The following is a 66,573-nucleotide window of genomic DNA, read 5'->3' on the forward strand; positions in this document are numbered from 1 at the left end:
ATCTGTTGGTTGTGGAATTGCTTAGCTCTGTCCATAGTATGCTGCTTCCGCTGTTTAGCATGCATGTAGTCCTGTGTTGTAGCTTCACCAGGTTGGCACCTCATTTTTAGGCATGCTCTTCTACACTCCTCATTGCACCAGGGTTGATTCCCTGGCTTGTTGCTAATGGTAGAGTGACGAATATGCCAGGCCATGAGGTTACAGATTGTGCTGGAATACAATTCTGCTGCTGCTGATGGCCCACAGCGCCTCATGGATGCCCAGTTTTCAGCTGCTGGATCTGTTCTGAATCTATCCCATTTAGCACGTTGGATGGTGTCCTCAATGTGAAGACATCTCTGGTGGGTCTGTCCTGCCGGGTGGGACAGGACATTCCCAGGGATGGTGATGGAAAAGTCTGGGATGTTGGCTAAAAGGTATGATTCTGTGAGTATGGCTGTGTCAGGCTGTTGCTTGACTAGTCTGTGGGACAGCTCTCCCAATTTTGGCACAAGTTCCCAGATGTTAGTTGAGGAGGACATTGCAGGGTCAACTGGGCTGAGTTTGCCTTTGTCATGTCTGGTGCCTCGTGGTCCAATGCAGGGTGGTCCGTCCAGTTTTATTCTTATTATGACTTTCTGTAGCGAGATTGTACAACTGACTTGGTAGGCCATTTCAGAGGGCGATTAAGAATCAACCACTTTGCTGTGGGTCTGGAGTCACGTATAGACCAGACCAGGTAAGGACAGCAGGTTTCCTTCCCTGAAGGACATTAGTGAACCAGATGTATTTCTCAATCATTATTTTAAAATCTTATGATTGCTATTGCCTAGATATTCCCCTACACTTACTTTTCCAATCTGTTCTGGTTCATTTCCCATTACTAGATCCAGTCGTGATTCCTCTCTTGTTGGGCTTCTCACCTACTGGGTAAACTCCTTTCCCTTTCCCTACCTCTTGCCAGTTTATTTGGGGGTAGTTGAAATCTCCTATGATTATTGTTTGGTTTTTTTTACTCATTTCATAGATTTATCTACATATTTCATCTTCCACTATTAGGTGGTCTGTAGAATATACCTATAAACGTGATCAATCCCTTCTTATCCTTTGCCTCATCCATAAGGATTCTGTTTCTATCAATGTTACTTATGTCCCTTTTTTCAATTGCCATTATGTTGTCTCTAATAATTACAGCTACCCCATTCCCCCCCACACTTCTTCCTTCCCTATCCTTTCTAAATACATTATATCCTGCAATATTTAACTGCCAGTCCTGTTCCTTATGTAACCATACAACACCAGGTTATAGTCCAACAATTTTATTTTAAAATAAAATTGTTGGACTATAACCTGGTGTTGTAAGATTCCTTACATTTGTCCACCCCAGTCCATCACCGGCATCTCCACATTATGTAACCATATTTCAGTTATCCCTTCCGCACCTGGCTCCTCGCTATGAATTATTGCCTTCAGTTCCCCCGTTTTGTTTTGGATGCTGTGCACATTGCTGTACAGGCAGTTTAATTTGTTTTAGCAATTGATCCCCTCCCTTTGTTTAAAAACAGTCATTTTGTATCCTATAACTATATTTGTTCCCTGGCCGTTTAAGTTACCCTTATTCCTTAACTTGGTCTGACCTTTACTCTCATTGCCTATTTCTTTATTCTTCAGACTTATGTTATCTTCCCCAGACTCCTTCCCCCATCTTACTAGTTTAAAGTCCTATTGACAGCCCTATTTATTCTTTCCGTTAGGACACTGGTCCCATTCCGATTCAGGTGGAGCCCGTCCTAGCTCCTTCCTGTCCCAGTACCGGAGCCAGTGTCCCATGAAATTGAACCTCTTCTTCCCACACCTCTCTTTCAGCCACGCATTCACCTTGCTGATCTGTCTATCCCTATGCCAATTAGCACATGGCTCAGGTAGTAATCCTGAGATTACCACCTGTGAGGTCCTGCTTTTTAAATTTAGTTCCTAACTTCTGATATTCTCTTAGCAGGACCTCCTCATTTTTCATCCCAGTGTCATTGGTCCCAACATGCACCACGACAACTGGATCTTCCCCCTCTCTTTCCAAGTTCCCCTCCACTTGCTCCAAGATATACTTTACCCTTGCACTAGATAAGCAACAGACCCTCCTGGACTCTAGGCCGCGACTGCAGAGGACGCTATCTATCCCCCTAATTATTGAATCCCCTAAGACTACAATCTTTCTGTTCTGCTCCTCCCCCCTTGGACTGCCCCCTGCTTCACGGTGCCACGGTTAGCATTCTGGCTGTCCATCCCGCAGCCTGCATCCTTATCCTCACAGATTGAAAGTATATTGTACCTGTTGGATAGGACCAGTATCTGCGGGACCTCCTTCTCTACCTTCCCTTTGTTCCCCTTACCCTGCTGAGCTATGTGTTGGAGTGTCTCTAACTCGCACTCCAGCTCAAGGACTCTAAGCTGGAGTGACTCAAGGCAGACGCATTTGCTGCAGACGTGGCAATCCAGGACAATCTCGCTGTCCACAAACTCCCACATATCACAGTCCCGACACAACCTGCATGGACATTTCTCGTTTTTATTTATTTGTTAGTATTAAATGTTTCTATTAGTTCTAGAATTAAATTAAGGTCTAGATTATATTTAGTAGACAGATTTTAGCTTGATTTTAAATTCATTAGTAATTAATTAGTAATTATACAGAATATTTATTTATTTAACCATTTATTTATATTTTATAGTTAAAGATAGAGTGGATATAGTTAATTAAAGACTTAGTTTAATTTCCTTGTGTTCTTCTGCTCCCCTCTCTGTGCTGACTATCACGTCACCTTTTGAGATTTTTCACCCTTAGTTTGTTTAACTGCTCTGGTTTCCCGCTTAAAAAGCCTTAAAGCTAAATAATCAAGACACGATCCACTAAACACAAAAACACTTATCAATAAACTAACTACTTACACTGACTTACCCTCAACGCTAAAGGATATTCTGCTCTTAATGCTTAAGATAAATTATTAATTAAACAATTAGCTTGAATTCCTCAGTTCCGCCGCTCCTTATCATGAGTCACTTTTTGAGATTTCCCCTCTGCCGCTCTGGGTCTCCCGATAGGCTCTGCTGCTCCTCTCATACTCTGTTTAAATCTGCCAATCTGGATCTCCTGGTAGAGCGCGAGAGGAGCAGCAGAGCCTATTGGGAGACCCAGAGCGGCAGATTTAAACAGAGAGCAAGAGGAGCAGCAGAGCCTATTTAAATCTGCCGCTCTGGGTCTCCTGATAAGCTCTGCTGCTGCTCTCACAAGTGATGGAAGGGGTCGTGCGCACTGCCATCAAGTGGTATTTATTCATCAATAACCTGCTCCCTGATGCTCAGTTTAGGTTCCACCAGGACCACTCGGCTCCAGACTTCATCACAGCCTTGGGCCAAACATGGACACAAGAGCTGAATTCCAGAGATGAGGTGAGACTGACTGTCCTCAACATCAAGGCAGCATGATTCGAACGAGTGTAGCGCCAAAGAGCTCTAGTAAAACTGGTCAATGGGGATCAGGGACATACTCTCCAGTGGCTGGAGTCATACCTAGCACAAAGAAGGGTGGTTGTTAGAGGCCAATATTCTCAGCCCCAGGGCATCGCTACAGGAGTTCCTCCGGGCAGCACCCTAGGCCCAACTACCTTCAGCTATTTCATCAATGTCCTTCCCTCTATTATAAAGGTTAGAAATGGGGCTGTTCGCTGATGATTACACAGTCACCAGCTTCATTGGCAATTCCTCAGATAATGAAGTAGTCCATGCCCACATGTAGCAAGACCTGGTCAATATCCAGGCTTGGACTGATAAATGGCAAATAACATTTGCACCACACAAGTGCCAGGCAATGACTGTCTCATTGAGCCTAACCACCACCTCCTGACATTCAATGGCATTACCACTGCCGAGTCCGCCACCAACACCCTGGGGGTCAGCGTTGACCAGAAACTCACCAGCCACATAGACTCCGTGGCAACTAGAGGTCAGAGGCTGGATAGTCTGTGGCGAGTGACTCACCTCCTGACTCCCCAAAGCCTTGCCATCATCTACAAGGCACAAGTCAGGAGTGTGATGGAATACTCTCCATTTGCTTGGATGAGTGCAGCTGCAACAACACTCAAGAAGCTCAACAGCATCCAGCACAATCTGCTTGATCGACACCCCATCCACTAATCTTTCCACATAGCTCATCCTCTTCACACTTGGAATTAATCTTACTGTTCTACTGCTTCTGTATTATGGATGTTAACCCACTCACTTGTAAGGACAGGTTTAGATTCAAATTAAACCTAGTGGGGTTAATTCAGTAATTCAATTATTTGGTATCTAATTTTTAGCACCAAATGGGGCATATAACAATAAGAAATTGTTTTGGACAGTGTCTCAGTTGCCAGAGTTGTGTATGTGTGAGTGCGTAAATTCATACCAGATGACCTACTGACATTGCTGCAGAACACCTAATCTTAATCTGAACTTTATATATCACTCCATTCAAAAATCTGTAAGAAACACTTAAATGGTGAAACAAAATGGTTCTAAGGAATGCACATGTAACCACTAAAGAGAACACTTGCAAAGGGACAAAATGAATTTTCCTTTCATGGTTCCTTAACAAATTTTTTAAGCTGACTTAAGTGCAGCATTCAATAGAGGCACAATTTTTATTTATCTAGAATTGCAAAATAGATCTTAAATATTTTATAACATTAATTGTGCAAATATTTTGCGATGGGAGCAAACTGCCTGGATTTAAACTCCGGGAGGGGGGGGTGAATTGGAAAGGGGCTGTTTTTGGGCGCAGGTAGCATGATATGCTATTACCCCACGCCCAATGGCCCCTGCGTAGGCAGGACACAAGTTTGGGCCCACCGGAAGACTCACCTGCAATCGGCGTTCCTTTCCAGGCCTTGCACATGGAATCAATGCAATTTGCATTTTCCACCACCAGGGGAGCTCAATCTCTTAAAGGGAGGGTGCTTCTTAGAAATCTCTTAAAGACAGCTGGTACCTTTTATTTGCTGAAAATAACAGTCTACTGTCTGCACTGAGTCTGAACGGAGATCAAAAATTTCACACGTAAAACATAGAGGCAGGTTCCATCCCTATGTTTACACACTGATGAGTTTTGTTAAAACATTGAATAAAGTTTGCGCACTACTAAATTCCACATCCTCCAATCTGCACGCCAGACCTCACCAATCTGCTGATTTGAGTTGGTACCAGGCCTGCAAGGTTCTCTGCTGATGCACTAGAGACCTTTGTGCAAGAGGTGGACAGAAGGAGGGACATCCTATATCTGCAGTGGGGGAGGTGGAGGGGCAAGAGGCCCTCCAGACATATATCCAAAAGGCAGTGGGAGACTAAGTCAATGCCAGGCGCACAGCATCATGAACATGGATGCAGTGCAGGGAGAAGTTCAATGCTTTAACATGAGTGGTCAAGGTGAGTGAGGTGAACTGTCAAGTGACGTCTCCTACCAACCGCACCACGCACTACACCCCCATCACCCACATACCAACAAACTCACTCTTTCCATCAGTACTCAACTCTTCCAACCAGATACTTCCTCTCACCCTTACACATTACCACTGTTTCAAGCCGCCCACCCACAACTCACAGGCCGCACACGCTGGCAGCTATTCAACCATGACAGGCACATCACCCAGATACACGTCCCATTTTCTTGCAGGAGAAGGTGACACGTAACAGGAGGCAGCAAGTAGCATTTAGCCCCTCGAGCCTGTTCCGCCATTCATTGAGATCATGGTGGACCTGTGACCTCACTCCATATACCCGCCTTACCCCATATCCCTTAATACCCTTGGTTCACAGAAATCTATCAATCTCAGATTTAACTTTCACAAGTGAGCTAGCATCAACTGCCGTCTGCAGAAGAGCGTTCCAAATGTCTCCCACCCTTTGCGTGTAGAAGCATTTCCTAACTTCACTCCTGCACGTCCTGGCTCTAAATGTTAGGCTATGTCCCCACGTCCTAGTATTCAAATCTAGGAGATCTCCAAAAACGGTTACAAACGTCTCGGCAGTCAGAAACAATAATCCAGCCACTAACTTGTAAATCCTGCATGGTCCCTTTAAATAGCGCTGGTGGGGGGTCCTCCACGCAATCGAAGATATGTTCAGATGGTCAGTATTAAGACTGTGCGTTGAGTTGAGCGTCAAGTGCCAAAATGGTGTCTATCACTTTAAATCAGCGTTGCACACTGATTGAAGCCATTTTCTCCCTACTTTACATGATTCCAGCATTCGTTATCTGCGCCTGGTATATTCGTTACCTATACCAAGATGGCGTCTGGCGCACGTCGCGCAGGAAATGTGCATGACATGCGCCAGATGCCATCTTAGATGTCGGAGAGGCCATGTAGCGCCAAAACAACGGGCGCTGCATGGCCCAATTTAGCGCCCCAGTTTCCTACATGCTTTGTAATGCTCACCTCTTTCAGCAGCTGTGTATTCAAGAGTTCGTGGTAAGCCTTTGCAGACTCTTCATAGCGATCATGTTTCTGTAGATCTAATGCTTTGTGGTACAGAGAAAATGCTTCAGCTTCCTGTTTTGAAGAAACATAAGACAGGTAAATTACTTTGGGTTAGAGCCTGGACAGCGGCCTCCAATGAGCACACTTGGTGTGCATTATACATCTCCAGCTGAAAAATAAAATAAACTGCTTGGGACAATATTAGGTGGTTACCAGACCACTTAATATAAGAGGGCGCTCCAATGGCCTGGAAGATCCTAGAGTTCTGTCCCCAGTTTGTGCTGAGTTAGCTGATCTCAGCTGGATTGCTATAATTGGCACAATACACTACGTTAACGGTACAAACCTGAGCCTCTTTTGTTTGAGTTTTGTGGCTCTTGAAGGATTCCTCACAGTCTTCCACCACCGTAGTGTCGTTTAAAGCTGCAATACGGATCTAGTAAAACAAACATAAAAAAAGACAAGCGACTATCACAAAAACAATTAATCAGGTTTAGCACAAGCATATGCAAAACAGGTACATATCCTAGAATCTGTCAGATTCAGCATTGTGGTGCTACACAATGTATCTTCTGTACAACTATGAGGGAATAGAATGAAAGAGGCAGGAGCAAGTTACTAAGCAATAATGCATCTCACTGGTTTGGGGATGTATTAGCTATTTCAATAATACCTAGCCTACACTTTTTGTACATTGCTGCTCCAATGCACAAAACATCTGGTGAACAATAAGAAAACTAATTGGCAACGTTAATTTATAATGTACTCTGATATTTATTTCAGAGATTCACAAATACGGTTGCATTTTCATGGGCAGCATGGTTTTAATCTCTTCCTTTCTAGGGCTAGATTTTCCTCCTTTTACAACTTCACAGGAAAATAATTAGTGCAAAGCAGAAAATACCACTTTACACTAACATTTAATGCTTCACTAAAATCAAAGAAGAGGAAAATATAGCCTAGGTCTCCCAGTACCACATACTACAAATCATCCAAGAGCACAAATAAGTATTTTGCGCCAGCCATCTACCAAAGATAATATAACTAGCTGATCAGAAGTGCACTTTCCAATGTCATGACATGGTAGCAGACTCCTTTTGTCACCATCTACTCCAGCAGACCCCAGGCCTACTTCTCTTACTCCCTCCTCCCATAATTAATTTGGTTCCTCTGCTCTTGAACCATTTTTTAAAAACATTATCATCTCTGATCCCCAACTTCTCTGTTGCAATCTTTTTTTCCTCTCCCAATTTTAACAAAACTACTATATAGTCATTGCTCCATTGAGCTTTCCTCTCTTATTCTCTCATTAGTCCAAGGGCTTTAAAGTCTAGAATATCAACGCGGCTAGCACATCACAAGCTGCCCTGCGAGGGTTCTTCCCACCGCAATGAAAGCGGATGTCCATTGTATAACTTATGAGGAAGCTCTGTAACATCTGCTGGAAGGTGTTACCTAGAGGCCAGTTACCAGAATATATTCAGGGTTCAGTACATAACAGGATTGGGTTGCAGGGTGTTACACAGCTGCTCTGCACTTCCAACTGGTGGACTCACCATTTAATAGGGTATGTTTGTGTCTGCCACACTCTGGCAAGGAGGATAGGGTCAATGCAAAATTTTCATGCCTCCAGCAAGGGATTCCTGGTACCTGCTATTGCCCCAATGAGGGCTCAAACTTTCACATCAGTTGTCTAATGATAAAAAAAAATTGTTATTTTCCTTGGATAGGGGCAGATAAACAGGGTCGAGGTAGCTTCAAAAGGGGACACCTTCCAATGGAAGGTTGGAACAGACAAACCTAGTAACCTGACACTTGAAACAAGCAGGTCTGAAGTACTCTTGGGCACTCTTGAAAGTTGGCCGGACAACCTGTCTCATTAATGGTTCCTGAAGGGGTAGACCCATAACTCATTCAGCTCTGGGTAACCCTGCAAGCGCTAAAGGTAGGGTGGTGCTGGCTAGACAAGCAGTAGGAAACTTATTAATGCTAGTAACGTGCAGTTTTAGCTGATTAAACACCAGCAATACTCCTGCACACACTTGGGGGTCTTTAAGCCTTGGTTCTTGCTGCCCTGTGCTAAGCCCTATGGACTTATGTCAGTGGGTGTGTCCCTACAGGGAGAGGGTGTGCACTCCATATCAGGAAAACGGTGTGGATTTCTCAGTAGCTTGGTGTGGAGACTCTTAAGCAGAGTGATGGGTTTCTGCATGTTTCTGATACCCAGCTAACAAAAAAGCACCAAGTACAGTGCTACGTGCCCACCCAGCTCACTGAATTCTCACTATATTGAAAGCAAGACATTCAAAATGTTATGTTATTTAAACAAATTCTCAAAAAGCCAAAATATACACTCCAATTAAAAAGCGAGATCAGATCTGTGGTGAGCCCAATTCTGGAATATGCTGTGCAGGTTTGGACACACTACTTCAAAAAGGATATAGATGTATTACAAAGAGTTCAGAGAAGAGTGGCCAGGGAGACTCCAAGCCCATAACTCTGCTTAAGAGTCTTTAATTAGTGCAGCGAAGCAGAGCACCTATATAAAGAGTGGGGCTGAAACTGCTGCAGAGCACATTGGGAGCGGAGTGAAGCACCTTTAGACAATGGCACAGAAAACAAAGGGAAAGAAACTGAAAGTGATGTCAGCAGTGACGATCGAGTGGTGGGGCCTGAGGATTAGAAGCTAACTATTTATTTATCTTCATATTTAACTATGTAGGAGTTAAGGAGCTACAAAACTAAATGTATAGATTTATATAACATGAGAGCTAAGCTAAACTTCAGGTAAGCAGACAGTAAATCTAAGTAAAATGATGGAACAGCTGAGATCCGTTGCCTGCAATTCCTGTGCCATGAAGGAACTCCAGGATGCTTCATGTGTCCTGGATAACCACGTGTGCAGGGAGTGCCTCCAGCTGCTCGAGCTCATGCTCAGGGTTTCTGGAGTCACTGCAGGACATAGGGGAGGCTGAAAGTTTCCTGAATCGCTAGTTCTAGGAGGTGGTCACCCCGCAGCTACAGAGAGTTCAGGAGGATAGTAAGGAGTGGCCATCCGACAGGATAGGAAGAGGCAGGCAGTGTGGAATCCTCCGGGAACGTGACGTTCACAAACCGGTTTTCAGTACTGAGTGTGGGTGACGACACCTCGGGGGAGTGCAATCCAGAGCAAAGCCACGGCACCATGGAGCAAAGGACAACACAGAGGGGCACAGCAAAGTGTTGAAAGTGGTCATATGGGATTCAACAGTCAGGGCCGACGTGAGTTCCACATGGTGTGTTGCCTCCCTGGTGTCAGGGTAAAGGATGTCATGGAACAGGTGCAGAATATTCAGCCGGTGGGGGGGAGGAACAGCCAGAAGTTGTGGTCCATGTTAGAACCAACAACATGAGAAGGAAAAGGGTCCTGCAGTCAGAGTTTCAGAAGCTAGGGAGAAAATTAAAGAGCAGGATCTCAAAGGTGGTAATCTCTGGATTACTCCCAGTGCCACATGCTAATGAGTATGGGAGCAATAAGATAAGGCAGGTTAATATGTGGCTGGAGAAATGGTGCAGAAGGGAGGGCTTCAAATTCCTGGGGCATTAGGACCAATTCTGGGGAAGGGGAGACATGTACAAGATGGACTGATTGCACCTGGACATGGCTGGGACCAATGTCCTTGCAGGAGGTTAACTAGTGCTGTGGGGGAGGATTTGAACTAATTTGGCAGGGGGAAGAGGAACCAGGATAAAGCATTAGAGAAGAGATACAAGGTGAACAGAGAACCTGGAGAGACAAACAGCAATAGAATAAAGAGTAGTTCAGAAACAGGAGGGATCAGACAAGGGAGGAAATGCGAGGCAGACGAAGATGGGTTTGGAATGCATGTACACAAATACACGGGGCGTGGTAAGTAAAGTTGATAAGTTGCAGGAACAAGTAGCCACATGGGACTATGATATAGTGGCAATAACTGAGACCTGGGTCAAACAAGGGGAGGAATGGGCACTTAATATTCCTGGCTACAATGTATTGAGGAAAGATAGGGAAGGAAAAAAAGGGGTGGAAGATCAAAGATACTGTTACAGTACTAAAAAAGGAAGATGTAGTTGAGGGTTCAAAGACAGAACCGATTTGCTTAGAATTAAGAAACAATAGAGGAGCTATTACACTGCTGGGTGTATACTATAGGCCACTAAATGGTGGGAAGGAGATAGAGGAGCAAATTGCAGAAAGATGCAATAATTTTAGAGTAGTGATCATGGGGAACTTCACTTATCCTAATATAGACTTGGAAAATAACAGTGTAAAGGGCAAAGAAAGGGAGGAATTCCTGAAATGTGTACAAAAGAACTTTCTTGATTAGTATGTTTCCAGCCCAACGAGGAAGGAAGTAGTGCTGGGATCTAGTTCCGGGGAATGAAATGGGGCAAGTGGAGCATGTTTCACTTGGGGGAGCATTTGGAGAACAGTGATCACAATACCATTAGTTTAGAGTATTTATGGAAAAGAACAAAACAAAAAAATCAAATGTGAAAAAACTCAACTGGAGGAGGGTTAATTTCAGTGAGTTAAAAAGGGATCTGGCCCAGGTGGATTGGAATCAAAGATTGGCAGGTAAAACAGTAAATGAGCAATGGGAGGCCTTCAAAGAGGAGATAGTTCGGGTACACAGTAGACACATTCCCACGAGGGGGAAGGGAAAGGCATCTTAAGCTAGAGCTCCCTAGATGACTAAAGATGCAGAAATTAAAATGAAACAGAAAAAGGAGACATCAGATAAATATCAGGTTCAGTATTCAGTAGAAAACCAAGCTGAATACAAAAAGTACAGGGGACAACTGAAAAAGTCTTTTATAAACATATAAATAGTAAAAGAATAGTCAAAGGGAGGGTGGGGTTGATTAGGGACCAAAAAGGAGATCTTCTTGTGGAGGCAGAGTGCACAGATGAGGTACTAAATGAGTACTTTGCATCTGTGCATTGTTCACTAAAGGATGCCAATGCCACAGTAAAGGAGGTGGTAGCAGAGAAATTGAATAGGATAAAAATAGATAAAGAGGTATTTAAAAGGTTGGTGGTGCTCAAAACTAGAAGTCACTCGGTCCAGATAGAATGCATCCTCGGTTGTTGAGGGAAGTAACGGTGGAAATTGCAGCCACAATCTTCCAATCCTCCTTAGATATGGGAGTGGCGCCAGAGGACTGGATGTTGCACCCTTGTTCAAAAACGGGGAGAGGGATAAACCCGGCAATTACAGACCAGTCAGCCTAACGTCGGTGATGGGAAAACTTTGAGAGATAATAATCCGGGACAAAATTAATTGGCACTTGGAACAATATGGGTTAATAAATTAAAGCCAGCACGGATTTGCTAAAGGAAAATCGTGTTTGACTAACTTGATTGAGTTCTTTGATGAAGTACCGGAATGGGTAATGAGGTTGATGTTGTGTAAATGGACTTTCAAAAGGTATTTAATAAAGTACCACATAATAGACTTGTTAGCAAAATTGAAGCCAATGGGATTAAAGGGGCAGTGGCTGCGTGGATACAAAATTGGCTAAGGGATAGAAAGCAGAGAGTAGTGGTGAACAGTTTTTTAGACTGGAGAGTGTACAGGGGTTGGTGTTGGGACCACTGGGATAGACTGGTGAAATGGGTAGACACATGGCAGATGAAATTTAACGCACGGAAGTGTGAAGTGATTCATTTTGGTAGGAAGATAGAGTAAAGGCACTATAAACGAAATTGTATAATTTTGAAGGGAGTGCAGGAACAGAGAGACCTGGGGGTGCAAATACGCAAGTCTTTGAAGGTGGCAGGACAAGTTGAGATGGCTGTTAAAAAGGCATACGGGATCCTCGGCTTTATAAATAGAGGCATAGAGTACAAAAGGAAGTTATGTTAAACCTTTATAAAACACTGGTCAGGCCCCAACTGGAGTATTGTGGCCAATTCTGGGCACCAAACTTTAGGAAGGATGTCAAGACCTTAAAGACAGTGCAGAGGAGTTTACTAGAACGGTACCTGGGATGAGGGACTTCAGTTATATGGAGAGACTGGAGAAACTGGGGTTGTTCTCCTTAAAACAGAGGTGGGGAGGTTATGGGGAGGTTATGGGGAGATTGATAGAGGTGTTCAAAATCATGAAGGATTTTGATAAGAATAAATAAGGAGAAACTGTTTCCAGTGGCAGAAGGGTCGGCAACCAGAGGAGACAGATTTAAGGTAATTGACAAAAGAATCAAGGCGACATGAGCAAAAAAAAATATGCAGCGAACAGTTATGATCTGGAATGCACTGCCTGAAAGGGTGGTGGAAGCAGATTCAATAGTAACTTTCAAAAGGGAATTGGATAAATACTTGAAAGGGAAAGATTTGCAGGGCTACGGGGAAAGAGCCGGGGAGTGGGATTAATTGGATCGCTCTTTCAAAGAGCCGGCACAGGCACAATGAGCCAAATGGTCTCCTTCTGTGCTGTATCATTCTGTGATTCCATGAAATGCTTCATTGTTGGAGGTTCCATCTTTGGAATGAGCCATTAAACTAAGGCCCTTGGATGGATATATATTACAGTCTCCTAGATTACGTGCTCCAAGTCCTGGAGTGAGGCTTAAACCCACAACCTTCTGATTCAAAGGCAAGAGTGCTACCAATGAGCCATGACTATAGGAAAAATTGCACTAACCCAATGCTGTCCGATACAATTCTGGTGTGATGCTCTTAATTCATACACTGATATTGCTGCGACCACTACCAGTGACAGACCAGCAAGCACCTGTATTTTACTCAAGTAGACATAGTACAAAAACGTCACCCCTATTATGCCTTACTAAAATTAGAGTGGAAAATGTCTCCAGTGCAGTTGCTAAAAAAATTCCACAAGCTTATAGTTGCTGAAACTCTAGTGACAAGAGTTATTCAGGGTATCTTTACATTTACCTCAAAAACAGGATGTTATACTGTGAGCAGGACAGCAAACCTCTCAACACTCCACCAGCATTATCATACAGTAAGAGAGAAGGAGCATTCCTTCCACAGGCACACACATGTCATCACTTCAGCATTGAGGAGGAGGAAGAGGAGAAAGGCTTCACATGTGGACTAGCTGTAATGAAATCATTAACATATTCTTTATAAACACATCTACAATTTCACTACTGTCATGGTGCATTGGAAACCTTCCTCCCAAATATTCACTGACAATTCCAGTGTTCAGCTCCATTCACAACACCTCCAAGAATGAAGCAGTCCAGGCCAGCCTACAGTAACGCTTGGACAACATTCAGGATTGGGCTGAAAGTGGCAGATAACATTCGCACATCAGTGGTCATCTCCATCAAGAGAAAGCACAACCACCTTCCCCTGACCCTCAAACATCACCATCACCACAATTTGGGCATCACCACTGAAGCTTAACTGGACCAGCTATATCAACACCATAGCCACAAAAGCAGCACACAAGATGGGTAGTCTGACAAGTGACCTCTCAAAGCCTCTCCTCCAAATACAGGACTGAATCCTCACTTGCCTGAATGGTTGCAGCAGCAACAACATTCAAGAAGCTTGATACCATCCAGAGCAAAGTGATCCACATGATCATCGCCCTTGCTTCTAGATTCAATATCCATCCCCTTCATTACCGGTGTATCGTGTGTGCAGTATGTGCTATCTACAAGATGCATTGCAGTGACTGATCAAGGTTACTTTGACAGCACCTACCAGCACTGCAACCTCTACCACCACCAAGGACAACAGCAACAATGTCATGGGAACACCATCATGTTAGTTCCCCTCCAAGTCATACACTTGGGCATATATCATCAATCCTCGATCATCACTGGATCAAATCCTGGAATTCCCCACCTAACTCTATTGTAGGAGCCCTATCACCACAGGACTGCGGCGGCTCAAGGAGAGGGCCTTCTCGAACCACATCATATACCATCAGTAAAATTTGCCAGTTGACAGGCTGTAATGCTACTAATCCAACAGTGCACTGTCATGCTCAGCACAGATGGGTGGCACCTCCTGCCCAACAGGCTACCATCACGGTACTGACAGCGTGACAGCCTCGTCCGCTCGGGGGTTATTTAAGCGCCGAGAATTATTAAAGTTCGACAGCTTCAAACCTCCTTCACCTGCCCAGGTACCACCGCCATCACTGCACCCTCATTCAGCCGGCCCGCGGCTGCAGCTGAGCCGGGATAGACCGTTGCTGCATTCCCCTCCTCGCCCTCACTCACCATCCTGCGCCGCCGCTGCTGGTCTCCGCTCCACGGTGAGAGACGCTCCGGAGACCTCAAGGCCCGGACTCCACAGACCCAGGGACGCGGCCGCTACAACCGCACTGACAGGTACCAAGCGGCATCAGGTTAGTATGGGAGGCCGGAGCCGCACAGCTGGCCTGAGGAGAACAGCAGCGGGTAAGGAGAGAGTCACGGAGCCCGATCCCGGGCAGTGTGGGCGCCGACTCCAGGCTCAGGGTGATCCCCACTCCTCACACAGTCGCCCGATGCTCTGCAGGATCAGGATCAGGGTCAGGCCCAGGCCCGGCCTCTCCTCCCTCTCTCGGTTTCCATGGGTCTGTCCCCACACCACAATAACCCGCCTTCCCAGTGGCTCGTCGCTCAACACAAGCAACCAATCAAATCTCACGGCTCTTCTTTTTCCCAGCCAATTGGAATCTAATCCTTGCTGAAGGCTGTAGTGGAGAGCTGGGTCGTGGCTCAGACTGCCCTCAGACATTGCTTCATTCATTCATGGGATGTGGGCATCGCTGGCGAGGCCGGCGTTTATTGCCCATCCCCAATTGCCCTTGAGAAGGTGGTGGTGAGCCGCCTTTCTTGAACCGCTGCAGTCCGTGTGGTGATGGTTCTCCCACAGTGCTGTTAGGGGAAGGGAGTTCCAGGATTTTGACCCAGCAACAATGAAGGAACGGCGATATATTTCCCGCTATGTGTCTGCGTAAAATGGGCACGTAACAGGAGGGCTTTTAAAGCTGGGGCTGGCTGGGTATCTCTCTGCTTATGTATTAAACATTCTGCATTCTTGTTCCTCCGCTATATTGTTGCTGACATTCCATGTAGTCAACGCATTTTGGAGGCTGGGAATCCCTTTTGGGTATTTCCTTAGTGCTGCATCAATTGGATGAGGGGGCTAGTTCCTGTCCTCCTTGGGACTAATGCCCATCCTTCCTGGGGGTAGTTCTTTAATGAAGGTAGATGTATATATGGACTTTCAAAAGGCATTTGATAAAGTACCACATAACAGACTTATTCGGAAAATAGAAGTACATTGGATTAAAGAGATGGTGGTAACTTGGGTATGTAATTGGCTAAGGGATAGGAGGCAGAGAGTAGTGGTGAATGGATGTTTTTCTGACTGGAGAGAAGTATGCAGTGGGGTCCTGTGGAAATGCATGAAGGGATACTTGACCATATTAACTCTCTCTCTAATTCACCTAACTCACGAATGTGGAAATGCATGAAGGGATACTTGACCATATTAACTGACTACCTAATTCACTTAAACTCACAGAATGAAGTTTCTCATGAAAACACATAGAAGCACAATTGTGTAATTACTTTGAGTTTTTCATGCTGATAGCTGTCCTCCCTTTAGATAGAGAGGTAGCTGACTACAGGAATAAATGACCATATAGCCTTGAGACTAGCTACAGACCTACTGATAATAAAGACAGTTTCTTAGGGAAAAATCACTTTCCCAGGCCTGCGTCCAAGATATCAAGATGGCTATGGGAACTCGAGGGTGGGTTCCCTATTTTGATTGACCAACTACCTGAGCCAATAAAGAATGTACGTGTACGCCCATTTTCTGTGACAGGTGGGCGTTGTTACTGAGCTGTATAAACGTGAGCTGTTTCTTGAACTCGGCGAAGACGTATCCTCAACCATTGTCTTGAGGTGCCCTTCCACTTGTATACAAGTAAATAAATTCTCTCTTGTACTACTTTGTTTGGGTGTTAATGCATTGTATAGAATAAGTAATATTAAGTTTCCACAGTCCCCTAGGGATTGCTTTTAGGACCATTGCTTTTCTTGTTATATATAAATGACTTGGACTTGGGTATAGGGAGTACAATTTCAAAATTTGCAGATGATATAAAACTTGGCAATGTAGTAAATAGTGAGCAGGATAGTAGCAGACTTCAGGAGGACATAGACAGACTGGTGTAATGGGCAGACACATGGCAGATGCAGTTTAATGCAGATAAGTGTGAAGTGATGCACTTTGGGAGGAACAACATGGAGAGGTAGTGTAATTTAAATGGGACTATTTTGAGGGGGGTGGAAGAGCAGAGGGACCTGGGGGTGAATATTCACAAATCTTTGAAGGTGGCAGGACAAGTTGATAAGGCAGTTAGAAAGCGTATGGGATACTTGGCTTTGTAAATAGGGGCATTGAATACAAAAACAAGGAAGTCATGCTAAACCTTTCAAAATCACTAGTTAGGCCTCAGCTGGAGTATTGTGTACAATTCTGGGCACCACACTTTAGGATGTCAAGGCCTTGGAGAGGGTATAGAGGAGGTTTACCAGGATGTTACCACAGATGAGGGGCTTCAGTTATGTGGAGAGATTGGAGAAGGTGGGATTGTTCTCCTTGGAGCAGAGAGGGTTAAGGGGAGACCTAATAAACATATTCAAAATTATGAGGGGTTTTGATAGAGCAAGTAGGGAGAAACTGTTTCCTTTGGCCAGTGAGTTGGTAACCAGATGTCATAGATTTAAAATAATTGGCAAACAAACTAGAGGTGAAATGAGGAGAAATTTTTTCACACAGAGGGTTGTTAAGATGTGGAACGCACTACCTGAAAAGGTGGTGGAATCAGATTCCATAGGAACTTCCAAAAGGCAATTGGACATGTACTTGAAGAGGACTATTTGCAGGGTTATGGGGAAGAAGCTGGGGTGTGGGACTAAATTGGACAGCTCTTTCAAAGTGCTGGCACAGGCATGACAGGCCGAATGGCCTTCCTCTGTGCTGTAAGATTCTATGAAATGAGGACGTTTTAGGGTTGGGGTGGCTTCAACGCCTGGTATTGTAAGCTCAGAACCAAATTAATGCATTGTTAGACTCACAAAGCTGAACCAGGAAGATCCATCGTACCCCAAGGCACTATTAATGATTGCCTGTGTCACAAATAGAACCTGGAGGTGTAGACCTTTCACGAGGGAGTAGGATTCTTCTTCTCCATTCCAGACAATTTTGCAAGCAAATGCTCCAGTGGATAGGGTGGTCCTAGCAGGGCAAGCAGTGGCACACAGTTTAAACAGGTTAAATTCTAGATGAAACATTTGCACACTCTTAGGGCTTGCCAAACAAAGCTATCAGTACTTCAGTAAGTGGGATGTATCCCTATAGGGAGAGAATATGCACTCCATATTGGGCAAATATTCAATTTGCCTTTTGAAGAGAGAGAGGAATCACATGGTACATTCCAGTGAGCTTTCATTGTAGTAGTGATGGTTCTCTGTTTGATCCCTAGGTCTTGCTATCATTTACCTTGATATTGGATAGGTAAATACACACTCTGGAACTTCGAGTCTGCTTACGTGAGTGATCAGTGACACCGAACCCCCAAATAGATTATCCTGCCTCAAACCCAAAAATTGTAACAGCCTGTAGGCAGAGTGAGAGAATACCAGAGGTACTAAATAAGTACTCTGTCAGTTTTCATAGATGAGGCGGATATTGGGATTGTTAGAATAGTTTGTGGAGGTTACTATTCTAAGAGAAATGGTGGTAAATTAGCTACTTAAATTTAAGAAAGAAATAAGTTTAATTTTCCAAAACTCTGTGGAAAGGAAAGGTGCCAGAAAACTGGACAGTGACTCAACAACAATAACTACTTGCATTTATATAGCGCCTTTAACGTAGTAAAACATCCCAAGGCACTTCACAGGAGCGTTATCAGACAAAATCTGACACCGAGCCACCTAAAGGAATAGTAGGACAGGTAACCTAAAGCTTGGTCAAAGGGGTAGGTTTTAAGGACCGTCTTAAAAGGAGGGAGAGGTAGAGAGGCGGAGAGGTTTAGGGAGGGAATTCCAGAGCTTAGGGCCTAGGCAGCCGAAGGCACGGCTACCAATGGTGGAGCGATTAAAATGGGGGATGCGCAAGAGGCAAGAATTGGGGGATTGCAGAGATCTCAGAGGGTTGTAGGGCTGGAGGAGGATAGAGATAGGGAGGGACGAGGCCATGGAGGGTTTTGAAAACAAGGATGAGAATTCTAAAATCGAGGCATTCCCTGACCAGTAGCCAATGCAGGCCAGCAAGCACAGGAGTGATGGGTGAATGGGACTTGGTGCGAGTTAGGATACGGGCAGCAGAGTTTTGGATGAGCTCAAGTTTATGGAGAATGGAAGATGGGAGGCCGGCCAGGAGAGCATTGGAATAGTCAAGTTTAGAGGTAACAAAGGCATGGATGAGGGTTTTAGCAGATGAGCTGAGGCAGGGGCACACAAATCTGTACACAGTACTCCCAACTGTGGCCTAAGCAGTGTCTTGTGCAGATTCATCATCACCTCCTTGCCTTTGTATTCTCTGCCCCAATGTAAAACCCAGGATCCCGTTTGCTCTTTTTATGGCTTTATCCTATGTTGGAAAGATCTGTCACAATTCTTTTTCTTGGTTGTACTTCATCTCAAATTGAGGTATCCTCTCTCTATAGTGACCAGATGATGGACTGTTCCACAATCCCTTGTAGTTCAGATAGGACCTGAAGTGTAAAAATTACATTTTGGTTTGCTTGTTATAGGAAGGCATAATATCTCCTATAACAGATGAGTTACATTGTTCTGTAATATTTTTAGATTTCCCGATACAGTGCTGCTGATAGTGAAAACAGACTAACAAAATAAGAACTGTCCCAAAGCAGAGGAAAGCAAGCAATCCCAGTCCCAGCTCCATCTGCCAGGAGAGACATTGTTCCGAAACACGATCACTCACGCTCTAGTACAGAGCGATGCTTCCAGGCTGTTGGGTTGGGAAGAGGGCTATTGGGCCTTGAGGATGAGGAGTGACTCTCCTCTGGGTACAGGGAAATTGGGCATGATTCACTTGTTCACTCGTCCCTGTGGAGAAGTTTACTTTAGCAGCACCGATTTTTAATTTGAGAAATCTAAGAGAAGCACCAAGCCCCATATATCATCACTGTATCCAGGAATGGAGTCCACCAAGTTGACCTTTCATGGAGAGCCCTGTAAAAACTGGGCAGTCACAGCTCCAGATATTGTAGCCTACTAATACAGGCCTGCTGGATGTCAAACAGCTGGATGTCTCGGGCTGCCGGATGTCTGAGACTCCTGGATGCCTCAGACTGTTGAATGCCATATGCTTGCTCCCATGTAGATATTGGTCAACACCGGAGAGTTGATACTCTCTCTGAAGCGGGTCCTTGCGCTAAGTTTAATCACAGTTACCACAGTCTGTGAATGAGGTCTGACATTTTATCTAAAATATAGCAGCCCAAGCTTTAGCATTTCACAATGAATGTGTTTGGTCATTTATTAAACTTTCATCTATAAAGCTGAGTGTTTCTAACAACATTTTAATAAAGCACATTTCTGATATAGCGCTGGTTAAACATTAATATCTCAAACACCACCACCTCCCTGTCTTACTCAGTATTTCTATATCTGTCTGCATCCCTTTCTCTTTTTAAAGTTAACTTCCTGTTCTTTAGGACTATGCTCTGTCCTAATGTGGGAATGGTTGGGGAGCTGATGCAGTGCCTCTATTGACACTCTCACACTCGGTGCGGGGTCTGCCACATCAGGCGTGAGAATTTTTGTGGATTTGTTTTTGGTTTGAAATGACAGCAGAGCTTCCCAATGGTTCAGTGAGTTTATCAGAACCAACAGAATTGTGAGCTTTATCAAGTTTGCAGACAACACTGAAATAGCAACAGTAGAGACAGAGGATGCGACAAAAGATATACAGAAGGAATTTAGATTAGGAAGACAAATAAAATGTAATATTGGTAACTGCAAAGTATTGCTTTTTGGGCAAAGAATGGGCAACATAGTTACACAATGAATAGGACTGATTTGGCACAGGAACTCAGTAAGGGACCAGGAAGCTGTCATCCTCTTAATCCTCTGTGCCTGAAAGATTTTGTAACAGATTGCAAGCAGCGCTTCAAAGAAATCATAGAATCTTACAGCACAGAAGGAGGCCAATTGTGCCTGTGCTGGCTCTTTGAAAGAGATATCCAATTAGACCCACTGGCCTGCTCTTTCCCCATAGTCCTGCAATTTTTTCCTTTCCAAGTATTTATCCAATTCCCTTTTGAAAGTTTCTATTGAATCTGCTTCCACCGCCCTTTCAGGCAGCGCATTCCAGATCATAAGTATTAATGAACATTTGCATTGCTTGCTGAACAAAGCTGGTGTTTGTGGCTCTGCTCCAATCTGCCCAAGTGCACCACGTCGAAACTTTTATCTCCGATTCATCTCAGTTGGAATCTTCGGAATCTATCTGTATTAGCTCTATTGGAAAAGGAGGAAAGAGAGGATCAAAATTGGACAGTGTGTGAGTGGCTGCTCAAATACATCACAAAATAATAACCGTACGCACATAGGGGGGAGTTTTAACCCCCAAGAATGGGTGGGTTGGGGGCAGCTGGGAGAAACCCCAATGAGGCGCAAGAGCGCTACAACCAAAGCCACATGACCACCAGGTGTGTCACTGACCAAGCCATCGGAATGTTGAAGATACGCTTCAGGTGCCTGGATAGGTCGGGAGGAACCCTTCAGTACTCTCCAGCGAGGGTGTCCAGAATCATCATGGCGTGCTCTGTCCCGCACAACATAGCGCAGCAGAGAGGATTAGAGGTGGAGGAGGACAAAGGTACTCGTCAATCATCCTCTGATGGTGACAACATTGAGGAAGAGGAGGAGGACTATGAAGATGGGGCACCCACCGCCAGACCAGCCATGCACATTACTGCTAGGGGTGCCCTCATCTCTTACAGGTTCTCTTAGAGTGGGATAAAAATCGACAATCCGGTGTCTACCACCAGCCCCACCTCGCCTCGCACGCCCCCCTCCACCCCTTTGCACAAAACAGTCCTCCAACCACACATACACCCACCCAATGGGTCCAGTTATATATTGGCATTCATCATGAAGCAAATGAAAGGACGACTTCACACTCGAGACCCAATAATGGACAAGACGTGAAAGTGGTGCTAATTAATAAATTTTATGTGCCAATATTATAAAAAGGAAACTTCACAACATAACACATTTTCAAACACCCTTGTGCATGCCACTGGTGAACTACAATTTCGTGAACTTACACTTCCTACCGCTTCTACATTGTGCATCCCCTGTGGCTTCAGCAGAGGTAGAGGAAGGTTGCTCAGATCCCTGCCCTGACTCTGGAGATGCTTTTGGCCTACGACCTATAGGTTTTGAGGGCCCTGCCAAAGACTGTTCCACCTGCACCTGCGCAGGCAGATTCAGTGATCGAGAGAGGAGGCAGCATTACAGATACTGGTTAGTGGGGCGGTGGGGGAGCAACGGGTGAGACGTAGGAAGATTTTGAGTGTAGTTCCCACTTCCATGTCCCCTTTCACCATCATCCCTCCCCTGGGCCAGCATCACATCACCCTTCCCACTCTGCTGGAAAGCAGCTTGATGCACATCAATGACCAGTAAGGCCACGGATATGGTATCGGTCATCCTGTTTAAGGCGGCAGATAAACTGGCTTCCAAAGTCTGCATGGCCGTGGTCATGGCTTGTATAGACTCATTTGCGAGCTGTGCTTGAATCTCCACAGAGGCGGCCAACTCTCTCCCTGGCAGACTTTCTCACAATTAGCCGGGACAACAATCCTCTAGCGATGGAGTTGGACTCCTCCATCCTCTCTGTTACTGTGGAGAGGGTGCGTAGCACATTTTCCAGTACCTCGAAAGTTGCAGCTGTACCTCAATCATTCTCATTCTCAACAACGGCCCCCAGGGTTCAGCTTCTGTTTCCAGCTGAGCAGAGCTTGGAGATATGTACACCCTCCGACCTGGACTCGCCACAGCTGCCCCTGCCACCAGTATCTGCTCGTGCTTGCTTGTGAGTTGTGACTCACCAGGTGAAAACTCAACTAACTACATAAGAGGACCCACCAAAGTGCCATTTTTTGCGCTGGTGCATGGCTGTATGTCCTGTGACGGTGCACCCTCAGAAGGAATGGAGGTTCTCTGAGGAATCAATGTCATGCATCTCTGCACATTCTTCTTGTACGAGTGAAGGCCCTGGCAGACAACAGAAAGCGATATGAATTAGTCATGGCAAAGTAACAATCTTGCCAATCACCACATTCAGCTTTCTCATAGTTCAGACATTGATGAAATAAAGTCACCATGTGTGTGAAAGATGTTTCAGTTCTGTCACCAGGCATCTGCGGGTTCCTGAGAGGGATGCAGATGTGCCACTTATCTCCATGGCAACCTCCTCTGCTTCTGTCAGCTGGACTATTTGTAGAGGGCCACCTCCAGTCCTCTCACTCTCCCTTGTGTTCTGCGCTCTTTTCTCCTACAATAGAGGAGCTATTACTCTACTGGGTGTATACCATAGGCCACCAAATAGCGGGTAGGGGATGGAGGAGCAAAATTGTAGGCAAATTACAGAAAGATGCAAGAACTGTACAGTAGTGATAATGGGGGACTTCAATTATCCCAATATAGACTGGGATAGAATAGTGTAAAGGGCAAAGAGGGGGAGGAATTCCTGAAATGTGTACAAGAGAACTTTCTTGATCATTGTGTTTCCAGCCCAACAAGGAAGGAAGCAGTCCTGGATCTAGTTCTGGGGAATGAAGTGGGGCAAATGGAGCATGTTTCAGTGGGGGAGCATTTGGGGAACACATTTGTGATCACAATACCATTAGGTTTAGAATATTTATGGAAAAGGACAAAGAAAAAAATCAAATGCAAAAATACTTAACTAGAGGGGGGGCTAATTTTAATGAGTTGAAAAGGGATTTTGCCCTGGTGGATTGGAATCAAGAATTGGTAGGCAAAACAATAATTTAACAATGGGAGGCCTCAAGGAGAAGATGGTTTGGATTCAAAGTACACGTTCCCACGAGGGGAAAGTAAGGACATCTAAAGCTAGAGTTCACTGGATGACTAAAGATACAGAGACTAAAATGAAACAGAAAAAGGCAGCTTATGACAAATGTAAGTTTCATAATAAAGTAGAGAACCAGGCTAAATACAGAAAGTAGAGGAGATTAAAAAAAGGGAAGAGGAGCAAGGAGAGAGTATGAGAATAGATTAGTGATTAATATAAAAGGGAACCCAAAAGTCATTCATAAACATGTAAGTAGTAAAAAAGTAGTCAAAGGAAGCTTGGCCGAATAGGGACAAAAAAAGGAGATCTTCTTGTGGAGGCAGAGAGTATGGCTGAGGTACTAAATGAATACTTCACATCCGTCTTCACTAGAGAAGAGGATGCTGCCATTGTAACAGTAAAGGAGGAGGTAGTACCGATATTGGATAGGATAAAAATAAATAAAAAGGAAGTACTTAGAATGTTGGCAGTACTCAAAGTAGAAAAGTCACCCGGTCCAGATGAGATGCATCCTAGGTTACTGAGAGAAGCAAGGGTAGAAATTACAGAGAATCTGGCCACAATCTTCCAATCCTCCTTAGATATGGGGACAGTGCCGGAGGTCAGGGGGATTGCACCCTTGTTCAAAAAGGGGGAGAGGGATAAACCTGGCAACCACATGCCAGTCAGCCTAATAATTCGGGACAAAATTAATTGGCACTTGGAAAAGTACGAGCTAATAAATGAAAGTCAGCAGGGATTTGTGAAAGGGAAATCGTGTTTGACTAACTTGATTGAGTTCTTTGATGAAGTAACGGAGAGGGTTGATGAGGGTAGTGCGGTTGATGGTGTGTATATGGACTTTCAAAAGGCATTTGATAAAGTGCCACATAATAGACTTGTAAGAAAAATTAAAACCCATGGGATTAAAAGGGACAGTGGCAGAGTGGATACAAAATTAACTAAGGGACAAAAAGGAGTGGTGAACGGTAGTTTTTCAGACTGAAGGGAAGTATACAGTCGTGTTCCCCAGGAGTCAGTATTAGGACCACTGCTCTTTATGATATATAGTAATGGCTTGGACTTGGGTATACAGGGTGTAATTTCAAAGTTTGCAAATGACACGAAACTCGGGAATGTAGTAAATAATGTGGAGGATAGTAACAGACTTCAGGAGGACACAAACAGACTGGTGAAATGGGCAGACACATGGCAGATGAAATTTAATGCAGAGAAGTGTGAAGTGATACACTTTGGTAGGGAGAATGAGGAGAGGCAAAATAAACTAAATGGTACAATTTTAAAGGGAGTGCAGGAACACAGACCTGGGTGTGTATGTACACAAACCTTTGAAGGTGGCAGGACAAGTTGAGAAGGCTGTTAAAAAAGCATATGGGATCCTGGGCTTTATTAATAGAGGCACAGAGTACAAAAGCAAGGAAGTTACACTAAACCTTTATAAAACACTGGTTAGGCCTCAGCTGGAGTATTGTGTTTAATTCTGTGCATCACACGTTAGGAAGGATGTCAAGGCCTTAGAGAGGGTGCAGAGGAGATTTACTAGAATGATTCCAGGGATGAGGGACTTCAGTTATGTGGAGAGACTGGAGAAGCTGGGGTTGTTCTCCTTACAGCAGAGAAGATTAAGAGGAGATTTAATAGAGGTGTTTCAAAATCATGAACGGTTTTGATAGAGTAAACAAAGAGAAACTGTTTCAAGTGGCAGAAGGGTCAGTAATCAGAAGACACACATTTAAGGTAATTGGTAAAAGAACCAGAGGTGACATAAGGAAACATTTTTTTTTAAAACATAGCGAGTTGTTCTGATCTGGAATGCACTGCCTGAAAGGGCGGTGGAAGCAGATTCAATAATAACTTTCAAAAGGGAATTGGATAAATACTTGAAGGGAAAAGAATTACAGGGCTTTGGGGAAAGAGCAGGGGAGTGGGACTAATCGGATAGCTCTTTCAAAGAGCCAGCACAGGCACGATGGGCCGAATGACCTCCTTCTGTGCTGATACATACTGCGATAAGGGGTGAAAGAACAGACCTGAGTGACTGATGGTGATGTATTCACCTGATGGATGCAGTGCATTTGGTGAGGATGACTGTGAAACCGATGGATCATATTGCATAAGGACTGGGGTGAGTGGCAGCGGCGGATGGATACATGGGAAGGTGAGGAAGTGCATAGAAAATCAAGGATGGGTGCTGCTGAAACGTAAGTGGGTATGAGGAGCAATGTGATGGAATACACTTGGCAAGAAAGAGTGAGAGGGGGGTGCTGGACACCACAGGATATAGGTGAATCAGCAACTGTACTCACTTTTCCTAACTTGGTTAGATCATTAAAGCACTTCCTGCACTGCAGCCAAGACTGGGGCACCATGCTCCTGCTGCTCACCTCCTCAGCCATGCCCTCTTTTTGGCAGAACCAGATTTCTTCCTCCCATCGCTGGAGTAAATTATTTCCTTCCTGGTCCTCACTGCACCCAGCAGTACTTAAAGGGAAACCATCTGTGAATCTGGGTGCTGGCTTTGCTCCCTTTGAATCCATTGCTTCATTTCCTCCTTTCTCCTCCAAAATCCATTTTTGCATTGGCCCTTTAAATGGTGGACTTCAGATCGTGTCACGTGCGTGCGCAGTACGCCCGCTGCGCACTTTGGAGACGCGAAACCCGGAAACAAAAATTATTGGCTTCAATTAAGTTGGGATTGGGGGTAATATTCTGGCATGGGTGGAGGATTGGTTATCGAACAGGAAGCAGAGAGTTGGGATAAATGGTTCATTTTCGGACTGGCAACCAGTAACCAGTGGTGTTCCACAGGGGTCGGTGCTGGGTCCCCAACTCTTTACAATCTATATTAACGATTTGGAGGAGGGGACCGAGTGCAACATATCAAAATTTGCAGATGATACAAAGATGGGAGGGAAAGTAGAGAGTGAGGAGGACATAAAAAACCTGCAAGGGGATATAGACAGGCTGGGTGAGTGGGCGGAGATTTGGCAGATGCAATATAATATTGGAAAATGTGAGGTTATGCACTTTGGCAGGAAAAATCAGAGAGCAAGTTATTTTCTTAATGGCGAGAGACTGGAAAGTACTGCAGTACAAAGGGATCTGGGGGTCCTAGTGCAAGAAAATCAAAAAGTTGGTATGCAGGTGCAGCAGGTGATCAAGAAAGCCAACGGAATGTTGGCTTTTATTGCTAGGGGGATAAAATATAAAAACAAGGAGGTATTGCTGCAGTTATATAAGGTATTGGTGAGACCGCACCTGGAATACTGCATACAGTTTTGGTCTCCATACTTAAGAAAAGACATACTTGCTCTCGAGGCAGTACAAAGAAGGTTCACTCGGTTAATCCCGGGGATGAGGGGGCGGACATATGAGGAGAGGTTGAGTAGATTGGGACTCTACTCATTGGAGTTCAGAAGAATGAGAGGCGATCTTATTGAAACATATAAGATTGTGAAGGGTCTTGATCGGGTGGATGCAGTAAGGATGTTCCCAAAGATGGGTGAAACTAGAACTAGGGGGCATAATCTTAGAATAAGGGGCTGCTCTTTCAAAACTGAGATGAGGAGAAACTTCTTCACTCAGAGGGTGGTAGGTCTGTGGAATTTGCTGCCCCAGGAAGCTGTGGAAGCTACATCATTAGATAAATTTAAAACAGAAATAGACAGTTTCCTAGAAGTAAAGGGAATTAGGGGTTATGGGGAGCGGGCAGGAAATTGGACATGAAGCTGAGTTCGGATCGGTCAATGCCCTGTGGGTGGCGGAGAGGGCCCAGGAGCTATGTGGCCGGGTCCTGCTCCGACTTCTTGTGTTCTTTAGATTTGTGGTTGGGATCAGATCAGCCATGATCTTATTGAATGGCGGAGCAGGCTCGAGGGGCCGATTGGCCTACTCCTGCTCCAATTTCTTATGTTCTTATGTTCTTATGTTCAGTACATTGTCAGAGGTGCTGTCTTTTGGATAAGACATTGAACTGAGGCCCCATCTGTCTGCTCAGTGGACGTAAAAGATCCCATGCCATTATTCTAACATGAGCAGGGAGTTGTCCAGTGTACTGGCCAACATCCGTCCCTCAACCAACGCCAACAAAAGCAAAAGCAAAATACTGCAGATGCTGGAAATCTGAATAAAGAGAGAAAATGCTGGAAACACTCAGCCAGTCAAGTAGCATCTGTGACGAGAGAAACAGAGTTAACGTTTCAGGTCGATGACCTTTCATCAGAACAAAAGCAGCTTAACTGATCATTTATTTCACTTGTTTGTGGGACCCTTCTGTGTGCAAATTGGCTCCCAATTAAATAACAACAGTGATTACTTGTCAAAATTAATTCATTGTCTGTGCCGTGCTTCAGGACATCCTGATGGTGTGGAAGGCATTCTATAAATGCAAGCTCTTTCTTTCTTGAAGAACATAAAAATTCACACAAAAGTACAGAATGGATTTATTTAGAGTGTTAAAACATTTGTGAAAATGTAAAGAATGTTACTTTACCTACTGTGTCCACAATAATGGATTCCGCTAGGTATCCAACGTCCTCAGCACCCGATGCGACGCTTGCTATGCGGGGGGTAGGGCTGTTCGCGCGGTAGTTGGCAGAAGAGGTGAAAAGTCCCTCTGCGCTGTTACTTGCCTCCTCTTTCACGCGCTGTTTTTTGGGGCTTTGTGGCTCCCCTACTGCATCGGATTTTCTTTTGTCGAAGCTTGTTCGAGAAGTGTCCGCCACGTCCTGAAGAAATGGGTCATTGTTCAACAAGCTTCTGATGCCGCGTAACCGACAGAACACAAACCCCATTCATGTGGAAGCAGCAATTACTCCAGGCCCCGTATTACAGTCAGGCCTTTCCTCATGCACCCCCCTTTATTCTGACATTCAGATTCCATATCAAGTCAAATGGAATTTAAAATTTACAGAACAAATTGTCCACTGTGGTGAAGGGGTCAAATCCCGGGGGAACACAAGTTAAAAATTAGGAAGTTAGGAGTAAGTAGGGAAGTTCAGGAGGGATGATGGAAGAGAGAAAGCATAGGGCAGGAGGAAAGGGGGAGAGGGAGGGAGGAGAGAGAGGGGCAGGGCAGATGGGCAGAGAAGGAGGGGGAAAGGTGAAGGATGGGGGAAAAGGAGTGGGACGGTGGATGAAGACAGGAAGAGGAATGGCGAGAGGGCAGCAAATGCTCAGCGCAGGCTCCAACCAATTCTGTCCTAAAATGGCAATTAGGGTCCTACGTACATCATATTACATATTGAAAGCAACTTACCACCTGAAACAGGCAAGCGCTTTTGGCCGCCCAGTGGTAGGCACCAGTAAAAATGGCAGCAAACAGGGCGTTGGCATTAATGGGACGGTAAGGCTACCGAAATCATTTTGAGCCCCTTAATGTTAGCACGTCAGCACGTTAAAATCGACCCATGGTAATCAGACTGCTGTAGCAGGAATGAAGCAGTGTGTCTACATCAGCAGCACCTTATTCAGTGTAACTAAACTGTGCTACGAATCAGGATAAAGAAGTGGAATGGGAGGTAGAACATTGCGAGATAGGACCCTGCTTCCCTGGAAGCGCGCTTGATGCAGTTCATAGACCTGGAGCCCCTCCTAGTAGGTTCTTCCCAGGTAAAATCTCCATAGACACACTGATAGGTGCAGGAATAACAGTATATGAAGTGATGATTTCACTGTTTATCAAATTATGAGAGCAGTGGGGCCAATAGTGCGGTCGCTGTAGGACCACTGCCCCGAGGCGCTCTGTGCACTGCACATTAATGAGCTGACCTCACATGGTAGTTAATGCGAGATCAGCTCATTTAAAGAAGAAAAATTGGGAGCACAAGGCCTGGGGCCAGAATTTCAGTTTCCAGCAAGCAACGAAGGGCTACTGCCTGCCCACTGGGTACAAGCACTTTTTTTGTACAACAGCAGCGGGGAAGCACTTCAGCCAAAGAGCATAGGAGGAGGAGATAGGCTGGGTGACCCTAAGGAAAGGGAAGGGCCACCTAGGCAAAAAAAAAATGTTTCTTTCCTTTACTGGGTGTCCTCTTCAGTAAGGATTGGGATCAGGTGCTTGGTAACTAGAGCTGCTCAATCTCTGGTCACATTATGGGGGGGGTGGGGAATAACAATACAAATGTTTTTATGGCCCTAATGAGTCTTGCACACAGGTCAGACTCCCAGCATCCTTTGTGCAGCTGACTGGCTGCGTTAAGTGCATCAGGTGTGTCGTAAACCTCAGGCCCATGCACTCGATAATACAGTGCCCACCTGCCCCAATGTCAGCCCACATAACAGGGCACTTAGAAAGGCAAGCATGGCAACCCATCGATTGTCTCCACAGGGAAACCAAACACAAGGCAGGAAAAACATTCACCACCTGACCACCTGTCACACTTTCCATCAGGACAAATACATCCACCTCATGGCTCGTGATATACAGCAGGGTCAAGTAGGTAAAGAACCAAGTAATACAGGGGAAATGGAGTAACAACAGAAAGCTCTGCAGGTCTGACAAAGCTCTGAATTTGGTTTGGAACTTCTCAGGAGGCTCCTGTACACGGACACTGGCCCATCAGCGTTTGTCGCTAATAGAGGTAAAGGTTCCATGTCCATCGCTAATTTGACCTACTCTTCAGTTGCTGTAAAATCATATTGCAAGATAATAAACTGCTTTAAATCCTTGTACACTGTATTAATGATATATATTCACCTCATTACAACACAGTACAGCAGTACTGCATCCAGGGATCTGTAGCCTCCCATCTGAAACTGATTCTGGTCTCACTGAAAAGGAATAATTTAAATAAATGTATAGGTGGTATATACAACCAGTTCTAACACATGTATGAACTGATTAATATCTGTTTAATTACATCATTCATTCAAAGCAGTTCTTGGAGTTGGCCTTGTTACCAAACTGTTACAAAGAGAACCAAGTGATCATTGGGAGCACAACTCCCAGAGAGCAGTAACCAATAACTACAGGTTCCTAATGTATAGATACACACTTAGACTCCTCTCCTTTTATGTTCAGAGCTTTTTTCACCAACAGGTGCCTTACTTTCGAGGATTTGTGCTGCCACTGGAATTTTTCCTTGATTGTTTTCAAAGTGCTACAGAGATAGTGGAGTGCTGGCTCAGAGTATCCCCACCACCTGCTCCAACGTGAACACTCAACTAAGCAATCCTGGGAGGTACACAGGACCCTGGCAATGTGCTGGGAGCTGTACAGGGAGTGAGCCCGGGTAACGCTGCTGGGAGCTGTACAGGGAGTGAGCCCGGGTAACGCTGCTGGGAGCTGTACAGGGAGTGAGCGCGGGTAACGCTGCTGGGAGCTGTACAGGGAGTGAGCGCGGGTAACGCTGCTGGGAGCTGTACAGGGAGTGAGCGCGGGTAACGCTGCTGGGAGCTGTACAGGGAGTGAGCGCGGGTAACGCTGCTGGGAGCTGTACAGGGAGTGAGCGCGGGTAACGCTGCTGGGAGCTGTACAGGGAGTGAGCGCGGGTAATTTGTTGGGAGATCCACAGGGGGTGAGCTTGGTTAATTTGATGGGAGATCCACAGGGGGTGAGCTTGGTTAATTTGTTGGGAGATCCACAGGGCGTGAGCTTGGTTAATTTGATGGGAGATCCACAGGGTGTGAGCTTGGTTAATTTGTTGGGAGATCCACAGGGGGTGAGCTTGGTTAATTTGATGGGAGATCCACAGGGCGTGAGTTTGGTTAATTTGATGGGAGATCCATATGGCACTCAGCCACTGCTCTTTGAGTTTAGGGCAATTATTGCCTTTAACTAGTCGCCATTTAATAAAAGCAGGAGGGCGGAATCCTTGGTATCTACTCACGTTTTGTGATGATCAAATTGCCCAGCATTTTCTTTGGTGATACCCAACACTCCTGAAAATCTATCACCGTGTTCTCCATCCGTACGTCCAGCGGCTTCTCTTCCCGGAGGCTGCGGAGCGCTGATTTGATCGTTCCTTGCAGCTCCAAGACCTCCTGCTCTGTGGCGTAGCGCAGCATCTGGGACACTAGGCCTTTGCTCACCGCCACTCTTTTCAGCACATTCTCTGTTCTTGTCAACGTTTCCTGCAGCTTCTGTGTGTTAGCTGAGTGAAGTGCCTTCAGCTCATTCAGTAGCCTGCTCTCCTCCTCCTTAACCTTTTCTATGGCAGCTGTAACTCTTGCTTTGATGAGTTCTTCCATCTTGTATTTATCAATATTCAGCTTATCTACAAGCATCTCCAGGTCCTGCTGTGCTTTGACATACTTTGTCTCATTCTCTTGCACTGCACCCAGCATTTCTCCAAGCTCATTCTTCTGTCTGGCAATCTGATTCCTTATGTCACTGCAGTTATGGTCCTTATGTTCCAGCACCAAACACAGCACACACAACCACACTGAGCAGGTGTTGCAGTAAAGACTAAATAGAAAGTAGAATTAGAAGATTTTGCAGACAACTGCACCAAATGGAAGTTATATTCTGCCTAGCTTTGGTGACCCCACATCACACATGTTCCCTCAGTGACAGGCTGGTACTCTGCCATGCACAATGCCATAGCTCGGGGCAGGCTGATCCTGTACCATCCACATTCTCAAAGTAAGCAATAGACTGATCCTCTCCAATGCCAATTCCCCAAGCAAGGGGCACAGACTGACCGTGTACTATTCACATTCCCCGAGTGAGACACAGACTGACTGTGTACGAGTCACATTCCCAGAGTGAGGCACAGACTGACCGTGTACTATTCACATTCCCCGAGTGAGGGACAGACTGACCGTGTACTATTCACATTCCCCAAGTGAGACACAGACTGACCGTGTACGAGTCACATTCCCCGAGTGAGGGACAGACTGACCGTGTACTATTCACATTCCCCGAGTGAGGGACAGACTGACCGTGTACTATTCACATTCCCCGAGTGAGGGACAGACTGACCGTGTACAAGTCACATTCCCCGAGTGAGGCACAGACTGACCGTGTACTATTTACATTCCCCGAGGGACAGACTGACCGTGTACTATTCACATTCCCCGAGTGAGGGACAGACTGACCGTGTACGAGTCACATTCCCTGAGTGAGGCACAGACTGACCGTGTACTATTCACATTCCCCGAGGGACAGACTGACCGTGTACTATTCACATTCCCCGAGTGAGACACAGACTGACCGTGTACTATTCACATTCCCTGAGTGAGACACAGACTGACCGTGTACGAGTCACATTCCCCGAGTGAGACACAGACTGACCGTGTACTATTCACATTCCCCGAGTGAGGGACAGACTGACCGTGTACGAGTCACATTCCCCGAGTGAGACACAGACTGACCGTGTACGAGTCACATTCCCCGAGTGAGGCACAGACTGACCGTGTACTATTCACATTCCCCGAGGGACAGACTGACCGTGTACTATTCACATTCCCCGAGTGAGACACAGACTGACCGTGTACTATTCACATTCCCCGAGTGAGGGACAGACTGACCGTGTACGAGTCACATTCCCCGAGTGAGACACAGACTGACCGTGTACTATTCACATTCCCCGAGTGAGGGACAGACTGACCGTGTACGAGTCACATTCCCCGAGTGAGACACAGACTGACCGTGTACGAGTCACATTCCCCGAGTGAGGGACAGACTGACCGTGTACTATTCACATTCCCCGAGTGAGGGACAGACTGACCGTGTACGAGTCACATTCCCAGAGTGAGGCACAGACTGACCGTGTACTATTCACATTCCCTGAGACACAGACTGACCGTGTACTATTCACATTCCCCGAGTGAGGGACAGACTGACCGTGTACTATTCACATTCCCCGAGACACAGACTGACCGTGTACTATTCACATTCCCCGAGTGAGGGACAGACTGACCGTGTACTATTCACATTCCCTGAAACACAGACTGACCGTGTACTATTCACATTCCCTGAGACACAGACTGACCGTGTACGAGTCACATTCCCTGAGACACAGACTGACCGTGTACGAGTCACATTCCCTGAGACACAGACTGACCGTGTACTATTCACATTCCCAGAGTGAGACACAGACTGACCGTGTACGAGTCACATTCCCAGAGTGAGGCACAGACTGACCGTGTACTATTCACATTCCCTGAGTGAGGCACAGACTGACCGTGTACTATTCACATTCCCTGAGTGAGGGACAGACTGACCGTGTACTATTCACATTCCCCGAGTGAGGCACAGACTGACCGTGTACTATTCACATTCCCTGAGTGAGGCACAGACTGACCGTGTACGAGTCACATTCCCTGAGTGAGGGACAGACTGACCGTGTACTATTCACATTCCCCGAGTGAGGGACAGACTGACCGTGTACTATTCACATTCCCTGAGCGAGGCACAGACTGACCGTGTACTATTCACATTCCCCGAGTGAGACACAGACTGACCGTGTACTATTCACATTCCCCGAGTGAGGGACAGACTGACCGTGTACTATTCACATTCCCTGAGGGACAGACTGACCGTGTACTATTCACATTCCCCGAGTGAGGGACAGACTGACCGTGTACTATTCACATTCCCTGAGTGAGGGACAGACTGACCGTGTACTATTCACATTCCCTGAGGGACAGACTGACCGTGTACTATTCACATTCCCCGAGTGAGACACAGACTGACCGTGTACTATTCACATTCCGAGGGACAGACTGACCGTGTACTATTCACATTCCCGGTTTTCAGGTCTGTGCTGAACGGTCCATTTGAAGGATATGAGAGTGGCCTAAGTTGGACTCTTCCTCTCACTCCATGTGTGGGACACAGCTACTTGCTATTCAGCACCTCTCCAGTGTTCATGGTGGCCCTCTCTCTCAGGGTTGGCAAGCTGTGAGTTCAATGAGATCAAGGTGGAGAGAAAATACAAATAAAAAACCTCCAAAAAGGAAACAGTCAGGCCATTCCTTCAGGAGGCAACATTACCTGATTTGATTATCATCGTGAATACTGCAAAAACGGTGCTTTCTCCTGCTGAAAATCTTCAGGAACTCATCCGAATCCAACTTCCTCAATGTCCCCAAGGTCTGAACGTGCTTGTTATGATCCGTCATTAGCACCTGATGTGTATGGAGGCACTTTGTACACAGGAGCTTGTCACACTCCAGGCACATGAACTCTGGAGGAGTGTTGACCTCACAGGGGGCACAACGCAGTTCCACATTTGCTAGAATTTGCTGGTGCTTGTTCACTTTACTCTGCAAGTTTGCTACAAGTATGTTGTCCTGTAAGGAAGTCAGGCCTCCCTTGGTCACCATCTCACAAATGGGACATTTGACACCTTTCTCATTACATTCACGCTGGAGGCAATCTTCACAAAAGGTATGGAGACACAGAAGAAGCTTGGGCCTAGTGACTGGCTGGTTGCAAATTGCACATTTAAAATATTCCTCGACTCTTACCTCTGACACAGTCGCCATAATCTGAAACAAGAAATAACCTGTATCAAGACAAACTTATATATATAAAGATTACCTGAGCCACCTGGTGGCCTGTGATTGACTTGTCGACACAAATAACACAGATATCCGGTTACAGTACAAGGCAGGCTCAGAGTTTCCAGGTAAGTCAGAAAATTTGTAAAAGTGCAGTTCCAAAATCCCTGCAGCAATGTGCGAGGGAACCCAAAGCTGCTCTCCACCATGGAGTGAGTGGCAGCTCTGCAGGGATCTGCAGAGAGTCCCCAAAGACCAAAGCACAAAATCTACGGTGGCTACTGAAACCAGTTTACAAGAGGCTTTTACTCTGGATTGGGCAGAGTACAACATGGGAACGTAGGAACAGGACTAAGTGTTTCAGCCCCTCGAGCCAGTTAGATCACGGCTGATCTGTACCTCAGCTCCATTTACCCCCTTTTTCTCCATATCTCTTGATAACCTTACCTAATAAAAATCTGTCGATCTCAGTCTTCAAATTTCTATTGTCCCAGCGTCCACAGCCTTTTGGGGGAGAGAATTCCAGATTTCCATTACCCTTTGTATGAAAAAGTGCTTCCTGATATCGCTCCTGAAAAGCCTAGCTCTAATTTTAAAATCATAAACCATTCTTCTGGATTTCACCACCACCAGAAGTAGCTTCTCTGTATCGACTCTACAGAATCGTTCTATCATTTTAAACACCTCAAGTTGATCACCCCTCAACCTTCTAAATTCAAAGGAATACAAACCTCTTTGACCAAGCTTTTGATCTCCTGTCGTAATATCTCCTTATGTGGCTCGGTGTCAAATTTTGTTTGATAATCGCTCCTGTGAAGCGCCTTGGGACGTTTTACCATGTTAAGGGTGATAGGTAAATGCAAGTTGTTGTTGTTTATACAACTTGTCTTCATAATTTAACCCCTTAAGCCCTAGTATAATTCTGGTGAATCGTCACTGTACCCTTTCCAAGACCAATATATCCTTCCTGAGGTACTTGATGCCACGCTTGGCAGCATTTGACCGAATGTGGCATCAAGGAGCCCTAGAAAAATTGAAGTCAATGGTAATCAGGGGGAAAACTCTCCAGTGGCTGGAGACATACCTAGCACAAAGGAAGATGGTCGTGGTTGTTCGAGGCCAATCATCTCAGCCCCAGGACATTGCTGCAGGAGTTCCTCAGGGCAGTGTCCTCGGCCCAACCATCTTCAGCTACTTCATCAATGACCTTCCCTCCATTATAAGCTCAGAAATGGGGATGTTCGCTGATGATTGCACAGTGTTCAGTTCCATTCACAACCCCTCAGATAATGAAGCAGTCCGTGCCCACATGCAGCAAGACCTGGACAACAGCCAGGCTTCGGCTGATAAGTGGCAAATAACATTTGCGCCAGACAAGTGCCAGGCAATGACCATCTCCAACAAGAGAGAGTCTAACTACCTCCCCTTGACATTCAACGGCATTACCATTGCCAAATCCCCCACCATCAACATCCTGGGGGTCACCATTGACCAGAAACTAAACTGGACCAGCCACATCAATACTGTGGCTACAAGAGTACATCAGAGGCTGGGTATTCTGTGATGAGTGACTCACCTCCTGACTCCCCAAAGCCTTTCCACCATCTACAAGGCACAAGTCAGGAGTGTGATGGAATACTCTCCACTTGCTTGGACGAGTGCAGCTCCAACAACACTCAAGAAGCTCGACACCATCCAGGAAAAAGCAGCCCGCTTGATTGGCATCCCATCCACCACCCTAAACATTCACTCCCTTCACCACCGGTGCACTGTGGCTGCAGTGTGTACCATCCACAGGATGCACTGCAGCAACTCGCCATGGTTTCTTTGACAGCACCTCCCAAACCCACGATCTCTACCACCTAGAAGGACAAGGGCAGCAGGCGCATGGGAATAACACGACCTGCACGTTCCCCTCCAAGTCACACACCATCCCGACTTGGAAATATATCGCCGTTCCTTCAACGTCGCTGGGTCAAAATTCTGGAACACCCTACTTAACAGCACTGTGGGAGAACCTTCACCACATGGACTGCAGCGGTTCAAGAAGGTGGCTCACCACCACCTTCTCAAGGGCAATTAGGGATGGGCAATAAATGCCGGCCTCGCCAGCGACGCCCACATCCCATGAATGAATAAAAAAAGGTGCAGTGCCCAAAGCCAAAAGTAGTAGTTGAAATGGGGCCTGACCAAGGCTCTGGTCATCCCCTTTGTATTTCAGCCTTCTTGAGATAAAGGCCAACATTCCATTAGACTTTCTGATTACTTTTTTGTACCCCTGCACCAGCTTTCAGTGATTGGTGTACCTGAACACACAAATCCCTTTGCTCCTCCACTGTTCCAAGTCTCTCATCATTAATATTCCGATTTGTCTTTCTTGGATACAAAGTGAATGACCTCATACTTCTCCGCACTGAATGCCATCTGCCAAGTTTTGCCCACTCATTTAATCTGTAACTTCCTGCTCCCATCTACACCATTGACTGTGCTTCCTAACTTAGTGTCATCTACAAACTTGGATATACAACTCTCTACTCCTTCATCCAAGTCACTGATATATATGATGAAAAGCTGAGGCCCCAGTTCAAATCCCTGGGGACCACCACTTGTCACATCGCACCAATCAAAGTGCATTCTCTTTATCCCTACTCTGTCTCATACCTCCCAACCAATTACTAACTTATGTCACAAGAGTAAGAGATCAGCTGGGAGAGGACCTTGACCGCAGGCTTCCCATTCCTGCTCTCCGGCAGATTCCAGATCATCAGGAAGGAATGTCCAGCAGTCAGGGCATGACTGGAGGAGGCACGGACAGGGCGGCCCCTCATCTCAGATCTCCACAGTCTGAGCCACCTACAGTTTTCACACCGTCACTATCTCAGATTTGTACAATCTCCAAAGCCCCAGTATTAACTGGGCATGCTTGGTTCTGATGCCTGTTTAAACCCTGCCTGATTTTCTACTCCATTTAAGTCAATGGAGCATAAAATCAGGCTGGATGTACAACAATATCTGACCTGAACCTGCCCCATTCCTGCTGGAAGGGTTAGGTTAAAGTCGGTTCTCTAGCATCTCAGCCTCCCGCCCTCCCAGACTCCCACCGTCTCAGCCACCTTTCAGGTCCCAAAAGTTTAAGAAAATTTACGCTTCTCTGTAGATGCGACAAAAAAAATCCTCTCCCATTTTGAATACCACCCTGTTAAGCCCATTTTAAAAAGCTGTAAGAGAGCAAAAGAAAAACAAGACAGTAGTATACAATGAAAAAATATTCAGCCCATTGAAAAATTCATTTAGATTAGAAGAAATTGCACCTCTAATATCTAAAAATAAACATAATTTGAAAAACACTAATTTTAATACTTGCGTTAAAGAGAAGTCCTGGTTCAGTGAGAGAAGAGTGCCTTCAGTGAAGTCTTTGAGTGAGCAGACTTGAGGTTCGTAGAGTAAAACCTGACCTTTCAATTTTAGAAAAGCTACAAGAAACTGTTGAAACAAAAACAGAACCAGTGAGATTCACTGTCCCAATATCATATTACATTTAATGGACAGGAAGACAAAAAAAAACTTGCATTTGTATAGCACCTTTAAGTATTAAACATCTTGAGGTGTTTCCAGAGGTGAAGACAGATACAGATCAGTAATATAATTAAAGGAGAACAAAGGCATGGTCAAAGAGGATGTCTTCAAGAGGCTTTTAAAGGTGGGGAGAGTTTTAAGGAGAGAGTTCCAGAGTGTAAGGCCAAGACATTTAAAAGCACTGCCATCAAATATTGAGCAGACGGAGGAGGTGATACACAGATCGCCAGTCAGAAGAACGCACTGGAACATAGAGATGGGGGAAGTGCAGAGGTGGGATGGGAAAGGCTGTAGAGGGAATTGTAAATGAAGACTTTGAATTCAGTGTGACATAAAAACTGAGAAGGCAGAAAATAAACAGCAATTCAGTCGGCACCTGTAAAGAGAGAAGGCAGGCTATAATGTTTTGGGTGTATAGCCCTCATCAAGGCCTATCTTTCCTCTTCACAAATGCTGACCAATCTGCTGTGCGGTTCCAGCATTTTCTGTTTTTATTTCAGATTTCCAGTTTTTCTTTTTTATTTTACTCTTTGAATTCAATGTGTTGGGGTTGGGGAGCCAATGGAGATTAGTGAAAATAGGCCTAATAGGGGAGCAAGATTTATTACTGGATAAGATGCAAGTGGCAGAATTTTGCATGAGCAGGAGTTTATCCAAGTTCAGGCAACCAGCAAGTTTTATATGTGGACTTTCAAAAGGTATTTGATAAAGTACCACATAACAGACTTAATCGGAAATTAGAAGCACGTGGGATTAAAGGGACGATGGTAACTTGGGTATGTAATTGGCTAAGGGAGGAGGCAGAGAGTAGTGGTGAATGGATGTTTTTCTGACTAGAGAGAAGTATGCAGTGGGGTCCCCCAGGGGTTGGTATTAGAACCACTGCATTTCTTGTTATATATTATTCATTCATGGGATGTGGGTGTCGCTGGCGAGGCCGGCATTTATTGCCCATCTCCAATTGTCCTTGAGGTGGTGGTGAGCCGCCTTCTTGAACCGCTGCAGTCCGTGTGGTGAAGGTTCTCCCACAGTGCTGTTAGGAAGGGAGTTCCAGGATTTTGACCCAGCGACGATGAAGGAACGGCGATATATTTCCGAGTCAGGATGGTGTGTGACTTGGAGGGGAACGTGCAGGTGGTGTTGTTCCCACGTGCCTACTGCCCTTGTCCTTCTAGGTGGTAGAGGTCGCGGGTTCGGGAGGTGCTGTCAAAGAAGCCTTGGCGAGTTGCTGCAGTGCATCCTGTGGATGGTACACACTGTTGGATTGTGGTTTGTTTTTGAATGGTATGTGTTTGAATGCAGCAGTGCTGCTTGTGTTTTGTCAAGTTGAACAAGCGAGGACGATGTTAAGCGATAGGTTGTAAAATGCGAGTTGTTGTGAGAAATGTGTGTGTGAATGTTGGTTTCACTGCGGGGATGGTGAACTTCATGACTGGCACTGCCTGATAAGTCGTGCAAGAAGAGTGAATGGTGTGTGTTTTGTGTTTGCATCGGAAGAAACAGTACGAGGCAGCTCAGTAAGGATACAGATTTTGGAGGACACTTTTGAGCATTGTAGTGGCTGGTTGTCAGGATGGCCGAGTGGTGTAAGGCGCCAGACTCGAGGGCTACTTATCCTTACCTTACAAAAGGTTGGTGAATTCTGGTCCCTTTCTAGGGACGTGGGTTCGAATCCCACTTCTGACATCAGCATTTTATCCACACAAATGCCGTCAGCGTCAAAGAACCTGCTCAACTCTGCTTCAATTTACACATCGTCACTTTAAGTACCTCAACGGTCTTGCCGTTTGCCGACAAAAGTGAATTAGATCAATACTTGAAGGGAAAAGATTTGCAGGGACTATGTGGAAAGAGCAAGGGAATGGGATTAATTATTCAAAGAGCTGGCACAGACACAATGAGCCGAATGGCCTCCTCTTGTGCTGTACCTGCTAGGATACAAGCAAGTGAGTGCATGACCAGGGGCCAATAACCTGTAAGTAGGAACTTTCAAAAGGCAATTGGACAGGTACTTGAAGAGAACTAATTTGCAGGGTTGTGGGACTAAATAATTCGATGATTCTATGACTGCCATCATCTCAGCCTCCTGCTGTCTCAGGCACCCACCATCTTTGCTATATGACTCCATTAGGCTATGAACACAGGAAAAAGTGGGGGAAAATAGAGGCTGTTCACACTTAAAAGTGTGCAGCACTCTGGAGGCAGAGTCCCTGAACATGCAGCTGCTGTGCTTCAAAGCCATTGTGCCTTTTGGCAGCTAGTTAGCTTTTAATATTCGATTAAAAGAACGTGTATATTAGGGCCCCAATAGCACAAAGTACTAAGCGGGACAGATCAGAAGGGCCAGGTTTGATCCCACGCTATTAGCTGATTTCCTCCAGGACAGTGACTCGGGAGCTACAATTGGCCTTAGTAGCCGTCTAAGGAACAAAGGCTTGCATTTATATAGCGGCTTTATATGGCAATCTCAGGATGTCCCAAAACGCTTTACAGGCAATTAAGTACTTTTGAAGTGTCGTCATTGTTGTAACATAGGAAACGCAGCTCCCGCTGACACTCTCTCTCTCTCAGGAAAGGACCCTCTCTCAATCAGCAGCCCCATTTCTGCATTTTAAAAACTGCACTCATTTCTCAGATACAGAGCCCAGTCCACCCAAAGTTCCCTTACAGTGCCAGTTAACTCGTAATACTTACAGCTCAATTAGTGGCTGCCCGTTCCTGGAAGGACTTCTCACTCCGCACACAACTACCTCGGGAAACGAAACTCACAAACTGAAACTAACTGAGGGGTAGGGCTCAGTGACTGCACAGAAAGCAAGCTGCTGATTGGCACAAGCAAGTAAATGCATGATCAGGGGCCAATCATGTAATTTTCTGAACAAACAACATTTGATTCATTTGGCAGTTGAAGAGTTTCACTTTCTGGCAATAACAACAGGGGGAGGGTGGGTGTAATGCTGCAACTTCAGGCAGAGTGTGTAATGCAACTACAGGCAGAGAGTGTAATGCTGCAACTACAGGCAGAGTGTGTAATGTCTGCAACTACAGGCAGAGAGTGTAATGTCTGCAACTACAGGCAGAGTGTGTAATGTCTGCAACTACAGGCAGAGTGTGTAATGCTGCAACTTCAGGCAGAGTGTGTAATGTCTGCAACTACAGGCAGAGTGTGTAATGTCTGCAACTACAGGCAGAGTGTAATGTCTGCAACTACAGGCAGAGTGTATAATGCTGCAACTTCAGGCAGAGTGTGTAATGCTGCAACTACAGGCAGAGTGTGCAATGTCTGCAACTACAGGCAGAGTGTGTAATGCTGCAACTTCAGGCAGAGTGTGTAATGTCTGCAACTACAGGCAGAGTGTGTAATGTCTGCAACTACAGGCAGAGTGTAATGTCTGCAACTACAGGCAGAGTGTATAATGCTGCAACTACAGGCAGAGTGTATAATGCTGCAACTACAGGCAGAGTGTGTAATGTCTGCAACTACAGGCAGAGTGTGTAATGCTGCTACTACAGGCAGAGAGTGTAATGCTGCAACTACAGGCAGAGAGTGTAATATCTGCAACTACAGGCAGAGTGTAATGTCTGCAACTACAGGCAGAGTGTATAATGCTGCAACTACAGGCAGAGTGTATAATGCTGCAACTACAGACAGAGAGTGTAATGTCTGCAACTACAGGCAGAGTGTAATGTCTGCAACTACAGGCAGAGTGTAATGTCTGCAACTACAGGCAGAGTGTAATGTCTGCAACTACAGGCAGAGTGTATAATGCTGCAACTACAGGCAGAGTGTGTAATGTCTGCAACTACAGGCAGAGTGTGTAATGCTGCAACTACAGGCAGAGAGTGTAATGCTGCAACTACAGGCAGAGAGTGTAATATCTGCAACTACAGGCAGAGTGTAATGTCTGCAACTACAGGCAGAGTGTATAATGCTGCAACTACAGGCAGAGTGTATAATGCTGCAACTACAGACAGAGAGTGTAATGTCTGCAACTACAGGCAGAGTGTGTAATGTCTGCAACTACAGGCAGAGTGTGTAATGCTGCAACTACAGGCAGAGTGTGTAATGTCTGCAACTACAGGCAGAGTGTGTAATGTCTGCAACTACAGGCAGAGTGTGTAATGCTGCAACTACAGGCAGAGTGTGTAATGTCTGCAACTACAGGCAGAGTGTGTAATGCTGCAACTACAGGCAGAGTGTATAATGCTGCAACTACAGGCAGAGTGTATAATACTGCAACTACAGGCAGAGGGATGGCATTCGAATTAAGAGGAGTAAACTGTACATATAGTTTGATGGGGAGGCAAGAACAGTCAAATTTGATAGAATAGATTATTTGCCTTAAAGATAGATAATGTCGGCATAGAAGGACAGGTGGGATTTTGGCTTTTTTAATTCATTCTCGGGATGTGGGCATCGCTGGTAAGGCCAGCATTTATTGCCCATCTCTAGTTGCGTTTATACAACTGAGTGATTTGCTAGGCCACTTCAGAAGGCAATTAAGAGTCAACCACGTTGGGGTGAGACTGGAGTCACATATTGGCCAGACCGGGTAAGCACGACAGGTTTCCTTCTCCAAAGGACATTAGTGAACCAATTGGATTTTTTACGACAATCTGACAGCTCCATGCTCACTTTTACTGAAAACAGCTTTTTAAAAACTGAATTCAAATTCTCAAACTGCTATGGTGAGATTTGAATTTACTATCTCTAGACTATTAGCCCAGACCTCTGGATTACTAGTCCAGTAACATAACCACTACACCGCCGTACCCCCTGTGTGATCGCTGCGCTGGTTCTGCACCAGCCAGTACCGTGTTTTGTGCTGAGTCTGCACCAGTGGCACGAGAGGCTTCAGCTGCTCCGTGGCACGTGCCTTGTTTTGATATGAAGTAGCGATCTTTTGTGCTGTCTTGTACCATTGGCTGAATGCCATTATAGAAAGGTTACAGCATGGAAGGAGGCCATTCGGCCCATCGAATCCGTGCTGGCTCTATGCAAGAGCAATCCAGCTAGTCCCTTTCCCCGTAGCCCTGCAAACTTTTTCCTTTCAAGTACTTATCCAGTTCCCTTTTGAAGGCCATGATTGAATCTGCCTCCACCACCCCCTCGGGCAGTGCATTCCAGATCATAACCACTCGCTGTGTAAAAAAGTTTTTCCTCATGTCACCTTTGGTTCTTTTGCCAATCACCTTAAATCTATGTCCTCTGGTTCTTGACCCTTCCGCCAATGGGAACAGTTTCTCTCTATCTACTCTGTCTAGACCCTTCATGATTTTGAATACCTCTATCAAATCTCCTCATAACCGTCTCTGTTCCAAGGAGAACAACCCCAGCTTCTCCAGTCTATCCACGTAACTAAAGTCCCTCATCCCTGGAATCATTCCAGTGAATCTCTTCTGCACCCTCTCTAAGGCCGTCACATCTTTCCTAAAGTGCGGTGCCCAGAACTGGACACAATACTCCAGTTGTGGCCGAACCGGTGATTTATAAAGGTTCATCATGACTTCCTTGATGTTCCTATTCTGTTGCATCAACAAATGAAGGTGAACTCCTTCTCTTTGATCCCAACATTACTGAGCTTTTTGCTTGTTCTGTATTTCGACAGTTTTTTTTTTTGGAATCTTAGAATTTGTGTTCAATTTGGAGCAGAGCAGCCATTTGTTTATACTTTTGAGGGAACTTTATTTCCGCACTCCAAAGTTACAGCACCTAGTCTGTCTTAGCCAGTCGGAGCCACACCATGGGCATTCCTGTAGGGATTCCACTGGATCTTTGCAAGGTGAGATGAGGAGCAGATGGCCCAGCAGCATCATAGACAGGTGAGTCCGATGCGCAGGAGGGTGCGTTGAAGAAGAGACTATCCAAGACATCAGGTATACAGGCCCAAACACAGTTTCTCCCTGATGTCAGAGGACCTGTGTCATAGAAGACTAAGATTCATTGGTGAGGCAGTTACTGAGCTGTGCCCTCTTTTAAAGGAAGATCTGCAGACCTCCTCCCGGACTGGCACTGCACTGCCTGTGGTGGTTAAGTTGATAACAGTATTGATCTTTTATGCTACTGGATCCTTCCAAGCTGCTGAAGGGGACATGACTCCCTCTCCCCCTTCCCCCCTCCCCCCCCACTACTAGCTCCACCACTGAGGAGACTGCAGTAACTGATATCACTTCTCACATCTAACCCACCTACCTTCTATACCTCGTGATATCTTCCATTCACAGGATCGCACCTGCTCCCTTTTGAAGGCCTGCAGTGAATCTATGCTCACTGAACGTCCTGCAATCTGTTCCAGAGGTTGCTGACTCTCTGAAAAAAGTACCTCCTAATATCTAACCTAACTCTTTGCTTTCTTATTTTGTACTGATGCCCCCAGTCCTCCCCTCCCTATTCGGTTCAAATAACAGAATCTAGTCCCTTCATCATTCGAAAAACCTTAATTATATCACCTCAAAGTCTACACTTGGCCATTAAAAAGCCCCAGTTCCCTGCATCTGTCCTGAAAACAAAGAGCTTTAAGACCAGATATCATTCTGATGGCCCTCCTCTGGACCTTCTCTCGGGGCTTTGTTTATTCCACACAAGGGGACCAAAACGCCGCACAGTATTCTAGATGCAGCCATTCCAAGGTCCTGTACCGATAGGTATTGCATTTCTAGTTTTATATTTAACTGCCCTATCTATACACCCTAACATCCATTTTATTTTCTTATGGCCTCACGACACTGGTTATGGACCTTCAATGTTTCATGATCTACAATCCCCAGGTCCCTCTCATCTTCCATAGGCCTAAGTGAGTTACCTTGTATGATATACACATGCCTGAAATGACCCTGGCTCAAATGCATCATGGTGCATTTATCCAAATTGAAGGGCACTCACCGCATACAGGCCCATTCACTCAACGTGTCTCGTCCAACCTGCAATCGATTTGTTTAATTTATATTCCTACGTACTGCACATATTTTTGCATCATCAGCAAAGTTGAGAATTGTTCCCGATGCCTTCCTCCAAATCATTGAAGATGGTGAAGAGCAGCACAGATCCCTGTGGGATCCCTTTAGAGACCAGACCCCTTGCAGAGCTGCTACAATTAATAACCACCCTCTACCTATGCGAATACAACCAATTCACAACCCACCTCAATATCTGCCTGCCAATCCCACAGGACACAATGGCCCAGAAATTGCTTTTAAATTAACGGTGAGCTTAATAACGCTCACCGTATTAGTGGCAAAATCGAAGAGCAAGTTCCGGTGACCGCACAGGCGCAGTCAAACGTGGAAATCCAGAACTTGCTCTTCCTGGTTCGCTGGTGATCTGACAGCTTCGCCTTAAAGGGACATCGCTGGCTGCAATCAATGGAATCAACTTGCTCTCCTGCCCAGCTGGAAATGAACTAATTTCACCACAAAACAGGTACACTCAGTTTTTTAAGTCTAAACTAAGTTTTAACAGCATGGTAAGTCTTAATGATTGTCAAACAACCTCTTTGGCACTAAAAATTAATTTTTAAAAATGTGGAGTTTCATTACTCCTGACTTTAATAGTTTTTGGACATTTAAAAACAAATTTTAATTATAAAATGTTTTAAAACTTTGTTTTAGTTTTTCCTTCTGTCTGTTTTATTTCAGTCTTTTAATCTTATCCTCTCTTTATTTCGCTTTCTCCGTGTCATTTTATAATACCTTATGGGGCACATCTGGGTTTTTAGTCTGTTGTTTGTCTATGAACTGCACATCCTGATTCTCACAGCATGGCTTGCTTCAAGCTGATTGATTGAGGGGCCTTACAGATCCTTTCACTACTCACACAGCCCTGGAAAGAACTAATGGTTCAAGGAAGTTACATAGTATTTACAGCACAAAAACAGGCCCAACACTCGATTCCGGTGGTTATGCTCCACACAAGCCTCCTCCCAACCTACTTCATCTAACCCTATCAACATATCCTTCTATTCCTTTCTCCCTCACATACTTATCTAGTTTCCCCTTAAATGCATCTTTGCTATTTGCCTCAACTATTCCATATGGTAGCGAGTTCCACATTCTCACCACTCTCTGAATAAAGAAGTTTTTCCTGAATTCCTTACTGGATTTATTGGTGACTATCTTATATTAATGGGCCCTAGTTTTGGACTTCCCTGCAAGTGGAAACATCAACATCAGTAAACAATGGGGAGGTGGCTTGTAACTGCAGGCTTCCTCATCATAACAACCCCTTGTTTTGACACTGACAGTAATCAGAAAGTAGATTTTCACCTGTCAAACTGCTGCATCCATTAACATTTTAAGCTTGCTGCCCCTGCTGTCAAAGTAATTTTGTCTTAACTGAACCCTGATCAAAAAGGATTTCCTCTTACAGTCTGCTTTCTATTTTGTATCTACAGAGAGAGCAGACTCCATTTTAGAAATAAAAACAGAAAATGCTGGAAACACTCAGCAGGTCAGGCAGCATTTGTGGAAAGGGCAACATAGGGTTAACGTTTCAGGTCAACGACCTTTCATCAGAACTGGAATCTGTTACAGACGAACAGCTTATAAGCAGGTACAGAGCCAGGGAAAAGAATCATAGAATCTTACAGCATAGAAGGAGGCCATTCGGCCCATCATGCCTGTACCGGCTCTTTGAAAGAGCGATCCAATTAATCCCACTCGACCCACTCTTTCCCCATAGCCGCCAAACAGAAGGCGGTAACTTAGTGGGTGAATTTAAATCCAATGAGCGGTGACCGTTGCTGGTTTGCCGCTCAGAGCAATTTACAGGCCAGCTTTAGTTACCAGCTCTCTCGAGGCCCTGTATCAAAGCCTGGGACAATTGAGACACACAATATCTACCGGGCTATCATCATCCAATAACTGTGTGATCTTGTCAAAAAAATTCAACCAAGTTGGTGAGACAGATCCTCTATTCCCTAAATCCATTTTGGAATTCCCTAATAACCACTTCTCCTTCTAAACGATTGTACAACCCAACTCTAATATCTTCCAGCAATTTGCCCGTAACTGATGTCAAAACTAACTGGCCTCTAATTGCCAGGTTTTGACTTTCCCTCCTTTTTAAGTATAGGCACCAGATGGGCCTCACTCCAGTCCACAGGAACAATCCCAGACCTCAACGAGTTGTTAAATGTATAAGCCAGCAACTGGCATAACACAGCCCCCACTTCTTTCAGTACTCTACGGTGAACACCATCAGGGTCTGCTGAATCCCTAATCTTAGCCGGGTTATTTCTGCATCGACTTGCATGGATTCAGTTTTAGCATTGTGTCTATCTATCAGCACTGGCAACTCAGTATCATCTTCAGTCGTGAAAACAGATTCAGAGTAATCATTCAGCAAACATTCAGCACCTCAGCCATATCCTGCGACTATCTTGAAGACCCAGTGTAGTCTGTGATCACACTGACTCCTTATACAAAAAGGTCCTTGCTAACACTGTCACATCTATCCACAATCCTCTTTCCTTTGCTCTTTTGGCCAATCTGATAGCAGACTTTGTTACCCTCAGCTTATACCGATCCCTATTCCTCGTATCTTTTAAAATATTTCTGCTTTAGTTTAATTTGTCGTGAGACATTGGGATAGGATTTCCGAGAGGTTTCTCCTGGTCTCCCGCAGTAACTTCGGCAGAAACCCCGGAGAAACGGTGTCCCCTCTAAGAGACCACAGACTCCAATATCCCTTGCAGCCATGTCCAGTTTATGGTGTTTCCAGTGGGGTTGGTTTAGACTTTTCTTCCCCCGCTGCTTCCCATTGGTGACATTACATCCTGAGTGTCTCCTACAGCACCCTGGCCGGACCCCACCCACCCTACAGCACCCTGGCCAGACCCCACCCACCCTACAGCACCACGGCCTCATCCCACCCACCCTACAGCACCCTGGCCTCATCCCACCCACCCTACAACACCCTGGCCAGACCCCACCCACCCTAGAGCACCCTGGCCAGACCCCATCCACCCTAGAGCACCCTGGCCAGACCCCACCCACCCTAGAGCACCCTGGCCAGACCCCATCCACCCTACAGCACTCTGGCCAGACCCCATCCACCCTACAGCACCCTGGCCTCATCCCACCCACCCTACAACACCCTGGCCTGACACCACCCACCCTATAGCACCCAGGACTGACCACACCCACCCTACAGCATCCAGGACTGACCCCACCCACCCCACAGCACCCTGAACTGACCCCACCCACCCCACAGCACCCTGGCCTCACCCCACCCACCCTACAATACCCTGGCCTAACCCCACCCACCCTACAGCACCCAGGACTGATCCCACCCACCCCACAGCACCCTGAACTGACCCCACCCACCCTACAGCACCCTGGCCTCACCCCACCCACCCTACAATACCCTGGCCTAACCCCACCCACCCTACAGCACCCAGGACTGACCCCACCCACCATTCCTGATCTGACTTTCCCTCCCAGCAGCTACAGCCTCCCGCTAACTCAATCTCCACCACTTGTAGACAATGAAACCCCTTTAGTGTAAATCAGTTTAATTAGTTCGGTTTTTGATATTTTTAAACAAATATATATCACTGCAAATTGCCAGAGAATGCCATTTTTCCTGTCAGAATTTCATCCCTGAGCTCAGCAGTGGAGAACATTCTGTCACAGGCTAAAGAGAGGTAAAATCAGCCCGGATTTTTAAAAATTCATTCATGGGATGTGGGCGTCACTGGCGAGGCCGGCATTTATTGCCCATCCCTAATTGCCCTTGAGAAGGTGGTGGTGAGCCGCCTTCTTGAACCGCTGCAGTCCGTGTGGTGAAGGTTCTCCCACAGTGCTGTTAGGAAGGGAGTTCCAGGATTTTGACCCAACAACGATGAAGGAACGGCGATATATTTCCAAGTCGGGATGGTGTGCGACTTGGAGGGGAACGTGCAGGTGGTGTTGTTCCCATGTGCCTGCTGCTCTTGTCCTTCTAGGTGGTAGAGGTCACGGGCTTGGGGGGTTCTGTCGAAGAAGCCTTGGCAAGTTGCTGCAGTGCTTCCTGTGGATGGTACACACTGCAGCCACGGCGTGCCGGTGGTGAAGGGAGTGAATGTTTAGGGTGGTGGATGGGGTACCAATCAAGCAGGTGTCGAGCTTCTTGAGTGTTGTTGGAGCTGCACTCATCCAGGTAAGTGGACAGTATTCCATCACACTCCTGACATGTGCCTTGTAGATGATGGAAAGGCTTTGGGGAGTCAGGTGGTGAGTCACTCGCCAAAGAATACCCAGCCTCTGACCTGCTCTTGTAGCCGCAGTATTTATGTGGCTGGTCCAGTTAAGTTTCTGGTCAATGGTGACCCCCCCAGGATGTTGATGGTGGGGGATTCAGCAATGGTAATGCTGTTGAATGTCAAGGGTCGGTGGTTAGACTCTCTCTTGTTAGAGATGGTCATTGCCTGGCACTTGTCTGGCATGAATGTTACTTGCCACTTATGAGTTCAAGCCTGGATGTTGTCCAGGTCTTGTTGCATGTGGGCACGGACTGCTTCATTATCTGAGGGGTTGCGAATGGAACTGAACATTGTGCAATCATCAGCGAACATCCCCACTTCTGACCTTATGATGGAGGGAAGGTCATTGATGAAGCAGCTGAAGATGGTTGGGCCTAGGACACTGCCCTGAGGAACTCCTGCAGCAATGTCCTGGGGCTGAGATGATTGGCCTCCAACAACCACTACCATCTTCTTTTGTGCTAGGTATGACTCCAGCCACTGGAGAGTTTTCCCCCTGACTCTCATTGACTTCAATTTTACTAGGGCTCCTTGGTGCCACACTCGGTCAAATGCTGCCTTGATGTAAAGAGCAGTCACTCTCACCTCACCTCTGGAATTCAGCTCTTTGTCCATGTTTGGACCAAGGCTGTAATGAGGTCTGGAGCCGAGTGGTCCTGGCAGAACCCAAACTGAGCATCGGTGAGCAGGTTATTGGTGAGTAAGTGCAGCTTGATAGCACTGTCGATGACACCTTCCATCACTTTCCTGCTTCTGATCACTAAGCGGCAGCTCCTGCTGGGAAGAGTGCATGTGTGGACAGGATCGGGCTTGGCAGTGATGCTCTCAGAGCTTAGACCATAAATCCAAGTTCACATCTGAAGAATGGCTCTTGGACGAGGTACCTGAGGAAATCTTATGCATGTGGAACCTTGCACCTTCAGCATACAACTGAGGGAACGTACTGCATGACTCCCTGTGCTTCCAGAACATTGGCTGGCTGAGATATTACCCAGTAATGTACCCTCACCAAAGCCAACAGCCTTTCTATTCACTGACCCACTCACAGCTCAGCACTGCCCTGCTGCACTCACCTAGATAGCTGCTCTGCTGTTTCTCTCACACACTCACTGGTGCTCATACTGGAGGTGGATCAGCATGCTACCCTTAATAACCAACAGTGGTGAATTTCAAAATGTTTTTATTGAAGGTTTACATATTGTAAGAATGCATATATAAAACACAGTAATATAGGTTCCAACAGTGCAGAGATCTGAAGCGATTAGGAAGCAAGTAAAAAAAGGTGAAGGAATAGTATGTCTCTTGGGTATTAGGAAGAGGATAGTGTGTGTGTTGCTTATTGAGAGGAGAGTGCAGTAATTGTTATTATGTTTAATGTGTCAACTCCATGGCCGATTAACAAATCATGAATAAAACTGCGACCCTTTCATTTACTGATAAAGTTTGAGAGTCTGGTGAAATTAGGTGCCATATGTCCCAGTGACTTGAGAAGGTTTTGCAGCCCAGATTCACCACCTTGCTGGTGTGCTGACTTCAGCTTTTTGAGACTAACTTCCTGCATCGCAAGTTTATCAATTAACTGATAGAATAGTACTTTATCATCAAAGAGAGGCTGCAGGGACACTCGGCATTCGAGCTGAGAGAGAGAAAACTGACTGTTCTGCTTCTGCTCTGGGGTAAATGTTAGAACAGAGTACAGCTCCTGCAAACTCTTTACATCTTCAATAGCATTGTGAGCTTCATAACTTTTATTAAGAAAGGTTTTCACTAATTCAGTTTGCTTATAACTGTTAACCTCTGACCTGGGAATAATATCCTTGGTCAGCTGTAATGTATCCAGAAATCCAACCACACATCTGGCAAATTGATCTTTCATGGAGAGCTCTTCCCAGGCTCTTAAAATAACTGGACAGTCAAACTTCCAGATGTTGTGACCTGCTAACAGAGGCTTGTTAATAGTCTGCAGGAACTGGAGGAAATCTGCCATGGCGTCCTGGAGACTGCAGGTGGGCTGAGGTTCTCCTCTCAGGTACAAGATTCCATCCATGACTTGCAATCCATTAATGGCCGCAGCACCTGCTGAGATGGGATTGCTAGGCAGGGTGTACTTGTCAAAGATCTTCTCACCACTCACTGCCGAGAGCTGCACAATATCGCAGTTTTTTTCTAGAAGACAGAAATATGTTAAAGTACAATGGTCCTGTCCATACTGCATTTTACAGAGCTACCGATTCTGCCACATTCGGCAGGATCTCCAACTTGAGCATCTTCCAGCTGCATTGCACCAGCAAATCCTGACTTTGTGATTTCTTTCTTTTTTTTCCCCTGGCTGGAGAGCGAGAGGGAGTGAGCCTGCACTATGGAGGCAGGGCTATCCCATAATCCATTGCTACAGTGAAAGTCTCCTATTAAACCTCCGGTCCAGCGCTTTAACAGGAGCCCCTCATCGCTGTGTATTCTGGGGTAGCACACCCCCCACCCCACCAACCGAGAGAACAAAGAGAAAGCTTAGATAAATCTCGGAATGCCACCTTTGTATTGCACTGCAGGATGAAGTATGGACTGTATTTTCCATGTTGTTGGGGCAGACAGGGCGCATACCTCCCCTGTGACTCTTAATTGTAAACAATTTTACAACACCAAGTTATAGTCCAGCAATTTTATTTTAAATTCACAAGCTTTCGGAGATTTTCTCCTTCCTCAGGCAAATGTTTCAAGATCTCCTTGAAGCCTACGCATTTATACATTCATGTATAAATGCGTAGGCTTCAAGGAGATCTTGAAACATTTGCCTGAGGAAGGAGAAAATCTCCGAAAGCTTGTGAATTTAAAATAAAATTGCTGGACTATAACTTGGTGTTGTAAAATTGTTTACAATTGTCAACCCCAGTCCATCACCGGCATCTCCACATCGTGACTCTTAATGATTGATGTGGATTGGAGGGAGATGATCAGATCACCAATTCACTGTGAATGAGGAGACAGCGGCTCGTAACTGAAGGGAGACGTGACTCGGCCGCTCCAACCATACCCCAAAGAAAATCAGTGGCTCCATAAGTGGACACTGGGCTGGGAGTGAGACACAGAGACTGGGCTGGGAGTGAGACACGGATCGACTGGGCTGGGAGTGAGACACAGAGACTGGGCTGGGAGTGAGACACAGAGACTGGGCTGGGAGTGAGACACAGAGACTGGGCTGGGAGTGAGACACAGAGACTGGGCTGGGAGTGAGACACGGATCGACTGGGCTGGGAGTGAGACACAGAGACTAGGCTGGGTGTGAGACAGGGAGACTGGGCTGGGAGTGAGACAGGGAGACTGGGCTGGGAGTGAGACAGGGAAACTGGGCTGGGAGTGAAACATAGAGACTGGGCTGGGAGTGAGACAGGGAGACTGGGCTGGGAGTGAGACACGGAGACTGGGCTGGGAGTGAGACAGGGAGACTGGGCTGGGAGTGAGACACGGAGACTGGGCTGGGAGTGAGACAGGGAGAATGGGCTGGGAGTGAGACAGGGAGAATGGGCTGGAAGTGAGTCACGGATCGACTGGGCTGGGAGTGAGACAGGGAGAATAGGCTGGGAGTGAGACAGGGAGAATGGGCTGGAAGTGAGTCACGGAGACTGGGCTGGGAGTGAGGCACGGATCGACTGGGCTGGGAGTGAGACAGGGAGGCTGGGCTGGGAGTGAGACACGGAGGCTGAGCTGGGAGTGAGGCACGGATCGACTGGGCTGGGAGTGAGACAGGGAGGCTGGGCTGGGAGTGAGACACGGAGGCTGGGCTGGGAGTGAGACACGGATCGACTGGGCTGGGAGTGAGACAGGGAGGCTGGGCTGGGAGTGAGACACGGAGGCTGGGCTGGGAGTGAGGCACGGATCGACTGGGCTGGGAGTGAGACAGGGAGGCTGGGCTGGGAGTGAGACACGGAGGCTGGGCTGGGAGTGAGGCACGGATCGACTGGGCTGGGAGTGAGACAGGGAGGCTGGGCTGGGAGTGAGACACGGAGACTGGGCTGGGAGTGAGGCACGGATCGACTGGGCTGGGAGTGAGACAGGGAGGCTGGGCTGGGAGTGAGACAGGGAGGCTGGGCTGGGAGTGAGACACGGATCGACTGGTTTGGGAGTGAGACACGGATGTGTTGCATGCGGAAAACAAAAACATGTCACAGTCTGACACAGCACCTTAGCAAAAAGCAGAGGGAGTCTCATTCAGATCAGACGGTCATTACCCAGGCCTGTGGTTTCCAAGTCAAAGAACACCAGGGTCTCCTCTGTGTTCCCTGGAGGGGCACTGGATCCATCGCTGGTTGGCTCAGCACTGGGTGCAGCACCACCGCCATTGCTCGGTGTCATCTCTGCCACTCCATCACTTGCAACCTGCTGAATGTAAAGTAAACAGGCAGGATTCACCAACAGAACCAATTTTCACTCACAAAATAAAATCATTTTATAATTTTATCGGAGTCAGATGGAGCACTCTGTTAAGATCTGGTGGTGATTAACAATCTAACTGTACCAGGATCTGTGCCTTTTGTGTAGTAATCGCAGTCCTCATTGTCACACTGCAAGGACAATTCAAAATACTAGTTTACCAAAATCAGTGTTTCTGCCACTGATTAAAAATCAGAGATAAAGGTTAAACCCCACGGAATAAAGAACCTTTATTTTTTTCCAACATACACTGTGAAAAGGATTTTGAATAGTTAAAACAAAAGCAAAATACTGCAGATGCAGGAAATCTGAAATATGAAGAGAAAATGCTGGAAATGGTCAGCAAGTCAGGCAGCAACTGTGGAGAAAGAAACAGAGTTAAAGTTTCAGGTCGATGGCCTTTCATCAAAACTGGAGATTTAACAGTTTAGAAGCAATTACAGGGCCTGGGGAAAGGGGCGGCGGGAGAGGGGGGGACACAAAGGAAGGTCTGTGATAGGGTGGGGGGCAGGAGTGATTAAATGACAAAAGGGACGATGGTGCAAGGCAAGGAGGGTGGGAATGGGACAGGTTAAGAAACAAAAAATGGGTCCAGAGGAGCTTTAAATGGCTACAGCAGAGTAGCAGGGGTATGGAAAATGTGACAAAGGAGAAGGGTCTCCCGTGACCCTGGAATGTGGTGGAAGAAAGAATTTAGAGTCAGTTTAACTCCATCTGTAACTGGACCGAGCCTGCTCCAAACTTATATCAGCCCCTTACGATGGAGACTCTTAGCCTGGTATTCAAGCCTGGGTCTCAGGTGAAAGGACAGTGAAATCTTAGGGGGTTCTGAGATCTATAAAATACATCATTTATTTCCACTGACACAAACCGTGACATCTGGTTTGTGAATGGTGTAACGGTTAGGTGCCCAGAGAAGGTCCCGCCCTCCTTATTATCGCTGAATTCTTTGATATATTTCACAGTCCTACAGACTATGTGTACAGGAGCCTCACTCAATTGCTTACCACAGGAGATGCCATTTCTCTCACTCAGTGAAACCGCCAAATCTCGCTGCAAGACCTGCAAAAAACAAACAACTCAAGCTCAGAGATGAACCATTTGCCCCTTTTCTTTCCTCTCAGTTTTCTCCTCTCGTCTCCTGTAGGAATACCGGTTCCACGGCTATCAGCAGCCCTCGGGTATCTCCCCTAAGCGACCATTTTTCATGTGTGAGCCTAATGAGTGTCAACAGGCTATTCAATCATGTGAGGCATCATGCCCAACGCACATACACTTTCCAGCGTTGTGTTTTTGTAAGATAGTGAGAAGATTCTGAGAAGCTGCTAGTCTACCATGAGATGAAAATAATACCGCCTCCGACAGAGACAGATACCAGGAGCAGGATGCAAGTACCCATCCGGGAGTAGTGGGTTATGAGAGGCGCAGGTTGCATAACGCAGGGACAGTGCAGATAAAACGGATCATTCTATTCCGAGGGTGTTAACGCACCACGGTCACACAGATCTGCGTCTGGAACCAGGTTCTGGTCGCCCTGGGATTATCAGCCAGCAGATGTTTCCTGTTTACCTAAACTTTGATCCCCTGAACTCACCGACTGCATCAGTGTGGCATTTTCCCATTTCTCACACCGGCTGTCCCACCGCCTGACTGAGTCAGATTGCGAGTTAGGGCCATATGGGCGCAGTTTTCCATGCCCACAGAGACTGAATTGAGACTGCCCAAACTCGTTTGACACAGGACACTTACAGCCAACGGACAGAGGAGACCCCCACCCATCGACTTGGGCTGGATCCAGGCCTGGAGGTGTAAAGCAGCGTCTAACCTGCTGCCAGATCGACCATTTCCCCTGCATCTGGCGGGAGTCTCAGGCCCTCCCACCCGAGCGTCGCAACTTTCCACCTGCACAATGCTGGCAAACTCTAGCTCCGCTCCTCTCCTTTGCCTTTCCTCGCTATCTGCATGCGGAATATAGTAAAATCCACAGCACCAGTGAACATGCTGCATTGAGCTGCATGGTCTGGGGGCTAGTAGCAGATTCTCCCAGCAATGTGGCTTCTAGGGCAGTGCTCATGGGTTTAACCCCAGGTGCTGACACCGGTACACGTTCGCCACCACTGCCCCCCATCTCCTCCCCCCCTGCCCCCTCAATCTCCTCCCCACCCCCCTGTCCCATCTCCTCCCCAACCCCCCTCAATCTCCTCCCCACTCCCATCCCCCAATCTCCCCCCTGCCCCATCTCCTCCCCCCTGCCCCCCCAATCTCCACCCCACCCCCTCCCCCAATCTCCCCCCTGCCCCCCCATCTCCTCCCCTGCCCCAATCTCCTCCCCACCTCCCCCCGCCCCAGGGGTAGAAACAGAAACATAAAGCGAGAAAGAAGAGAGAGAAAAGGAGACGAGAGGGGAAACCCCATTATTACTTTCTCGATTACACTCAGCGTCAATTCTATTTTCAGGGTGATCAGATAAGATTACCTACCGGTCGAAGTGATATAGATTGGATTCCCCTCCTGCTCCCTTCGCCTGCTTGTCAATTACCTGTCAGTTTCACCGACTGGCAGCCACTCGGTTTGTCACTTTCTGCCGATTCCTTTTATCAACAGGTTATTTCCCTCCAAATCAAGTGACGCGAAGTCTCCTGTTGTGAAGATCTGACTCACCCCGGGTGCGGTCCCTCGGCTCTCCCTACTCTCCGGTGACTCGCCCACAAAGAGCTATCTTTCATGCTTCAGCAGGTATTGACTGTGGAGGCACCACAGGTGAGGCCGCTCCCATCCTCGCCCAATATCCACATACGTGCACTTTCCAACATTCACTGGACACTGGTCAGAAGTCGGAATCCTGGCTGATTCCCTCTCCCCTAACCCAGGTGCACTTAAACTAGCCCTGGCCCCAACTCTTGCCCCGATTGAGATCAGCCAACACGGTGCAGATTGGGGATTGAGATCGGGAGCTTCCAGTTCCCCCGATTTTTAAATTTACAGCTCATGGGAATTATTTCTGCAGCTGCTGAGTTGTTGTTTAACCTCTCTATGGGACAGCCTCCCAGCTGCCCCACACCCGCAACCCGCAGCTACATCGGCCCTCAACCTGACTGGTAAAGAGGCAGAGACAGGTGTCTTGCTCGACTCTCGCTGCTGCTGCGTTACCCCCATTGCAACTCGCCAAACCTTCTCCCTCGTCAATCCCCAGTTCCCTGAGAATGACCCCACCGTCACCCGAATGCATCCCATAGTATAACCCTCATTGTAAGCATCTGCAAGCATCGTGCGAACTATAATCGGGCGTGTATATAATTGTGTACAAAATTATGAGGGGCTTAGATAGAGTGGATAGGAAGGATCTATTTCCCTTAGCAGAGAGGTCAATAACCAGGGGGCATAGATTTAAAGTAATTGGTAGAAGGCTTAGAGGGGAGCTGAGGAAAATCTTTTCCACCGAGAGGGTGGTGGGATCTGGAACTCACTGCCTGAAGGGTGGTAGAGGCAGAAATCCTCAACTCATTTAAAAGTACCTGGATGTGCTCCTGAAGTGCCGTGACCTGCAGGGCTACTGACCAAGAGCTGGAAAGTGGGATTAGGCTGAATAGTTCTTTATCGACTGGCACGGACACGATGGGCCGAATGGCCTCCTTCTGTGCAGTAAATTTCTATGATTCTATGAACTCTGTATCCAATCATGGCGAGCACGGGTATAAACTTTCTGTATAAACAAGTAAAATAAACTCTCCCCAGACCCATAGAGTAGTAGCACGTATCCCATCAACACAGGGACCCCCGCAAAGCCCCCTTCACTTCACACCAACTGTCACTTACAGCGTTTTGCTCGTCCCTTTACCCCCAGTAGTTTCTGGTCCTTTGCCCCCAGTAGTTTCTGGTCCTTTACCCCCAGTAGTTTCTGGTCCTTTACCCCCAGTAGTTGCCGGTCCTTTACCCCCAGTAGTTTCTGGTCCTTTACCCCCAGTAGTTTCTGGTCCTTTACCCCCAGTAGTTTCTGGTCCTTTGCCCCCAGTAGTTGCTGGTCCTTTACCCCCAGTAGTTTCTGGTCCTTTACCCCCAGTAGTTTCTGGTCCTTTGCCCCCAGTAGTTGCTCGTCCCTTTACCCCAGTAGTTTCTGGTCCTTTACACCAGTAGTTGTCGGTCCTTTACCCCAGTAGTTTCTGGTCCTTTACACCAGTAGTTGCTGATCCTTTACCCCCAGTAGTTTCTGGTCCTTTACCCCCAGTAGTTGCCGGTCCTTTTCCCCCAGTAGTTGCCGGTCCTTTACCCCAGTAGTTTCTGGTCATTTGCCCCCAGTAGTTGCTGATCCTTTACCCCCAGTAGTTTCTGGTCCTTTACCCCCAGTAGTTTCTGGTCCTTTACCCCAGTAGTTTCTGGTCATTTGCCCCCAGTAGTTGCTGGTCCTTTGCCCCCAGTAGTTTCTGGTCCTTTACCCCAGTAGTTGCTGGTCCTTTACCCCAGTAGTTTCTGGTCCTTTGCCCCCAGTAGTTGCCGGTCCTTTACCCCAGTAGTTGCCGGTCCTTTACCCCAGTAGTTGCTGATCCTTTACCCCAGTAGTTTCTGGTCCTTTGCCCCCAGTAGTTGCCGGTCCTTTACCCCCAGTAGTTGCTGATCCTTTACCCCAGTAGTTGCCGGTCCTTTACCCCAGTAGTTGCTGATCCTTTACCCCAGTAGTTTCTGGTCCTTTACCCCAGTAGTTTCTGGTCATTTGCCCCCAGTAGTTGCCGGTCCTTTGCCCCCAGTAGTTGCCGGTCCTTTGCCCCCAGTAGTTTCTGGTCCTTTACCCCCAGTAGTTGCTGATCCTTTACCCCAGTAGTTGCCGGTCCTTTGCCCCCAGTAGTTTCTGGTCCTTTACCCCCAGTAGTTGCCGGTCCTTTACCCCAGTAGTTTCTGGTCCTTTACCCCAGTAGTTTCTGGTCATTTGCCCCCAGTAGTTGCTGGTCCTTTGCCCCCAGTAGTTTCTGGTCCTTTACCCCCAGTAGTTGCTGATCCTTTACCCCAGTAGTTGCCGGTCCTTTGCCCCCAGTAGTTTCTGGTCCTTTACCCCCAGTAGTTGCCGGTCCTTTACCCCAGTAGTTTCTGGTCCTTTACCCCAGTAGTTTCTGGTCATTTGCCCCCAGTAGTTGCCGGTCCTTTACCCCAGTAGTTGCCGGTCCTTTACCCCAGTAGTTTCTGGTCCTTTACCCCCAGTAGTTGCCGGTCCTTTACCCCAGTAGTTTCTGGTCCTTTACCCCCAGTAGTTGCCGGTCCTTTACCCCCAGTAGTTGCCGGTCCTTTACCCCAGTAGTTGCTGATCCTTTACCCCAGTCGTTGCCGGTCCTTTACCCCCAGTAGTTGCCGGTCCTTTACCCCAGTAGTTGCTGATCCTTTACCCCAGTCGTTGCCGGTCCTTTACCCCCAGTAGTTGCCGGTCCTTTGCCCCCAGTAGTTGCCGGTCCTTTACCCCAGTAGTTGCTGGTCCTTTACCCCAGTAGTTGCCGGTCCTTTACCCCAGTAGTTGCCGGTCCTTTACCCCAGTAGTTGCCGGTCCTTTACCCCAGTAGTTGCCGGTCCTTTACCCCCAGTAGTTTCTGGTCCTTTGCCCCCAGTCGTTGCCGGTCCTTTGCCCCCAGTAGTTGCCGGTCCTTTACCCCAGTCGTTGCCGGTCCTTTGCCCCCAGTAGTTGCTGGTCCTTTACCCCAGTCGTTGCCGGTCCTTTACCCCAGTAGTTTCTTCACCCGCCGCACGGAGCGAGGATTCCCCAATAAAGTTAAGCCGGGTGATGTAACACTCCTTGTGATTGGTTTGGAAAGCCGTGTCCTCAGAGATTGCGGGAACAGGCCGGGACATGATCCGAGCCGGAGGAGGAGGAGGAGGAGCCGCAGAGTTCAGACCTCAGGACCTCACACTCTCCCAGACATTGCTGCACTTTCCGGCTGTATTACAGTCTCGAACATGCAGCCGCCCCGCCTCACCCCTCAATGCAGCCGCTTCCCCATTGCCCACTGAACTGAGCTGTTTCCGCTCTTGCAGCCGCGGGTTTTGTGTTGTACAACCGGACGGGACCAATTTTACAGTGTCCCAGTGCTGGGCCAGCTGACAGGGAGAGCGGAGAAACAACAGAGTAAAGGCTTTCAGAGAGTGAAAGGATCATCAAAAGCGAGCATGGGGAACATAGTGGGGAGCATGGGGAGTATTAACAACAGACCCTGACCCTCAGCTGGACAGACTCCGGCCCAGTTGACACCATCAATCACTGACACTGCCCTGTAGCTCAGGGGAAGGGGAAGTCCAGTCCATTACTAATGGTCCACAGGCTGTTTTAAACCCGAGAGAAACCAAGAGCTACTTCCCCTTATAGCCCGCCAGTTTCTCCATTGCGTAGCCGAGTTCCACAGATCAGGAGGGTCCCGGGTTTGATTCCCAGTATGTGTTAAGTTTGCTGATCTCAGTCTGGGTGGTGATAGGGGTTTCTACAGTTGGCCTCAGTGCCCTTGTGTTAGGAGGGTGGGTCAGTATTTCCCCACTGCCCCTAGTCAATCATTATCCTGGACCTTTGCTCGAAAGTGCATGAATGTTGACAATGGGTGAGGCGGGTTATCATTCCACACGCGGTCAAACAGCCTTCTGGCCGAGCACATAGATGAAAATTAGCGCTTGGGTGCGGTGTTAGAGAGTTACTGTCAGCAGTGGAACCGCACCCACTGTGAATCAGCACCCCCAGAGAAGGGACAGGGAAAGAAATAGCCTCAATTACTAAAAATGGAGATAATACATTATTTGATTTGAGCAGAAAGTGACAGACTGAGTGGCTACCAGTAGGTGAAGCTGACATGTAACTGACAAGTAGGCGGAGGGAATAGAATGGGAACTTAATCTGCGTCACTTCTGTAAGAAAATAACTTTCTGTTCCATTCACTGAAAATAGAACTGACGCTGCAGTGCACATGGGGAAGTAATAGTTGTCTCCTCTCTTTTACTCTACTCTATTCGGGGACTTGTGCTGGAATGAGCTTCTGTAGACATTGGGTGAGGGCGGGGTGTGATTAGGCTGTGATAGCCGTGTAGTGGAATAATCTGATGACACACTGTCAAAGCATGAAGAATGGCCATTTGGGTGGTCAGCAATGTGAATGGAACTGTACTCAGCTCGTAGCGAACACTTTCAGGAGTGGAGGGGAAAATTAGATTACTGGATAAACACACAAGTCAGAGCAGTACTAAGGATTGCACTCCAGCCCAGTTTAATCCATGCTGTGTACCAAGATAGCTGGTCTCCCCCAGGTTCTAGCTTAAAATCCTGGCATGTACTAAGGTAGCTGTCCTTCCCTAGGTTCTAGATTCAATTCCTGGTATGCACTAAGGTAGCTAGTCTCCCCCAGGTTCTAGATTCAATCCCTGGTGCATACTAAGGTAGCTAGTCTCCCTTGGTTCTAGAGTCATTCCCTGGAGAGTAAGATGGTTTGTCGTCTCCCCCAGGTTCTAGATTCAATCCCTGGTGTGCACTAAGGTAACTGGTCTCCCCCAGGTTCTAGATTCAATCACTGGTGAGTATCAAGGTTTGTGGCCTCCCCAGGTTCTAGATTCAATCCCTGGTGTGTACTAAGGTAGCTGGTCACACCCAGGTTCTAGATTCACTAGTGTGTACTACGGTGGCAGGTCTCCCTTGGGTTCTAGATTAATTCCCTTGTGACTACCAAGGTTTATGGTCTCCACCCAGGTTCCAGATTCAATCCCTGGTGAGTACCAAGGTTTGTGGCCTCCCCAGCTTCTAGATTCTTTCCTTGGTGTTAAAGTAAAATTTAAGCTGTTGGGTTAAACCGGCTATTGCTAAACTGTCAAACCGCTAGCATAGCAACACTCTCGAATTAGAAGCATAACATATGATGATTAACAAGTTAGTGTATTGCTAAACAAAATGGACTCTGTGGAACAAAATGGACTCTGTGGAAAGACATTAAAATGTGCTGACTTAGGCATAGACATTAAAAACTGTGGGGCGGGCAGGGGCCGGGCCGCGAGGTCCAGATGGTCAGCTTAAGATAACGAGGAACCGAAACAATATGTTCTTGGTAACGGTTGTTTTTAAAGGAATGTGATTGGAGGTCAATTGTTGCTAGTGGGGAATAATTGGCTAATGTGTAACGAACCAAGGCTGATGATGTAATAACTGCTAAATGTCTGTACTTGTCGACTCTTTGGAATGTATAAAAGAAGCTCAGCGACCATTTTAAAATTGAGAAGTTGACTGCGAGCACTGCGGAGTGCCAAGCACTTCTCCCAAAGCTTTGTTCAATAAACTGCATGTTGAATCTTTAAGTCTGACTCCGAGTGGTGATTTCCCACAAGAAATTGGCGTAGTCGGCAGGATCTCACTGCTGGTGAGTTCATCGGTTGGCCTCGATTGGCGAACTGGAGTAGAGATTATTGAACTGTGGGAGTCAGACTGAGCCAACAATGCAGTTAAAAACGGGTGAAAATTAGGGGAATTTATGGGACTATCGGATAGAAACAGGAATTGATTGCTTGTTCTGATCGACTAAGGACAAGGAAGTGCCTGTCTCAAACGTGCAGCCTTAGACCGGTTGTTAAGAGGGGAAATCCCCCACGCGATGGTCAGGACCATAAAGTGGGTGGAGAGGCATAAAGGCACTTAGGATCGTGAAGCACAAGTAGTAAGGACCATCCGGCATCAAACTCTGTAGTGGCGAACAAACGCAGAGATAGTTAGAACATAAGAATTCACGGTGTGTACTGTCTGAAGTTTTAAGCGGTGCGGTAAGGAGCTGATCACCCTGACCTAGAGCCGGACTCCGGTGGAGGAAACACGTTGCTGAGACGGTAATCGTGGCCATGAGTATAAACAGAAACCCCAACGAGGGGGCTTAGAAGCCTGCAAGATGACAGGTGGGAAAACTAAGTGGGGACCTGCGGGTTCCCTTATTGATAAATATATGGCAGACAGACACTCATTGATTAAGAAGATGCAAAAGGATGGCTGGGATGTTTCCCAGACCTCAGAACAACAGAGAAAGTGGGTAGATGGGGAAAAGAAAGACAAAACAAAAAAGGCAGGGGTATTATTAGTACATCAATTAGCTGGACTAATGGGACAAGTAGCTGCTTCCACTAAAAAGTGGAACGAAGACAAGGACAAAATTAAGAAATTAGAATCTAGGGTAAGGGAATTAGAAAAAAGGAATCAATTAAAATGTTTAAAAGACAGAGACCCGGAAAAAAAAGGTTCTTTTGTTTTCAGTGTACTGTCTCTTTAAAAAGCCTGTCCTTATTGTGAGTGTTTTCTGTCGGTGTTGTGGGCCACGCCCCCTTCTTACTGCATCTTACGTGTTTTCTTCTTTTGTGTAATGTATCTGTTTTGTCTTGTGTTTAATTCTGATATTGCTGAATTAAAATTGGAGTTATTGAGGTTAAGTGACCTATTAAATTCTGGTTCTTATAAAATGTGAGCATGTTAAATTCCAGACATGGGATCTTCTAAAAAATTGGCATTTTGAATTTTTATCTTGTGATTGGCTGTGGTTAAAAAAAAGAGGTTAAAAAAAATTAACGGGACAGATAAAAAAAGCTATCTGGTATCACCGTGATAGGAAAAGTCAGAAAGCTGGAACAGCTCGGAGAGTTGGTTATAATCATACCCACTAAAAGTATGTGAAAAAGAAATGAATTGGACAGCAGATTATAAAACTTACGAAGCAATGTGAAAATTGAGGGGAACCTAAACAAAAGTTGATCACAACAATCTGGAAATACTAGACTAACTATAAACTGAAATGTATGATGGGAGATGTTATTGCCCGGTACGAATTTTTTTTAAAAAATGAATTTATGTGAAAATTACGTTGATGTATGCTGAGAACGCTGCGTGAATCTGATATCTGGCTCCGTCGTTTTGTTACTGGAAAACAAAAGTTAACCCCTTCCAAGGACACCGACATCTGTTTTCAATTCACCGAGCAACAACCTTTGCATTTATATAAAATAATTTACAAAATGAGGTTTAATTGTAAAAGAAAAGAGAAAGTGCAGATTTAAAGAATTACAAGTTACAGTTGCAGGATGATCTCTGGTTATCATATTGGATTTTAATTGTCGTCTGAAAGATAAGATTAGGGAAAAGGCTGTTTGCAAAGCTAAAGCAGAGTCTGAAAAGAAAGTAAAGAAGCTGCCAGCAAACAAGTTGGTTAATAAGAAACATTGGAGAAAACACTATGATTAAAATAAATCTCAAAAATAGTGTGCAAAATATATAGTGAAAAGCAATCCACAAATGTGAGAAGTGAAAAAAAAATCAGTCAAACCTGTGTGAGGAGAAAATGTGAAGCCAAAATCAATTTGCTGGGTGTCTGGCCGGGTGGGGTGGAATGTGGAAACTTAATCTCAGAGGGAGAAGTATCAAATTATTGCTACTACGAGAGCCAGTTAATTTTAACCCCTTCCATCCCAAGAAGCCAGACTGTCATGCCAAGAGCAGTTCAAACAGATAGAAATGACCCAATCAGTTGAGAACTGTCTGAGGCTTGCCCAGAACACAGGTGAACATGAGGTAACAATTGGTGTACGTTATATTGACTGAGATATAAGTTTCCACACAGGCAACGCTACAGTGAGGAAAAAAATTAATAAGAAAGGAATGTAAAACAAATCGTATGAAGAGAAAGCATAGGTTGGACAATTGGAAGTCCATTACTTGAGCTATGTACTGACACAGGGTACTAAACGCCTATCAGTTTTACCCCGCCACAGTATGATAAGGAAGTTCGACAAGTTCTGGGGCTATTCAAGTGTTAAAACAAAGCGCGACATGGAATGGAGGTGGACATCGTAAAAGAGATAGACAAATATGGAGACGTAAAGATCTGTGATAAGTGATATCGCAACTGCCTTTAATACGGGTGCCTCAGTTGTTAACACCATTGATTTGGCAACATTAGATCAAAAGGTCAGAGATTTAGGGTCTCGCATTAAAGATATATTTAAAAATAAATGAAAATACAGATAAGGAATTGTCTGAGGATCAAATGCTGACCATACATTTGCAAAGGATAGCTACAGTGCTAGAAACACATGCCCAAACCATTAATAAATTAATAAAAGAGGAATATAACGTATCTTAGCAGGCGGCTGCTAATGACATCTGCAGTATATATGGTAACTGGATTGTAGAACAGACACGAGAGAACCTAGCCCAGATACAGGCAGGGGAAGTGCCCTTATGAATAACGAATCAACAAACTGAGGGTGAACCTGACCTGTGGGCATGATGGAGGTGGTACCTCCAAGCGGCTGTTAGCAAACAAGAACATCACCCCTTGCCAATTCAGGGCAATGGTGCGGGTGTACCCCACTCAAGTGGAGTGTAAACCTGACGGAGGAGGGCTCCTAGGGTTGGTACTAGTAATACTGGTGATGGCACCCGAAACCCAGGCACGAGAGGTGTAACAAGTACAGAATATTGGGGTAGTGAAGGATGGAATGCACATATCCCATCACAATATGTTACCATATGCTGAAAAAAAAATTAAAGGGATGTGTTACTAGACATGCTGTCACTGTATGTCCACATAGTGTTGGACACAGCCCAGAAGCACAGTGTGGGTTTAACAATACCGGTACCAATCAGGATATTAACTGTACCATGGAGGCCCTAGAGGCGGATCTAAAACCCACTCAAGTGGCATATGCCGGAGATGGCAAATACTGTGTCACAGCTAATTTGAAAATGTTTAAATATGCCAATCTAACTTGTGATATTTTAAGTCCAGAGTTCTGCTTTTCTGAGGATGTCAAAAAAGGACTTAAAAGAATATCAGGACACATTTGGGTATCTGACACCCCTGTTGCCTGAATACTTGAAAGCATTGCGAATGGAGATACGCCTCTCCCAGAAGATTTATTATAACCTGCAACAGGACAAAAAAATATTAAGCATGACATTGACCAAATTAAAGTCACCACTTGGAGAGAGGACCTCTGGAATTGGGGACTGAATATACAGATCCATCAAAGAATCATAGAATCATAGAAGTTACAACATGGAAACAGGCCCTTCGGCCCAACATGTCCATGTCGCCCAGTTTATACCACTAAGCTAGTCCCAATTGCCTGCACTTGGCCCATATCCCTCTATACCCATCTTACCCATGTAACTGTCCAAATGCTTTTTAAAAGACAAAATTGTACCCGCCTCTACTACTGCCTCTGGCAGCTCGTTCCAGACACTCACCACCCTTTGAGTGAAAAAATTGCCCCTCTGGACCCTTTTGTATCTCTCCCCTCTCACCTTAAATCTATGTCCCCTCGTTATAGACTC

At 46.2% G+C, this 66,573-nt stretch overlaps 3 protein-coding genes and 1 non-coding gene across 22 annotated transcripts in view; 1 reads left to right on the forward strand and 3 right to left on the reverse strand.

Annotated features, from left to right (window-relative positions):
- cabin1 (calcineurin binding protein 1) overlaps nt 1-15,068 on the reverse strand; it is a 483,310-nt gene extending 468,242 nt beyond the window's left edge. For all 3 annotated transcript variants that reach the window (XM_068005469.1, XM_068005470.1, XM_068005468.1), the window contains exons 1-3: nt 14,718-15,068; nt 6,838-6,927; nt 6,450-6,563 (exon numbers count right to left, since the gene is read on the reverse strand). In XM_068005469.1, the coding sequence (XP_067861570.1) occupies nt 6,450-6,563; nt 6,838-6,927; nt 14,718-14,720 (207 nt within the window). In that variant the 5' untranslated portion in view covers nt 14,721-15,068. The remainder of the gene's footprint in view (nt 1-6,449; nt 6,564-6,837; nt 6,928-14,717) is intronic.
- Nucleotides 15,069-19,978: 4,910 nt separating this feature from the next.
- On the reverse strand, nt 19,979-41,378 carry LOC137341948 (protein PML-like). Of its 6 annotated transcripts, none has more exons than XM_068005471.1 (8): nt 41,290-41,378; nt 38,384-38,502; nt 34,511-35,007; nt 31,401-31,978; nt 30,269-30,342; nt 28,064-28,298; nt 22,623-22,751; nt 19,979-20,987 (listed from the first exon to the last, which is right to left on the reverse strand). In XM_068005471.1, exons 3-7 carry the CDS (start codon nt 35,002-35,004, stop codon nt 22,678-22,680), a joined length of 1,455 nt encoding a protein of 484 aa, XP_067861572.1. In that variant the 5' UTR covers nt 35,005-35,007; nt 38,384-38,502; nt 41,290-41,378; the 3' UTR covers nt 19,979-20,987; nt 22,623-22,677. The 6 variants fall into 6 exon arrangements, with proteins under 6 accessions (XP_067861572.1, XP_067861573.1, XP_067861575.1 ...); XM_068005472.1 differs by having other exon boundaries at nt 38,380-38,502; XM_068005474.1 differs by lacking the exon at nt 22,623-22,751.
- On the forward strand, nt 40,163-40,281 carry trnas-cga (transfer RNA serine (anticodon CGA)). The gene is made up of 2 exons: nt 40,163-40,200; nt 40,236-40,281. It is a non-coding gene; the product is annotated as a tRNA-Ser (tRNA).
- A 9,620-nt stretch (nt 41,379-50,998) lies between the features above and the next one.
- On the reverse strand, nt 50,999-60,234 carry LOC137341949 (protein PML-like). Of its 12 annotated transcripts, none has more exons than XM_068005490.1 (4): nt 59,964-60,234; nt 55,271-55,325; nt 54,062-54,209; nt 50,999-52,001 (listed from the first exon to the last, which is right to left on the reverse strand). In XM_068005490.1, the coding sequence occupies exons 2-4, from the start codon at nt 55,283-55,285 to the stop codon at nt 51,262-51,264; spliced, it is 903 nt and encodes a 300-aa protein (XP_067861591.1). In that variant the 5' UTR covers nt 55,286-55,325; nt 59,964-60,234; the 3' UTR covers nt 50,999-51,261. The 12 variants fall into 12 exon arrangements, with proteins under 12 accessions (XP_067861591.1, XP_067861581.1, XP_067861589.1 ...); XM_068005480.1 differs by having other exon boundaries at nt 54,062-54,212; XM_068005488.1 differs by having other exon boundaries at nt 59,941-60,234.
- Nucleotides 60,235-66,573: the final 6,339 nt, after the last annotated feature.

This window comes from Heptranchias perlo, chromosome 25 (assembly GCF_035084215.1).
Source record: "Heptranchias perlo isolate sHepPer1 chromosome 25, sHepPer1.hap1, whole genome shotgun sequence".
Taxonomy (NCBI): Eukaryota; Metazoa; Chordata; class Chondrichthyes; order Hexanchiformes; family Hexanchidae; genus Heptranchias; species Heptranchias perlo.

Excerpts from the sequence above, each read along its gene's own strand:
- LOC137341948 (XM_068005471.1), bottom strand. The coding sequence starts at position 35,004 with ATGGCGACTGTGTCAGAGGTAAGAGTCGAGGAATATTTTAAATGTGCA. Across the intron at positions 28,299-30,268 it reads CTGTACTGTGTTGTAATGAG|GACGTGGCGGACACTTCTCG; the intron begins GTGAATATATAT and ends CCATTTCTTCAG. Across the intron at positions 22,752-28,063 it reads CATTATTGTGGACACAGTAG|GGCCTTCACTCGTACAAGAA; the intron begins GTAAAGTAACAT and ends GTTGTCTGCCAG.
- LOC137341949 (XM_068005480.1), bottom strand. Across the intron at positions 52,002-54,061 it reads CTTGGAAACCACAGGCCTGG|AAAAAAACTGCGATATTGTG; the intron begins GTAATGACCGTC and ends TCTGTCTTCTAG.